The sequence below is a fragment of the Rana temporaria genome, chromosome 8 (assembly GCF_905171775.1).
Source record: "Rana temporaria chromosome 8, aRanTem1.1, whole genome shotgun sequence".
NCBI lineage: Eukaryota > Metazoa > Chordata > Amphibia > Anura > Ranidae > Rana > Rana temporaria.
Genome location: NC_053496.1, coordinates 46,919,298 through 46,990,698, shown reverse-complemented (window position 1 = coordinate 46,990,698; position 71,401 = coordinate 46,919,298). Strand labels below are relative to the sequence as shown.

Here is a 71,401-nt window from a genome sequence, read left to right as displayed (position 1 = left end):
ATGTAGTGGGAACGGCGTTGCCGAGAGGGTAAAAGTAATCAGGTAGATTACTAGTTACCCGCAGGAGGCCAATCGTTACCTAATGGCGTTTATTTAAACGCAGTTACTTGCAACACTGGAGAGGAGAGAGCGGGTGTCAGCAGCGCTGTGGGCTGGATCTGTGACAATTGCAGTCACAGATCCAGCCATCCCTGCTCAGCCACCCCTGCAATACCCTGTGCAATACTCTGCAATACCCCTGCCCAATACTCTGCAATACCCCCTGCGCAGTACTCTGCAATACCCCCTGCACACTACTCTGCAATACCCCCTGCGCAATACTCTGCAATACCCCCTGCACAATACTCTGCAATACCCCCTGCACAATACTCTGCAATACCCCCTGCACAATACTCTGCAATACCCATACTCTGCAATACCCCCTGCGCAATACTCTGCAATACCCATACTCTGCAATACCCCCTGCGCAATACTCTGCAATACCCCCTGCGCAGTACTCTGCAATACCCCCTGCGCAGTACTCTGCAATACCCCCTGCGCAGTACTCTGCAATACCCCCTGCGCAGTACTCTGCAATACCCCCTGCGCAGTACTCTGCAATACCCCTGCACAATACTCTGCAATACCCCCCGCACAATACTCTGCAATACCCCCCGCACAATACTCTACAATACTCTGCAATACCCCCGCACAATTTTCAGATATTGGCACCATAGCTTGTGGACGCTATAACTTTCACAAAGACCAAATAATATTCACCAATTTGTACTTATTTTTACCAATGATATGTAGCAGTATACATTTTGGCCAAAATTTATGAAGAAAAATTACAAATTTGCTAAATTTTATAACAGAAACAAAGAAATTTTTATTTATTTTTTACAGAATTTTCAGTCTTTTTTCTTTTATAGCGCAAAAAATAAAAAACCCAACGGTGATTAAATACCACCAAAAGAAAGCTCTATTTGTGGGGAAAAAAGGACAAAAATTTCATTTGGGTACAGTGTTGTATGACTGAGTAATTGTCATTCAAATTGTGAGAGCACCGAAAGCTGAAAATTAGTCTGGTTATTAAGGGGATTTAAGTGCCCAGTGGTCAAGTGGTTAACTGACAATTGCGTGGTCGTGCAACGCTGTACACAAATAAGATTGGGGTCCTTTTTACCACAAATAGAGCTTTCTTTTGGTGGTATTTGATCACCTCTGCGGTTTGTTATTTTTTTTTGTTATAAACAAAGAACACACAGACAATTTCTTTTAAAAAAACAATATTTTTTACTTTTTGCTATAAAACACATCCAATAAAAAAAATTAAAAAATCTAATTTCTACATCAATTTGGGCCAATATGTATTCTGCTACAAATTAATTGCTTAATTCTGTAAAAAATAAAAAATCCCAATAAGAGTATATTGATTGGTTTGCACAAAAGTTATAACGTCTACAAACTATGGGATATTTTTACGGAATTTGTATTTATTATTTATTTTTTGCTAGTAATGGCGGCGATCAGCAACTTATAGCTGGAATATGACATTGCGACAGACAAATGGGACACTGTGACACTGGGACTAGTTACACTAATATAGTGATCAGTGCTCAAAAATATGCATTGTCATGCCCTATACACACGACAGGTTTTCCCGTCGAAATAAACTCTGGTGGTTTTTCCGACAGAATTCCTCTCAAGCTGTCTTGCATACACATGGTCACACCTAATTCCGACAGTCAAGACCGTCAAGAACACGGTGACGTACAACACTACGACGAGCCAAGAAAAATGAAGTTCAGTGCTTCCGAGCATGCGTCAACTTGGTTCTGAGCATGCATGGTTTTTAGTCTGTCAGAATTGCATCCAGATGAACGGAAATTCCGATAGAATTTTTATTCGTCGGAAAAATTGAGAACATGTTCTCTATTTAATTCCGTCTGAATTTCCGACGGAAAAAGTCTGATGGGGCATACACATGGATGGAATATCCGATGAAAAGCTTCCGTCTGACTTTTTCCGTCGGAAGTTCCGCTCGTGTGTACAAGGCACTGTACTAATGACACTGGTAGGGAAGGGGTTCGCATCAGGGACTATCAAAGGGTTAAATGTCTCCCTAGGGAGTGCTACCTAATTGTGGGTGGGCATGCTTTAACTGTGGGACGATAGAGATCCATGTTCCTGCTTAGCAGAAACACAGGATCTCTGTCTTCCCATATCACAGAATGGCGATCTGCCTTGTTTACATAGGCAGACTGCCATTCTGCCTCTCTCGGGAATGATCAGCGGGTCCTGGCGGACATCGGGTCCGCCGGACCCGTTGATTGGCTCCCGCTGTGTCCAATCACAGCGGAAGCTGGTCGCCGGCGGCGCGTGTGTGCGCTGCAGACCCGGAAGTGCAAAATCATGTACAGGTACGGCAAGTGGTTAAGCTTGTGATCTCCACACTAATGGAGCAGACAGTTAGCAAGCTTCAAGCAGTCATGAAGTTTCCTCACAGCCTGCTAAAGCTAAATAAAAACTTGCTTAACCCTTTAATGGCCAGAGAGTGTATGGTTATACCCTTGTTTGTGGTGTGCTACTTCTCTGCTACGTGTTTTATAGTACATTGTATAAATCAATTTAAAAGAATAATCCATTATCCGTTTTGTCTTTCAGCACATATTCATAAACATATTAAAGAAGCAGAAAGCTCCACCTCTTATATGTACTCCTGGAGCAACGGGGCACACAGGGGTCACTAGATGATACAGAATGCTCTGGGGTGCACTGGTGCCATGGGGCTCACAGGGGCACACAGGGGTCACTAGATGATACAGAATGCTCTGGGGTGCACTGGTGCCATGGGGCTCACCTGGGTCACTAGATGATACAGAATGCTCTGGGATGCACTGGTGCCATGGGGCTGACAGGGGCACACTGGGGTCACTAGATGATACAGAATGCTCTTGGATGCACTGGTGTCAAATGACTCACAGGAGCACACTGGGGTCACTAGATGACATAGGATGATCTGGGGTGAACTGGTGCCATTGAGCTCACATGGGCATACTGGGGTCATTAGATGACACAGGATGCTCTGGGGTGCAATGGGGCACACTGGGGTCACTAGATGATACAAAATGCTCTGGGGTGCACTGGTGCCATGGGGCTCACAGGGGCATGCTGGGGTCACTAGATGATGCAGAATGCTCTGGGGTGCACTGGTGTCAATGGACACACTGGGGGTCACAAGACAACATAGGATGCTCTTGGGTGAACTTAGAGCTATGGGCGCACTGGGGTCACTATGAGATACATGTAATGTGATAGCTGGAACCTTACTAAACAATTTTCCTTGCAGTTAATTTGAATTATTGAGGGCTCATTTATACCTATGCTATCTATTTTCAGGGCTGTTAACAAGCAATGCGTTAACACGATACATTTATTGTAAATGAATTGCCAGCAAACCACAACGCACCAAACAATTCTGCAGCACATACAAATATGCTACATGTACATTATGGTGCACTGACATCACTTGTGCTGCCTGCTTCTCTATAGTGCATTGGGATATCACTGAAATGAATTGCAGTAGCACACATATGCATGTTAAAATGCTTGAATGTATAAAACTGAATAATCTCTAATAAAATATAGTTACATTTTCATTTGCCGTTTGTTGTTCAGTTATACCTATATATCATCTGTCTGAACATATATATATATACACACAGGGCCGGATTCAGAAAAGAGATACGACGGCGTATCTCCGGATATGCCGGTGTATCTCTGAGTGCGGTCGGTCGTATCTATGCGCCTGATTCAGAGAATCAGTTACGCATAGATATCCCTAAGATCCGACTGGTGTAAGTGTCTTACACTGTCGTATCTTAGGCTGCATAATCAGGCTGGCCGCTAGGTGGCGCTTCCGTATAGTTACGCGAGGAATATGCTAATTTGGTATTTACGCCGATTCAGAAACGTACGTCCCGCCGGCGCATTTTTTTACGCCGTTTACATTAGGCTTTTTTCGGCGTATAGTTACCCCTACTATATGAGGCGTAGCTAATGTTAAGTATGGCCGTCGTTCCCGCGGCAAGTTTTGAAAATTTTACGTCTTTTGCGTAAGTCGTTCTCGAATAGGGCTGGACGTCATTTACGTTCACGTCGAATCCAATACGTCCTTGCGGCGTACTTTGGCGCAATGCACACTGGGATATTTTACGGACGGCGCATGCGCCGTTAAAAAAAAACGTCAAAATCGCGGGGTCAAGTAAACATTAAATACAACACGCCCCCAACATCCCCATTTGAACAATACATACGTTACGCCGCCGTAACTAAGGGTGCAAGTTCTTTCTGAATACAGAACTTGCGCCCAAAGTTACAGCGGAGTAACGTATCGGAGATACGTTACGCCTGAAGAAAGATGCGCTCACAGTATTTTAGTCATTGGAAGGTAAAGATCCCCTCACTTTATTGGCTACCTTTATTTTCCACCTTGTAAAGTTTTAGACAGGAGGCCAGCAATTGTTGCAAAAGCTTGGCTTTGGATACTTTAAGCCTACCAGAGGCTCAACTGACAGATAAAAAGAGAGGGTAAAGGCTATTTTAACCACTTGCTGACCGCCGCCAGTACATATACGTCAGCAGAATGGCACAGCTGCGCAAAGTAACGTACAGGTACGTTGCTTTTTATTTGCCACCGTGTGGGGGGATGCGCGCCCCTGCCGTGAGCTCCGTAACCATGCCCGCGGGACCCACGGACTCGATATCTGCCGGTGTCCCGCGATCGTGTCACGGAGCTGCAGAACAGGGAGATGCCTACATAAGCAAGGCATTTCCTTGTTCTGCCTTGTGACAGGACAATCTACTGCTCCCTGTAATCGGGAGCAGGGATCACTGTCGTGTCACTGGTAGCCCAGCCCCCACACAGTTCGAATCACTCCCTAGGTCACACTTAACCCCTTCCTCGCCCCCTCCTTCCCTGTCAGTCTCATTTACACAGTAATCAGTGCATTTTTATAGTACTGATCGCTGTATAAATGACAATGGTCCCAAAATAGTGTCAAAATTGTCTGATGTGTCCGCCGTAATGTCGCAGTCACAATAAAAATCGCAGAACACTGCCATTACTAATAAAAAAAAAATAACAATAAAAATGCCATAAACCGATCCCCTAATTTTTAGCCGCTATAACTTTTGTGCAAACCAATCAATATACGCTTATTGGGGCAGATCCACAAAGATCTGCACCGGCGCATCGTATCTGAGATAAGCTACGCCGCTGTAACTTACCTGGCTTTGGTTTGAATCCTGAAAGAATTTGCGCCGTAAGTTACGGCGGCGTAATGTATCTCTCGTGGCGTAAGGGCGCGGAATTTAAATGCGGTGAGTAGGGGGCATGTTTCATTTAAATGAAGCGCGTCCCCGTGCCGAACGAACTGCGCATGCCCCGTCCGGCAAAACTCCCAGGGTGCATTGCTCCAAATGAAATCGCAAGGACGTCATTGTTTTCAACGTGAACGTAAATGGCGTCCAGCCCCATTCACGGACGACTTACGCAAACAAATTAAAATTTTCAAAATTATAAGCGGGAACGACGGCCATACTTAACATTGAGTACGCCACCAGATAGCAGCTTTAACTATACGCCGGAAAAAGCCAAACGGAAACAACGTAAAATAATGCGACGGCCGCTCGTACGTTCGTGGATCGTCGGAAATAGCTAATTTGCATACTCGACGCAGAATACGACGGAAACGCCACCCAGCGGCCGCCGGAAAATTGCATCTTAGATCCGACAGCGTACTAAGGCGTACGCCTGTCGGATCTAACACAGATGCCGTCGTATCTTGTTTGGTGGATACCAAAACAAAGATACGACGCGCAAAATTTGAAATTACGCGGCGTATCAACAGGTACGCCGGAGTAATTTCTTTGAGGATCTGCCCCATTGTGATTTCTTTTTTTATTCCTTTTTTTTCTCAAAAATGTCGTTCCTTTTTTGTTTATAGCGCAAAATATAAAAAACGCAGAGGCGATCAAATACCACCAAAAGAAAGCTCTATTTGTGGGGAAAAAAGGACGTCAATTTTGTTTGGGAGCCACGTCGTTTAGTTAAAGCGGCGCAGTGCCGATGAGCAAAAATGGCTCTGGTCAGGAAGGGTGTAAATTCTTCCGGGGCTGAGGTGGTTAAAGAAAGCATTGAATGTGGAGGTAGAAAATAAAACAAAGAATTACAGGGGTCTTCTCCATTTATGGGCTCAGGTCCTACAAGCGCTTGATGATGCTTATGTAATAAAGGTGTGTTCTATTATGGAAGTAGGAGGAGCCAGAAGTCTCTGTAAAGAAAGCAAACTTGCATGTCTTATTCTTTAGCAAGACCTGAGAACACATGAACCTTCAGCCCAATCTATAACCCTCACCAACGCTTACACTGGCACACATATAGCAAATGGTAGATGTAATTATCCACATTAAATCACCAGAAACTAGATTTGAATCAAGTCGAAAGGACATCCTAATCTGCCTGGAGCGTCACCGTCACCGACTCACCGTCACCACCGTCAGCATCACCGTCACCATCACCACCGTCAGCATCACCGGAGCATATTTTCAATGTTAGATTGAAAAAAGCGATTTAGATGAGATAGAAAATTAGGATATGTGTAAGCATATCATTCCGTGCATATGGCGCTTTCCCCATAATGTTAGCGTGTTTTTGTTTGTTTTCTAAGTCGGTATTTACAAATCTTACATCCAAATTTTTTTTAAAGGAATATAAAAGAGGATTTTTTATTTTTTTTTTGCAAAAAAAAATGATGCAAAGGACAATTTGTTTCTAGGCAGGAACAAAAGCAACATACGTTCTGAAAAATTGCACTGACTCCCATAACGATGTGTATCCATCTCATTGTCCTCGCTCTTTGCCTGACACCATGCCTGCCTCAGTCCATTCTACAATCTCCCCCGATGATAGTTGTGAGCTCTGGACAGCCGGTGAAGATGAATTGCACCTCTACGGCTACTGGAGATCCCTATATGTATTGGTATAGACGGCCAATGACCGGAGGGGCTCTTGTGTTGGTTGTTTTTTCTTTTAGTAAAGGTTCGGTTGAAGAGCCAACACTCACTCATTTTAAAGCCGAGAGAAGCAAGGATAAAGAGGCGGAATTCACCTTGAAAAGCGATACGATTAAGGCTGAAGATGCAGGGGTCTATTACTGTGCGTGGAGTATCACAGATGTATAAGTGGAGGGGACAACAGTACAAAAACCTATATGAACACTCAGCCCTATCTGTGGTTTCCATTTCCTTTCCTACCCCTCCTTATTTTCTAATAAACATCCTCTCATTCTAGTTAAGTTTGTGGTCTCCACACTCATGGAGCAGACAGTTAGCAAGCTTCAAGCAGTGCTAAAGCTTGCTAAGAGCCTTCTAAAGACAGATAGAAATGTACTTAACCCCTTAACCACTTAAGACCCGGACCAAAATGCAGCTAAAGGACCTTGCCCCTTTTTGCGATTCGGCACTGCGTCGCTTTAACTGACAATTGTGCGGTCGTGCGACGTGTTTCCCAAACAAAATTGGTGTCCTTTTTTCCCCACAAATAGAGATTTCTTTTGGTGGTATTTGATCACCTCTGCGGTTTTTATTTTTTGCGCTATAAACAAAAATAGAGCGACAATTTTGAAAAAAATGCAATATTTTTTTCTTTTTGCTATAATAAATATACCACAAAAATATATAAAAAAAAATGTTTTCCTCAGTTTAGGCCAATACGTATTCTTCTACCTATTTTTGGTAAAAAAAAATTGCAATAAGCGTTTATCGGTTGGTTTGCGCAAAATGTATAGCGTTTACAAAATAGGGGATAGTTTTATTGCATTTTTATTATTATTTTTTTATTTTACTCCAAATGGCGGCGATCAGCGATTTTTTTCGTGACTGCGACATTATGGCGGACACTTCGGACAATTTTGACACATTTTTGCTACCATTGTAATTTTCACAGCAAAAAATGCATTTAAAATGCATTGTTTATTGTGAAAATTACAGTTGCAGTTTGGGAGTTAACCACAGGGGGGCGTTGTTGTGGTTATGTGTTCCCTGAAGTGTGTTTACAACTGTAGGGGGTGTGGCTGTAGGTGTGACATCATCGATTGTGTTCCCCTATAAAATTGATGACACGATCGATGACAGAGCTACAGTGAAGAACGGGGAAGCCGTGTTTACATGTGGCTCTCCCCGTTCTTCAGCTCCAGGGGGCCGATCGCGGGACTCCAGCGGCGATCGGGTCCGCAGGTCCCGGAGCTTCGGACCCCACGGCTGGGCTTAAAGACCAACGTACCTATACGTTGATGTGCCCAGCCGTGCCATTCTTCCGGCGTATATTGGCGTGAAGGGGTCCTTAAGTGGTTAATGGACAGGGAGCCTATAGTTATACACTAGCTTGTGGTGTGCTTCTTCTCTGGGATGATATCTCCAGATACGGAAAGGTTTCTTCACAGTAAGAGCTGTGAAAATGTGGAACAGACTCCCTGCAGAGATGGTTCTGGCCAGCTCAGTAGATTGCTTTAAGAAAGGCCTGGATACTTTCCTGAATGTACATAATATAACTGAGTACTAACATTTATAGGTAAAGGTGATCCAGGGAAAATCCGATTGCCACTCGGGGGGTCAGGAAGGAATTTTTTCCCCTGCTGTAGCAAATTGGATTATCACTTGGAGAAAAAGTCTGTTGTATATAGGGCTCAATAACTTAAAGCGGAGTTCCGGCCACAATTTCACTTTTTAAATATAAATACCCCTGTAATACACAAGCTTAATGTATTCTAGTAAAGTTAGTCTGTAAACTAAGGTCCGTTTTGTTAGGTTGTTACAGCATTTAGACACTTTATAAAATAGAAATTGACTGGGGCCATCTTAAGTGTGGGCAACATGAAGCCAGACTGTATGACTTCCTGGATTTCAGCCTTGCAGGTCTCGCACATGCTCAGTGCTGCACAAGCAGTGTCAGATCAGGTTTCAGCACCTGTGCTGTCCAAGTCACATGATTCTTTGAGACTGGGGAGTGCACAGACTCCTGGAAAGTTACACCCACTACATTCCCAGGAGTCTGTGCGGTGTAGGTTAGGAAGCATTAAGCACCTAGGTGCAGGAAGTGGGAAGATTAACTATTCTGCCTAGCAACAACACTTTGAAGGCATCTAAAAAAAAAAAAAAAAAATTCGTAAAGGACTAATGACATTTTTTTAAAACTACCGATGTAATGTTATATTCATGGGTGGAACTCCACTTTAAGTTGGAAGGACCCACTGCAAGGGTAGATTTATTTCTAATTTCTTGAGTTGCCTGAAATGTACGTTAAGATGTTGAGGTCGGTCCACAACCTGGAGTGTTGGAGGCAAGAGGAGAGTGCCAACTACTGGAGGAACAAGGGATAAGGTAAGTTCAGTTTTAAGGTTACTAGAAGCTCAACTGGCAGATAAAAAGACAGGGAAGGGCTGCTTTGAAGAAGCAAAATACTATACAGCTGAATGCAAAGATGGTAAAGAATAAACCAGTTTTACTGGGGTCTCCTACCCTTATGGACTTGGGGATCATTTCACCCTCAGCCACCAGGCTGAGGCCCAACAAGGGGTTGGTGATGCTTATGTAATAAAGTTGTGCCCTAGTATAAAAGAAGGAGGAGTCAGGACATACTGTAAAGAAAGTAAGCCTGAATGTCTTATTCTTTATCGAGACCTCAGAGCACAATCAGCACATGAACCTGCGGCTTAATCTATAACCCTCACCATCACTTACACTGCCACATCCATAGCAAATGGACAATGGAATTCTCTACATGAAATCACCATAAACAATTTTTTGAACAAGTTTACAAACACATTGTAATCTGCCTGGATCATATTCAACATCACCAGAGCATATTTTCAATGTTGATCGGATAAGACAGAAAATTGCGATATATGTCAGCATATTATAATGTGCGTATGGCGTTTTTCCTATGATGTTTTTTTGTTTTGTTTTTTTTTTAGTTAGTTTTTATGAATTTATATCAAAACTTTTTTAAAGAAATATAAACATTTTCTTTTTTGAAAAAAAAGACGTAAAGGAAATTTTGTTTATAGGCAGAAAATCTGAGAAATCGCACTGCTCACCATAACAATGTGTATCCATCTCATTGTCCTCGCTCTTTGCCTGACTCCATGCCTGCCTCAGTCCATTCTACAAACTCCACCAATGATAGTTGTGAGCCCTGAGCAGCCAGTGAAGCTGAATTGCACCTCGATGGCTACTGGAGATCCCTATATGTATTGGTATAGGCAGCCAATGACCGGAGGGGCTCTTGTGCTTGTAGTGTTATCTTATGGGAAAGGTTCGGTTGAAGAGCTAACACTCAAAAATTTCACAGCCAAGAGAATTAAGGACAAAGAGGCGGAATTCACCTTGGAAAGCGATAAGATTAAGGCTGAAGATGCAGGGGTCTATTACTGTGCGTGGAGTATCACAGATGTATAAGTGGAGGGGACAACAGTACAAAAACCTCTACGAACACTATGATCCCTATCTGTGGTTTCTACTTCCTTTCCCACCCCTCCTTATTTTCTAATAAACATTCATTCATCCTAGTTCAGCTTGTGATCCCCCACACTCATGAGTAGGCTTTTAGAAATGGAAAGTGAAAGACAGGGGGCGCTAGTGAGAATGAAAATACATAAATGAAAATCCAAAATAAAAAGGCAGTAACAATATATAGTCACAATTGTGCAAATGTGCAATAGAAGAATGCTTGATTGAAAAAGTGCAATAGTGCAATATTCTCATCTATATACTGAGTACATAAAAGAAAACTGTGAAAAAAGAAAAACACAAAATGTCCATAAAACTGAATGAAAGGTGTTCATATATTCCTTGCAATCCTCACTGTGCATGTGATAAGAAAAAAGCAGGTTTCCACCTTTACCGATCTGAGACACCTAATAGTGCATATAAAGGATGGCCCCTTACCGCAAAATGTTGACCTTTTTTGCTAAAAAGAGGTCAAATTGAGCTTGTTGTCACCATGGACAAAGATATGACACCTGGAGTTTCCTTTGGGTCAGCTTGTTAGAGCATCATTTGGGGTATAAGAAGAGAGAGATACCGCCATGGCATAATAACGTTTTTATTTAAAACTTAAAAACAACACAGTGCCGAATGGCCGCTTACTTGGATAGTGCCCGCGTCCCGGCACTGAGGCTATAGGTTTAAGGTCGAAATGGATCGATCGAATGGATCGGATAGAGAGCGATGTCCACGCTGGGGAGACTTACAGCGTGCGCTCCACCTCTCGATGATGAGGAACCAGCTGGACCGGAAGGTGCTGTGCGTGTTCACGTACCGCCCCGACGTACGTTTCAATATGTCGTCATCAGGAAGCTTCCTGATGACGACATATTGAAACATACGTCACTCTCACTAGCGCCCCCTGTCTTTCACTTTCCATATTTGCATTCATTATTTGAATTTTTGGGGAGCAGCTCTCATATATTTTTACACATTTAATTTATTTAATTGTTGGCGCGAGATCCTTACCCCCAGGCTTTTAAAAAGCTTCAAACTAAGATCCTACTAAAGTCCACTAAAGGCCTTCAGTGGGGACGAGTACCTTTGCTGCCATTGTGTTATTGCTGGGTGTCCTGTGCTTCCCTATACCTTTACCCTAGGTTTACACTGCACTACAGTCCATTTAACATGGTTTCCTATGGTACAAGTTCACATCTATGCGTTTTGCGGCCAATGCGTTTTTGGAAAGGGTCGGGGACTTTTTTTCCACATTTTGCGGGTAATCTAATTCTATGGAATCGCACCAGAAATGCAAGTTTTGTGATTATAATGCAATTTTTGATGTGTTTTGCATTTTGTATTTTAACACTGTATATAGATGGTTGTTAAACAGGGGTCCGGGAAGCCGCCGCGTCCTTAACGACTGATGAGTCATCAGCTGTCAGCAAGGTTCCACACTGACAGCTGAATGTAAAAAAAAAACTTATCCGAGCATGCAGCCCGGCAGGTCAGGAAAGTGAGGGGATGAGTGAGCACCCCCCCAAGCACCTTTCCCCCTTTGTTGATGGGGACAAGGACCTCTTCCCGACAACCCTGGCTGGTGGTTGTCTGGGTCTGCGGGTGGGGGCTTATCGGAATCTGGAAGCCCCCCTTTAAACAGGGGGCCCCGAGATCCCAGCCCCCCCATGTGAATAGGTATCGGGTACATTGTACCCCTACCCATTCACCATAAAAAGTGTCAAAAAGTAAAAGCCACAACAGACAGTCTTTGACAAATCCTTGATATAAAAAAAAAAATAGCTCTGAGCCATCTTCTCCTACCACCGTCTCTCCTCTGCTGTCTTTTCCCGCCACTGTCTCTTCCCGGTGCTGCCTTCTCCCCAAGCTGTCTTCGTGTGCTATCTTCTCCCACTGCAGTCTTCTTCTTCGCTGCCGGTTACCCGCTATAAAAAAAGCTGCTCTTCTTCTGTGGCTGTCTTCCTCCGTTGTGTTGTTTCCCGCTGTCTGGCATCTCTTATATAGCCATGGGGCGTGGCCATTCAATGACATCGCACAGAGAGCCCGCCCCTTGTGGGGCACAAGAAGGCAGCTTGGAGAGAAGAAAGCACCTGGAAGAGACGGCAGCGGGAAAAGACAGCACCCGGACAAGACGGCAACGGGAGAGACAGTGGCAGGAGAAGATGGTTTAGAACAATTTTTTAAGTAAAGGACTTGTAAATGGGTAGGGGTATGATGTACCCGATGGCCATTCACAGGGGGGACGGGATTTGAGGCCTCCCTTCTTAAAGGGGGGGTTCCAGATTCCGATAAGCCCCCTGCCTGCATACCCCGACAACCAACAGCCAGGGTTGTCGGGAAGAAACCCCCCAAATGACCCATCCCCCCCATGTTGAGGGCATGAAGCCACGTATCACTCAGGAGGGGGGCGCTAGCTCGTTCTGACCTGCTGGGCTGCATATTCGAATAAGGATTTGCTATGGATTTTGGGGGGGACCCCATGCCATGCTTTTTTTTGCTGCCATTTTTATTTATTTTTTAGCGCGGAACCCTGCTGACAGCTGATGACTCATCGGTTGTTAAGGATGCGGCGGTCGGCTTCCCAGCCCCCTGCTTAGCGACCAGCTATATACAGTGTGTTTAAAGAGAAAAAAACCCGTAAAAACTGCATGCACAAACGTATAAAAATTAGGGTTTGAAGATGCAAAATGCACTGCAAAACGTACCTGAAAAACGCATCAAGCGCAGCCGCATAGATGTAAACCTAGACTTAAGGAGGGATGGGTTCCCTCCAGGCATACCTGCCTTTATTATATATACTGTACATTAGTACACATGTCTTCTGGGACTTGTGTGTGTCCCAGAAAACAGCCAGCCATTCACAAAGCGCCGCGCGACTCGCGCATGCGTAGTAGGAAACGGGCAGTGAAGCCGCAAGGCGGCTTCCGGGAAAACGATCCGATGGACGGATTGGCCTCGGGGGGGCCAACCTCGTGGGCACCCTTGACAGGTAATTGTGCTTATTAAAAGTCAGCAGCTACAGAGTTTGTAGCTGCTGACTTTTATTTTATTTATTTTTTTCAGCTGGAACACCACTTTAACCAAATTAGGAGCTTATGCCGATAATGTACATATTACCGGCTTATTTGTGTGTAACTGTTTCACTATCTTAGTCGCTAGATGACAGTGTGAAGCAATAAATGCAACCTTATTGTAATGCTATGTTGTTTATTAAAAAAAAAATAGTAGATGGGAGAGGAAGAGAAACAGAACAGATGGTCTTGACAAAGTTTTTTTTTTCACCCCAAGATAAGATACAGGATAATATTCAATGCAATTAAATAAAACTATACACAATAAAACAATGTAAACTAAATGTGGTGTCCTGTTGTTTATCTAATAGGAATCGTCCTTTTTTTGTGACCCTGTGTCTACCAGAATAGGTGAGAGGGGAACAAAATTCTGCCTAATTTTTTCTATTAAAGTGATACCAAAGTCTCGTTTTTTTTTCTTTAGACCACTTAAAGAGGAGGTCCGGGAAAAAAAATGTATTAAAAGCCAGAAGCTACACATACTGCAGCTGCTGGCTTTTAATAAATGGACACTTAAAGCGGAGGTTCACCCTCAAAATGAACTTTCCCGCATCCTTAAAGTGGAAGTAAACCCATCAATTTAACAGTTTAAAAAAAGCAGTTACATTCCTGAATGCTAACTGTCACATTGGTTGTGCTCTCAACCAAACTGTCAAACCCGCATTCCCCCGCAGGATTCCCCGCTCGGAGCCGGAAAACAAGGGCTCATATAACGATAAGTACAGTAAAAAAAAAACTAAAAAACAGCATACTGCAGATGTTAGCAGTATGCTACAGCTCATGTCAAAAAGTGGATTTTTGGGTGAACCTCCGCTTTAATTGTCCTGCTGTCCACTGCATCGATTTAACTGACAATTGAGCGGTTAGTGCGACGCTGTACCCAAACAAAATTTACGTCCGCCACAAATAGAGATTTATTTTTCTGGTATTTGATCACCTACAATACTTTTTGCTATAATACATATCCCAAAAAATTTAATAAAAAAAACACATTTTTTTATCAGTTTAGATAATTCGACTACATATTTTTGGTAAAATAAATATCACAATAGGAGTATATTGATTGGTTTGCGCAAAAGATATCGGGTCTACAAACTATGGGATAGATTTAGGGACTTTTTTTTATTGTGTTTACTAGTAATGGCGGCGATCTGCGATTTTTTGCGGGACTGTGACATTGTGATGGACAAATCTGACCCCGAATGACACTTTTTTGGGACCAGTGACATTAGATTGATCAGTGTTATAAAAATGCACTGATCAATGTAAAAATGACACTGGCAGAAAAGGGGTTAACATCAAGGGGTTAAGTGTGTTCCCTAGGTGTGTTTTAACTGTAGGGGGGATGGGCTCACTGGAACATGACAGAGATCACTGTCCTCGATCACTGGGAACAGAAGATCTCTGACATGCCCCCTGTCAAAATGGGGATGCGCTTGTTTACACTGGCAGATCTGCCTCTGTACTAGGCAAACGCAGGTCTCCGGCAGACATCGAGTCCGCAGGCACACTCCTGCAGCATGCAACGGGAGCGAGGGCGTGCCGCCGGTGGGCGCCCGCCCACAACTGCGCCTAGACGCACAATTGATTGGCTATTCAAATATGCAAATGAGTGAGATACGGCGATCCACGAAAGTACGTTTGTCCGGCGCAGGCTACGCGCGCCGCGCATAAGACATACGTCCGGTCTAAAGTTACCCCTCATAATAGCAGCTGTAACTTTGCACCAGACATGCACAGGTCAGCTGGAGAGCAGCTTCAGCAGCACCGTTAGGGACGAGCTGAGCACACACACTTGCAGGACAACAATCTGTATGCCAACATGCCGGGGGCATCCATAGTCATAGCTTAGCTATACTACTGGCTTCACAGGCGCTTAGGAAGGCGCGTAGGAGGAGGGCACTGGAGAGGATATACCGCACGCGTATAGACGTCTTTGGCATGGGTGATTTGGAGGTGTATTGCATCTTCAGATTCAGCCCTACTGTCATCCTAGAATTAGCCACAACCCTGAAAGATGACATCACCAGCCCAACACACCGCTCACATGCAGTGGAGCCACTGGACAAGGTACTGGCAACACTCCATTTCCTTGCCAGTGGATCTTTTCAGCGTACAAGTGGAGTTGTGGCTGGGATGGCACAATCCTCCATGAGCAGATGTGTGCACCAGGTTATCCCGCAATCCTCAGACGCATGGCCCACCACATTGTCAGACCCACCCAGGAGCATCTGTGGGTGAAGGCAATGTGGGATTTCTACATGATTGCAGGATTCCCATGCACCGTGGGGGCCATTGATTGCACACATGTGGCACTACGGCCCCCTCATGACACAGAGCACATATACCGCAATCGGAAGCACTGGCATTCCATCAACGTACAGGTGATAGCCGATTGCCCAATGCCTCATATGGCACGTCCGTGCCAAACACCCAGGATCCAGCCACGACAGCTACATATTCCGTCAAAGCCCCATCCCAACAGAATTTGAACAGAACGTGTATGGGGACAGCTGGCTGGTTGGTGAGTGACATGGGAGTCAGGCATGACTGTCCACCCCCCATGATGCAGATATCACGAGGGGCACATTCACGACTAACAAGTATGTGGATCCTCCAACATGTGAATGTTTTGTGGCACTTCCCACCAGCATTCAAAAATGTATAGTAATATACAGGCTGTGTAATCTCATGAAACAATCTCATGAATTGTGAAAAAATGAAAGCATGCTCTTAATCAATCTCAATTGTAAATGAGTGCAAATTGTGGCAAAATGTCTTGACCAGTATAGAACAGACGTCCCAACCTTAGCCAATGGCTGCCAGGCCAAACCCCATACTCCACCCAACCCATACCGTTACCTCTCATTAATGGAGAGCACACAATGACTGGAGTAAAAAATTCCGTAGCCGCCTCGACCGTTTTCCTTGACAGAATCCATCAAGAAACTTGGTGGCAGAGCTTTTTTCCCGAGGAAACCGGTCGTGTGTATGTTTTTCATCGAGGAAACTGTTGAGGTACTCGACGAGAAAAAAAGAGAACAAGTTCTCTTTTTCCTCGACGGGAGTCCCAATTTCCTCGTCGTGTTCCTCGTCGGGCTGGTTTTCGACGAGAAACACGTTCGTGTGTATGCTTAGACACCCACGCATGCTCAGAATAAAGTATGAGACGGGAGCGCACCTTCGGTAAAAGTAGCGTTTGTAATGGAGATTAGATATGTGCATTCCCGTTCGTACGAATGTTATTTTCGTACGAAAATGTTCATTTTCGTACCCGCAGAATAATGTGTACATACGAAAAAAATAAAGCACCAAAATACGAAAACGACAGGATTACGAATGAGCTGCATAACGAACAACCACAAATACGAACGAACGATCTGACGAAAATACGACAAAACGAAAACGGCAAAAGAACAAAAATTACATCTATAACAAAAGATTTGCATTCTGTATCCTGTTTGAATCCCCTCTCTGCTTGTATCCTCAGTCGTTTGCTCACACGACATCCACAACAAAAGACCCGCACCCTGTATTTTGAATTCCTTTTTTCTGTTTGTATTTTGGATTCAACAGAATGCAAATCTTTTGCCACAGATGTCACACGAACACTCGCCCGAAAACACCAAAAGAAAAAGGACCCAAAATACAGAATAGAAATCTTTTGTTATAGATGTCATTTTCGTTTTTTTGAATGGGCAGTGAGTGTAGTTAGTAAAGCAGCTTCTCTTTTGTGCTGAGTAGTACAGTAAAGCCAAATAAACTTTTCTGTGGATTTTCATCTGAAGGGAGATCAGTTGGCCAGACTTTTGAACCCAAAAATGGTTTTCTGATGGAGTTGAAAAACAAACAAATTTTCTGAGAACGAACGGAAAACGATCGTTTTTATGTTTGTTGTTAAAAAAGTCTGACCAAGTGTATGGGGCTTAACAATCGTTAATATGGATGAGCCGCGTGTTGAAAGTGCCGCGAATCCCCGCGATATATTTACAAAAGTACAAAATGACGAAAATCCTTTTTCTGTTCGTATCTTCAGTCGCATGCCCACATGACATCCACAACAAATTGTCATAGATGTCACACGAACACACGGCCGAAAACACAAACAGAAAAAGGAATCCAAAACACAGAATGCAAATCATTGACGAAAATTCACGAAAATTATTGTCTAACAAGTAACGAACATGAATTAAACAGAATAACGAACCATCCCGCATGTACGAAAATAAAACGGTAACGAAAATACGAAACGATCGGAATACGAAAAAATCTCGTCATACGAAAAACGAACGGGAACGAACAGGAAAACGGGCGTCTTACGAAAAACGAACGGAAACGAACCTACGGAACGATACAAAACAGAACAAAAAAAAACGAAAAAAAATTCTGTGCACATGTCTAATGGAGATAGCACATTCGTCACGCTGTAACAGACTGAAAAGTGCAAATCGTCTCTCACCAAACTTTTACTTAACACGCAGTAACATGAGATTAGTAAAAGCAGCCCCAAGGGTTGTGCCAGTGGAATCCAACTTCCCCTGCTGTCGTACCTGTTCAACGTCACCACGTTTGAGATCGACGAGATTTGGTCCTGACAGTGTGTACGCAAAGTTTCTCGACAAGCCTAACAAGGAACTCGTCGAGGAAAACGATGTTTCATTTATGACGAGTTCCTCGGCCGTGTGTACGAGGCCTAAGGCCCCGTACACACGACCAGTTTCCTCGGCCGTGTGTACACTTTCGGCCGAGGAAGCCGACGAGGAGCTCGACGAGGAAATAGAGAACATGTTCTCTATTTCCTCGTTGTTCTATGGGAGCTCTCGGCCCGCCGAGCTCCTCGGCGGCTTCAGTGCTGAACTGGCCGAGGAACTCGATGTGTTTGGCACGTCGAGTTCCTCGGCCGTGTGTACGAGGCCTAAGACTTAAAGTTATTTTAAAGACAAATCACATAAGACAACTCAAGATGTATTAAACGTACTCAAGCATGCTGACAACATACATCCCTATTCACTATTTATCTGTCTTCCTGCCTGCATGTAACTGTCAGTCATTCAGCTATGACTGGTGATCCGTAAAGAGCAGCCATTAAACATGGTCTCATCGGATGTTCTGAGACTCCCACATGATTTGGCTGAGATTTGGGATGGCCGCAAGAGGCCTCACCTTCATACCGTACGTTCTGGGTCTGGAATCCATTAGTAATAATCTTACCATTTAACTTCTTTGTTGCTGCAGTCATCTTTGCGTTTTTCTACCTGAAGTAGACAGTCCTCGCTTTTTTTAAATTCACCAATAAAACTCCTAGTACAGATTTGGAAATTAATTCAATTCCTCAAATACCATACATATGTCAAAGGTAAAGATTGTATACATATATAGATATAGATGTATAGATGTATGATATATATATATATATATATGATGATATATATATATATATATGATATATATATTAGATGTATAGCATTTTTAGGGTGTGCCCACCAAGTATCTTTTTGTATTTTGTATAGACCCTGACCAGGTCTCTTGGCTGGAGCACCCCTCCCCCTCTTCATTACCTCACATTAGTGGCCACCAGTGTGTAGGAAGAAACCCTTCAGTTCTCCCACATAGAGGAGTTTATCTCCCATGGTTGAGACCCAGGTTCTTTCATTCTATTACTAGGGTAGGACCCACTAATTCGGGGTACTTTGTCGCAGTAAGTGGGCTTAGCACTATATGACTATATAGTGTGACCAAACCCCCGTATTTTTGAATATGTTCAGGTGTTTTTAACTAGCCTTGCAGGATAAATGTCATTTTTGCATGTGTGCGCTATAATCTGTTTTGTACTGTATTTGGTCTTATAGCAGCACCAGCTTAGATGTATAGCATTTTTAGGGTGTGCCCACCAAGTATCTTTTTGTATACATATATAAACTGGTTTGTATGGCCTTCTGTTGTCCGCCATATTCTTATAAATTTTTGTCAAACTTAAAAAAAACGATCGAAAATACATAAAATCTGCTATTTGCATGCACAAACACAACATAATCTGAAAAAAAAAAAAAATATAACCAAATGCAGATACACTAAATTACCAAAAGTATTGGGACACCTGCCTTTACATGCACATGATCTTCAAGGGCATCCCAGCCTTAGTCCGTAGCGTTTAATATTGAGCTTGCCCTCCCTTTGCAGCTATAACAGCATCAACTCTTCTGGGAAGGCCGTCCACAAGGTTCAGGAGTGTCTATGGGAATGTTTTACCGTTCTTCCAGAAGCGCATTTGTGATTAGATATGGTTATTTAGGTCATGTCTCAAGTAGCGGACACTGAAGACTTTGCCTCCATTCCTCCTTTTCCGGCTAGTGGTTTGGAATATGACAACACGCCCTCTCTGAGGTCCTGGACAGTTCAGGCGTGCGTTATGTAAACCGTGCACAGTTCAGGATTGCGTTATGTATAGAGTGCAGGGTTCAGGAGTGCTTTATGTACAGAGTGCAGGGTTCAGGGGTGCACTATATACAGAATGAAGGGTTCAGGGGTGCTCTGTGTTCAGAGTGCAGGGTTCAGGAGTGCTTTATGTACTTAGTGCAGGGTTTAGGAGTGCTTTATGTACAGAGTGCAGGGTTCAGGGGTGTGCTATGTACAGAGTGAAGGGTTCAGGGGTGCGCTATGTACAGAGTGCAGGGTTCAGTAGTGCAGGGTTCAGGAGTGCGCTATGTACAGAGTGAAGGGTTCAGGGGTACACTGTGTACAGAGAGCAGGGTTCAGGAGTGCTTTATGTACAGAGTGCAGGGTTCAGGGGTGCACTATGTACAGAGTGAAGGGTTCAGGAGTGCACTATGTACAGAGTGAAGGGTTCAGAAGTGCGTTACGTACAGAGTGCAGAGTTCAGGAGTGCATTATGTACAGAGTGCACAGTTCAGGAGTGCGTTCTGTATAGAGTGCAGGGTTTAGGGATGCACTACATACAGTGCAGGTCATCAGAAGTGCCTTACATGCTGAGTGCAGAGATTTAGCGTGGTGCTATGCACCATTTCCAACCCCAAATCCCCCCCCCCCCCAAAGCTTCCTTTCATCCCTCTCTCTCTCTCATCTGGCCTGGCTCAAGTCCCTCCCTGTGTAAGCGGTTCTGCCTTGCCTTAAATGGAGATCTTTCTCGCTCTCTCAGATTCTGGAGATCTGTCCATGCCATGAGTGCGTGCAGGGATCTGTTAGTTCCGGGAGGCTTCTGTGTTTACAAGTGACAACAGGGAGTGGAGGGTGAGAGACAGAGGTGGCAGAATAGAGTTCCACCGCGCTTCAGCTGCAAAACTGGGTCCGAGGGCCACATGACAGTGCCTGGGGGGCCGCATTTGGCCCGTGGGCCTTGTGTTTGACAAATGTGTTGTGCAGTAATGCTAAAATAATTTTTACCCTCTGTCATCTTTTATTTTATAATTTACAGAGAAGTTAGCATTGCTAGAATGGGTGATCTGCAGAATGGCAGTCTGAAGACATTTGTGACATAGTATTTCTGTGGCCTAGGAGATATAGAGGATACCTGGTGTATCTAGAATAAACTGATATCCTGTTTACTTTGTAACAGAAACCACAACCTAAAGTAGAGTAACTGCTGCAGGGATCAAACATCCTTCAACAGCTATGAGAGTCAGCCATGACCACATTCCTAAACCACCTATTCAGCAGGTGTGAGCAAAATATATCTTTTTCATTCTAGAAGTGGAATTATCTGAATTCAGTCAGTGATACTGTATGAGTCTTTTGTAGTCCCTGTACAGAAGAGCTTAGACAGGGAGAAGGAGAAGCAGCACACGGAGCCACTCGTGTGTGAACACGAGCATGTTGATAGAAGGAGAAAGAAGAAAGACATCAAGGCCCAGATTCTCGTAGAACGGCGTAACTTAGGGCGGGCGTAATGTATCTCATTTACGTTACGCCGCCGCAAGTTTTTCAGGCAAGTGCTTTATTCACAAAGAACTTGCCTGTAAAGTTGCGGCGGCGTAGCGTAAATCACCCGGCGCAAGCCCGCCTAATTCAAATTAGGCGGGTAGGGGGCGTGAAGACCGTAAAATATCCCAGGGTGCATTGTTCCAAATGACATCGCAAGGACGTCATTGGTTTCGACATGAACGTAAATGGCGTCCAGTCCCATTCACGGACGACTTACGCAAAAAACATAAATTTATAAATTTCGACGCGGGAACGACGGCCATACTTAACATTGGTTGCCCCTCATATAGCAGGGGCAACTTTACCCCGGAAAAACCTAACGTAAACGTTGTAACTTTACTGCGTCGGCCGCGCGTACGTTCGGGAATTCGCGTATCTAGCTAATTTGCATACTCGACTGGGAAAACGATAGAGGCGACACCTAGCGGACAAAAAAAAAATGCATTTAAGATCCGACGGCGTAAGAGCCTTACGGCTGTCGGATCTAATGGATATCTATGCGTAACTGATTCTAAAAATCAGTCACATAGATACGACGGCCCAGATTAGGACTTATGACGGCGTACATTGCGTTGCGCCGTCGTAAGCCCTTTGAGAATCTGGGCCCAAATGTCTGCAGTTTCACCTTCAAAGTTTAGTTACAGGGTGGGGGGGAGACAAGACCTGTAAGAATCACTTTACTGCAGCAAAGAGAAATCATGCCTCTGACTCGCTATACAGGGCTGTGCTGTGTGGCAGAGCTAAATAAATCTCATGTCTGGATGGTCAGAAATAAGAATCCCTGGCCAGGTAAAACATCTCTCATATACACTATATTATCAAAAGTATTGGGACACCTGCCTTTATAAGCACATGAAATTTAATGACATCCCGGTCATAGTCCATAGGGTTCAACATTTTTTTTTTAAATTGTGATATTTATTATATCAAAAAGTAAAACATATTGGGCCAGATTCACGTGGGAGCGCATAACTCTCTGCGGGCGTAGCGTATCCTATTTACGCTACGCCTCCGCAACTTGGACGGGCAAGTGCAGTATTCACAAAGCACTTGCTCCGTAAATGGGCCTAAGCCTGCGTAATTCAAATGTGGAAGAGGTGGGCGTGTTGTATGTAAATCAATCGTGACCCCACGTAAATGACGCGCTGATCATACGGCGTATGCGCGCGCATTCTCAGTATCACGTCGAATTTACGCCCTAAGATACGCCAGGCCCAATGCCTGTGACGTGAACGTAACCTACGCACAGCCCCATTCACGTACGACTTACGTAAACGATGTAAAAAGATACGCTTGCCAACGTCCATACTTTGCATTACCTACGCCTCATATAGCAGGGGTAACGTTACGCCGGACGTAAGCCTTATGTAAACGGCGTAGCGGCCGCAAGTACGTTTGTGAATCGGCGTATCTATCTAATTTACATATTCGATGCGTAAATCTACGGAAGCGCTCCTTGCGGCCAGCGTAAATATTGCACCCAAGATACGACGGCGTAGGAGACTTACGCCGCTCGTATCTTGGCCAAATCTATGCGTAACTGATTCTAAGAAGATACGCCGTCGTAAGTCCATCGTGAATCTGGCCCATTGTGTTTTTTTTTTCTTTCAAACTTGTCGCTCTTCTTTTGTTTATAGTGCAAGAATTAAAAACCGCAGAGGTGATCACCAAAAGAAAGCTCTATTTATGGGGAAAAAAACATAAACATTTCATTTGGGTACAGTGTTGCATGACCGCGCAATTGTCATTCAAAGTGCGACAACGCCGAAAGCTGGAAAATGCCTTGGGCAGGAAGGGGGTTTAAGTGCCCTGCATTGAGGTGGTTAATAAGGGGGCCCCCAGATCCCGGCCCCCCACCCTATGAATGAATACCCTATGATGATCCAATATAAACCTATATGGGGCATTTTGCAAGAATACTACTTTAATGCTGGAGTAATTAAACCTTCCCAAAAAAAGCCACTGGGAGGAGAAAATTACAGACAATATTCCACTTTACCAACATATAGAAGTAGATAATCAGGAGCTGATTTATTGAGGCCGGAATCACACTAGTGCGTTGCGTTTTTGAGCTGCGTTCCCGTTGCGAATTTCTCTAGAGGGTGTTCTGCGGATCAACTGCGGTTTAGCTGCGGATCGGGTGCGATTTATAAAAAATAATTACTTGAGCTGCGTTTTTGGTGAGGGCCAATCATTGTTAGCTGTGTGATGATGTAGGTAATAAAAGGGAGTGACCTTTCTTGAACTCTTCCTTTTTCACGAGCATTCAGTATAGTGTGGAATAGGATTTGGATTTCCTAAGAAATGTGTGCTGCCCTGCCCATGATCATGCCTACAGTTGTTGCTGCAACAGCAGCAATCTTGATGGAAGTTGAAAGGAGGAGAAGGAGGAGTAGAAGAAGAAGATACTGGGTTCATCCTATCATTGCAAATAGGGATGAAAGAGGGCAGTTCATTATATTATATGAAGATCTCCGTGGGCATGAGGACAAGTTTTTTAATTATACACGCATGTCAATAACCAGGTGATTATTTATTTAATTTTGCTAAACATTTTCTTTCTCCATTGTTCCATATTAAATTTATAATTAAAAATTTTATTTTTGTTTGAAGTTTTGATGAATTGTTAGGACTAACGTACCATAGTTTGGAGCGCCAGAACACATGCTTCAGAGCAAGCATCCAGCCTGCACAAAGATTATTAATCACATTAAGGTACTTTTCCACACCTATGTGCATTTTCAAATTGATGTTGAAGCATGTATTCATTTTTGGTTTCAACTATCCAACATCTGTACTTATAAATGAACAACCAGACATAAGATGCCCAAAAATATATTTATTTTTTACTTCTTTCACAAAAATAAAGAAATAGACAACATATTTTTGCTTGGACTAATATAAAAAATAAAAACTTTGCCTTCAAGTTTTCCTCTGGATTAAACTTTGATTCAAAATATGCACACATGCTTGTTTACTGTGGGCATAACGTAAACTTTAGAGATGTTGATATGTTTTGGGAAATAATGGTGTGTCTGAGGAGTATTGACTTGCTGAGGTAGATTCATCAATCTCGGTGCTTGAAGCATGGCTAGACTCGACATGGTGCTGTGGCACATGGTGCTGTGGCACATGGTGCTGTGGGCCATGTTGCTGTGGGCCATGTTGCTGAGGCACATAGTGCTGTGGCACATGGTGCTGTGGCACATGTTGCTGAGGCACATGGTGCTGTGGGCCATGTTGCTGTGGGCCATGTTGCTGAGGCACATGGTGCTGTGGCACATGGTGCTGTGGGCCATGTGTCTGAGGCCCATGTGTCTGAGGCCCATGTGTCTGAGGCCCATGTGTCTGAGGCCCATGGTGCTGTGGCACATACATCCCCTGCATTTGTGTTTGTGGCATAATTGAAGGGAATGTGGATGGGATGGGATATGGAGTTCGCCTCTGTTGTACCTCATATATTGAAGTTGGCTCCTGAAAGCTTGAAGTGTAGGATGGAGGAACATAGGGGTAAGGTTGGTTTCCTGGGTCTGGGTACTGGCCTGACATTGGTAAGTGTATGTGTGTTGTTTCTTTAGTTACATATGGCCTTTCCAATGTATGTTGCTCGCTTGGCACTGTAAATGACTGCAGAACGTGTTCTACTGTGGTTCGCATTTCTAAATATCTCTCAGGTACAACTTTTTTGATCAATGGTACAAAATTAAGCGCCAGTATTGTAGCTGGACATAAGAAAGCATCCACCTTTCCAGCCATTTGTTGTAACATCTCTAGAAGACGCTCGCTTATGTCCATCTGCGATACTGGCGTTCGCTTACGTGCCACTTTGGCAGGCCGCGCAATGGTTGTTGGAGCTGAGGAGGGTCCAGGCATAGGCTCAGGCAATCCAGAGTCAGTCTCTGGGTTTGTGACCCATAGATCTGACCCAAGTGGCATTTCAGGTATTTCCTCATTTGGATCAATGCAAACTGCTGGCACGGATTGGGCCTCAGATTGGCTCTCTGGTTGATCCTCCAGGACATCCTGTTCGTCCCAACTTGCTTCGGTCCTGTTTTTATTAAAAAATAGAAACATTACTAATGCTAAATATATAGTCACGATACATAGATGATGTAGAGGATAACTTACTCTCTCATCTCTATGAGTGGTTTCAAGAAGGCAAGGTCCTCTGCATACATATAGGGTACTCTAGCTGGTGCCCCCGAGCCACTCCTCACTTCTCTTAGATGTTTGTTGTATTTCTTGAAGGCATCACGCATGCTTCGCCAACGATTCTTGATGTATACCACTGTAAAAAAGAGAAGATAATAATTATTTAATATTTCTTATTTGTTCAAGGTACCTAGCTACAGGAAATTCATTTGGAAGTCTCCACTATGAGTTTAAGGTTGGAAAATCAACTATATCTGGCATTGTACATGAAACATGCCTTGTTATATGGAATGTACTAAAACCATTGGTCTTCAAAAAGCCTACAAAAGAAGATTGGTTGAAGATATCAGATGAATTCTGGGAGAGATGTAATTTTCCAAACTGTGTGGGAGCCATCGATGGCAAGCACATACGCATCCTGAGGCCATTTGATAGTGGGAGTCAGTTTTTTAATTATAAAAAATATTTTTCGTTTGTATTAATGGCAGTGGTAGATGCCAAATATAATTTCATTTATATTGATGTGGGTGCTTATGGTAGCAGCTCTGATTCTGGTGTATTTAATCATTCCACATTTGGGAGAATGATAAGGGCGAATAGTCTGGATTTACCAAACGATTCCTCCTTGCCCGGAACAAATGAGCCAGCCCTCCCATTTGTTTTTGTAGGGGACGAAGCGTTTGCCCTTGGTAAAAATCTTCTTCGACCATTCTCAAGTAGAGCGCTGAGCAATGATAAAAGAATATTTAATTATCGGCTCACTAGGGCACGTCGAGTAGTAGAGTGTGCATTTGGAATTCTTGCCAATAAATGGAGAATATTGCACACCGCCATCAATCTCAGTTTGGAGCATGCTGTCTCTGCTGTGAAAACTGCGTGTGCACTGCACAACTATGTGCGAGAACGTGATGGAATTGATTATGAGGATTCCATGATGCATAATATGGAGGCGGCACAGTGGAGTTTGACTAGGGGCACTAGCAGTGGGAAATTGATTCGAGATCAATTTCTTAATTACTTTCTATCGCCAGCTGGCGAGTTACCTTGGCAGATGCAGGCAATTTAAAACCAAAAAATGTGGTGTTGTCATTAAAATATATGGCCCTTTAAATATTAAAACATAAAATACTAAGCTAAAAATGTCACTATGTGTAATTTGAATGCATCTTGAAAAAAAAAGATTAAAGTTATCTTTTGGCAGCATATTAAGGACTCCGAAGTGATTCTCTACCTGCAATTGGACAAAAACACCAAAAATTGGCTTGGTGATACTGTTATGTGTGTTCTGCTGGGTGTCATTGTACAGAGGATGATGTCTTTGTAAGACCACCATGGCCAATAACGTCATAATAGGATGACAAATACAGATAGTCACTCCCCCAAGGATCTGCAAACATACTTGGTAAAGTGAGTTTACATATTTTGGTGATAGACACACGCAGACTCATACAAACAATGACCAAGGGTGTGGGAATGAGTCACGTGCCACCAGCAACACGGGGACAGGGTGCATTAGGAACACCATGCCAAGATATAAAACATGTGGCATGGTATGGGTTAGCAGACTTTACATGTCCACACAGAATGCATGCTTGGATAAAGGCCTGCTCTGGATTTGTGGGCGGTATGCACTGTAGTTATTGGGGTCTACTTAGAATTATAATTTAAGAAGTTAGGGAATGAAAAAATAAAACAAACTTACCTTTGTCAGCTTGAACTTGGGATGAGCACATGCTCCACTCTGGCAAAAGGCTTTTGGTAATTTCAACCCAGGTAGTTTTTTTCAATACATTGTCCTTATATTTAGGATGCCGGGTGTCATAGATTTGTGGGTTCTCCCTGACAAGGCGGATAAGCTCCTCGGAATCCACACAGTCCTTCACCTTAGCAGTGACTTTTTTGCTCCGTTTTTTGGACATGGCTACTCACCTCAGCAGCATGAAACAGACAGAGGAGGAACTAGGAAAAGGGGGAGGTGGTGGAGGAGAAAAAAAAACTTCCGTTCAAACCGCAACACACCTGCGATTTAGATGCGTACCCATAGAAGATAATGGGACTGAATTCGCACCTGAGCCGCACCGCAAGACATAAAAACCGCACACGGTTTGGAGGCAATGCGCAGTGCGGATGCATCGCACATATGTGAACCAGCCTCATTGAAAACAATGTATTTTAAAATGTCCTGCGATTTGGATGCGGTTGAAACCGCACTCAATTCGCTTAGGTGTGAACCTAGCCTAAAACTGGTGGGTGCAAAACTTGGTGCAGCTGTGCATGGTTGCCAATCTTCTTCTAAATTCAGCTTGTTCAATTATGGTTTGACGATACAACCTGGAAACTGATTGGTTTCCTTTGCAGAGCTGAACCAGATTTTGCACTCTCCAGTTTTAGTAAGGCCCCTTTCACACTACAGCGGAAGCCGCGGTGGCGGTATATTGCCGCTAAAAATAGCGGCGCTATACCGCCGGGATTGCCGTGGATATCAGCCGCTAGTGGTGCGGTATTAACCCCCGCTAGCGGCCGATAAAGGGTTAATACCGCCCACAATGCGCCTCTATAGAAGCGCATTGCGGGCGGTATTGCCGTGGTTTCCCATTGTTTTCAATGGGAAGGAGCGGTGAAGGAGCGGTATACATGCCGCTCCTCTCACCGCTCCAAAGATGCCGCTGTCAGGAGATTTTTTTCTCTCCCGCCAGCGCATCGCCTCAGTGTGAAAGCCCTCTGGCTTTCACATTGAGTAGGCAGTGAAGGAGTTTTTCAGGTGGTATAGCAGCGCTATTTTTAGCGCTGTACCGCCTGAAAAACTCCTCAGTGTGAAAGGGGTCTTAGTCAAACCGACGCATATTTTGTTTTCTGTGTAGCTATAATGCAACAGTGACCATGTGACTTCCTTTTTCAGGGGGAACGCAGTTCTGTCACCTCCTGGACTGACTGTATGTAATGGCAAGCGGTGCTGGGGTGTGCTGCAGGGTATTAATGCTCACTGCTGGGGATTTATTTTTGCAGGGGGAGGGGTCTATTGTGGCTGGGGAGGGTCTTATGTTGCTGGGGGGTCAGTTGTTGCTGAAAGAGATCTACTGTTGGAAGAGGGGTCTATTGTTGATAGCAGCCAGGGAGTCTATTAATGCTGGCTGTGCGGAGATCTGTTGATGCTGCAGGGGGGATTTTGTTGTGGGTGGTCCATTGTTGTTAGGGGGATCTATTTTACTGTGTTTTTTGATATCATGACCAAATTCCATACAAATTACGTAGCACAACAAAATGATACTTGGTTCTATATTGTCTAAAAGGGGCAGTACTGGGAGGTGGATGGGGGTGGAGAAAAAGGAGTTCCTGCACCTATTGTCTAAGAAAAAAAGCCCTGAGCGTCATAACCATGTCTCTTCTGCAGAGGCTTGTCCTGTGCCTTGCCATCCCATCTTGTAAGTGAGAGAAGCCCACCGTGTACCTTCAATGACTGGCCCACCCAAAACGTATATTACAGTTTTAGACGGATGCCAGTGACTTGGATCACTCAAGGCAAAAATCTCCCTCCCATAACTTTCACGTCCTTGGCGTCCCATTCCTTCTACTGTAGTCTTCAGCATATAAGATTATTGAAAAATATGGAAGAACAGGACTCTCTGGCAATGGCAGTGAAGACATCTCACTGTTGGAGTCCATGAAAAAGATAAGAACATGTTGGGTGATCCAACCCTCTGGCATCTTGGTATATCAGCTTTTGGGAGCCCTCTTGAAGGAAACACAAAATTGCATATCATCTAAAGTTAACACAACTTTATACATTTTACAATGTACTTTTGTCTGTACAGGTTTGGCTCAGACAACGATTGATCAAAACCCCCCACTTATTGTAAGTAGAGCCAACGTAGACGTTATAATGGAGTGCCAGCAAGTGACCACAAACCATGACTACATGTACTGGTACCACCAAGGAGCCAGCCGTGAGCTGAAATACATTGCCTACATTATTCGGGGACAGGATCCACTCTACGATGACAGCTACAAAGATAAGTCGGTCTATGAGGTGGAGAGAAAAGGAGACAGCACCAACCTGAAGATCAAGTCCCTGACAGCCCAGAATGAAGGAGTTTATTACTGTGCATCCAGTGCTGCACAGTGACTGAAGACAACCTGGAGCCTTTGATCTAACCTCATCCATCCGACTCCATGGAGAACATAGACTGCGCACACTGCTGAGATACAGTCATCACACCAATATTCAACCATAGCACTGAACTCACTATGTGTGGTTAGAAAACTGCAAACTTACTGCCACTATCATTCTGACATTTAATTTTTTTAGCTAATGAAGTTGATTTACTAAAACTGGGGAGAGCAGAATCTGGTGCAGCTCTGCATAGAAACCAATCAGCTTCCAGGTTTTTTTGTCAAAGTTTAATTAAAAAAAGCTAAAGTTAGAATCTGATTGGCTACCATATACAGTTGCACCAGATTTTGCACTCTCTAAGTAATTTTTGACATTCCTGATATGGATTACACTTCCCACTATGCCGTTCTGTTGTGTTGCTTTCTGCATGCAAGTTAATGTGTATTAACCTCCCTGGCGGTATGATTCTTTCAGAAAAAACATGCTGAAAGTGGTACAATTATTTGCAAGGAAATTTGGCGTTTTATACTGTAGGCCTGTAATTTTTAGGAATAACTCACTTAAATCTGACCAAACCAGAGTTTAATAGGCATCCCGGGTATGACATTTTTTTAAAAACAAAATTATAAATTATAATATAATAAATAATTATAAATAATAACAAATAATATAATTATAATAAAAAATATTCAATAATGTAATCAACTCAAAATCACTGAAATTTGCTCAGTTGCAGAATTGTCGCTGTCATTATTATTTTTTTTTATGACGAATTTCCCCACAAATCGCTATCGCACAATTCTGCAAGAGATTATAATTTATTATCGCTGTTTTCTAGCTGATCTAAAATAATTTTTGACATAAAGGGACACTTTTGGTTGCTATGGACAATCTACAGTTTTCAGGCAGAAAGAAAGGTTTTTATTATATAAAAGAACATGCATGACACAGGACAGACCACTAGGGCAAGGGGGGGGGGGTGTTTTTTTTTTACATACAGTACTGTAATCTATAAGATTACAGTATACTGTATGTATTGTGTTTGTTTACGTTTTTGAATTTGGCGCCGATCTCCGCTCCCGTGCGTCGTAACGTCGCAGGGAACGGAGATCGACGGCACAGGAGGACGCTGTGTGAATCGAGCGAGGTCCCGCTCGCTCACACAGCGCTGGATCCAGGAGAAGGTAAGCTAGCACGCGCTGCAGGCTCTGCACAACTACCCCGTCGGGGTTACCGATTTTAGCCAAAAAAATCAACCCTGAGTCACGCTTGGGGATACCGCCAGGAGGGTTAAGTTAACCACTTAAGCCCCGGCCCTGTTTTTTTTAGACTCTGTGGCCCAGATTCTCAAAGGACTTACGACGGCGTAGCACCATGTACGCCGTCATAAGTCCGAATGAGAGCCGTCGTATCTATGCGCCTGATTCTTAGAATCAGTTACGCATAGATTTCTATTAGATCCGACCTGCGTAAGTCTTACGCCGTTGGATCTTAACTGCATATTTACGCTGGCCGCTAGGGGCGTGTACGCTGATTTACACGTCGAAATATGTAAATCAGCTAGATACGCAAATTCACGAACGTATGCCCGGCCGACGCAGTACAGATACGCCGTTTACGTTAGGCTTTTCCCGGCGTAAAGTTACCCCTGCTATATGAGGCGTACATGCGGCGTACCAATGTTAAGTATGGCCATCGTTCCCGCGACGAAATGTGAAAATTTTACGTCGTTTGTGTAAGTCGTCCGTGAATGGGGCTGGACGTAATTTACGTTCACGTCGAAACCAATACGTCCTTGCGGCGTATTTGGAGCAATGCACACTGGGATATGTCCACGGAGGGCGCATGCGCCATTCGTGAAAAACGTCAATCACGTTGGGTCATGCCTAATTTACATACCACACGCCCACCTCTTCACAATTTGAATTAGGCGGGCTTACGCCGGCCTATTTACGCTACGCCGCCGCAACTTACGGAGCAAGTGCTTTGAGAATACTGCACTTGCCCGTCTAAGTTGCGGAGGCGTAACGTAAATAGGATACGTTACGCCCGCTCAAAGATGCGCCGATCTACGTGAATCTTGCCCTGTGTTTACACTTAAAAACACATTTTTTTTTATAGAAAATAAGGCTCTGTGCACACTGGAGCTGATAAACTGCAGTTTATTGGCGTTTGGGCGTTTTTTTTTTCAAAGCCCATAAACTCCACTCTATGTTAGCCTATGTGTCCATGCAAATGTAGCTGCTGGTTTGGATTTGGGTTTTGCATGTTACCTCTAAGTTCGTTGTCAGGGGAAGAAAGTCTGTAGAAATCGGAATGTCCTCTGGTCACCTTAATTTAAGCCGATCCGGCGGACTGTAAGACAAATAAAGTAGTGGATCCCTTTATAACAAAGTCACCAGGCCTATCCCGAGACATCAGCTTGCTTTACTTGGTCTCCTCCAGGGCAGGTCCTCCCCCGGTTTCCTTCGTTAAGCAGCTTCCCCCACTTGGATGGACAGCTGGGGATCCCCTCTTGAATCGTAGGCCCCAGCCAGCATAGCTGGGCCTACTCCATGGAAATGCGACCTCGGGCCAACGTGGTCCCAAAGTCGAGATCACACACACATGCCTCGCGCCAGGAGGGCCACGAGGCGAAGGGCCCCAAAAAACGGCGTCTGCCCCTTAAGTATTCCTTCCCGACATGCACAGAGGGGCACCACTCCCACTGGGCTGCTGCCGAGAAGGGTCACTTAAAGGGTCACTAAAGGAATATTTTTTTTAGCTAAATAGCTTCCTTTACCTTACTGAAGTACTGGTTTCATGTCCTCATTGTTCGTTTTTGCTTTGAAGTAGCTGTAATTCTGCTGTGATCTCCACACTTCCTGGTTGTCTGTTTCCTTATAACCATCATACTGGGAGATTTTCACGGTGGTCTAAGCTGTCATTACTGTGTGTCTAAAACTCCTCAGAACCAATCAGATTCATTTTAAAAACAAAACACTGCCCTGGATTTGTTTGTTTTTGTTCTGTGAGTCTTCCCGACTCACCTCTCACCCGGAACTTCATGTATGTACCTTTAAAATCGAAAGTGAAACTAGAGGCACATTATATGATAGATTAAATTAAATTTTTAATCATTTTTAAAATAAATCAGTTAACTTTTATGTCTCTATACCCAATAAACAGTCATTTCAGCAAAAAAAAATTTTTTCTTTAGTGACCCTTTAACACACCATGGTTCGCTTGTGTTCCAACATGGGCCTGAGGTGGTAACGCCACCTACAGGCAACAGGGGAAAATCCTATCAAGCACAACCATAGCTAGAACAGAGGCTAATTTCAATGGAATTCAACAAAGTCTGAGCCCACTATTGGCTCAGACACCCTCTAAATTTAGAATAGCGCCCCAGTCATTGACAGCAGGGCGCTACACACACATGGACGTTTTTCAGCTTTAATGAGCAGTGGAGTTTCTGAACGCCCGAAAATCGCATTCAAAGTGCCATTTTTTGGCGTCAAAATGACAGAAACATTTTCAGAAACGCAGCTTGCCAGTGTTTTTTTGCGTTGTTGATCCATTGAAAAAAAATGAAAAAAAATATCTCTAAAAACGCTAACGCTGAAAAACTCTAAAAAACGCTAATACAAGCTACTGCAAAAACGTTTAAAAAACTTTGAAAAGACTCCCTGCAAAGCTACTGAGGTTTTTATAACTTTTGTTAGCGTCCAGTGTGCATGGAGCCTTACTTAGAACCCCCAAACATTATATTTTTTTTTTCTAACACCCTAGAGAATAAAATGGCGGTCATTGCGATACTTTTTGTCACACCGTATTTGCACAGCGGTCTCCTGCACCACATTCAATTCGCTCTGCTCTTGCAATCTGAAGCGACTGTCAGTGCAATGTTAAAAACACTGGGCCGGATTCAGAAACGAGATACAACGCCGTATCTCCGGATACGCCGTCGTATCTCTGAGTGCGGGCCGTCGTATCTATGCGACTGATTCAGAGAATCAGTTACGCATAGATTTCCCTAAGATCCGAGCGGTGTAAGTGTCTTACACCGTCGTATCTTAGGCTGCATATTTACGCTGGCCGCTAGGTGGCGCTTCCGTATAGTTACGCGAGGAATATGCTAATTAGGTATTTACGCCGATTCAGAAACGTACGTCCGGCCGGCGCATTTTTTTACGTCGTTTACGTTAGGCTTTTTCCGGCATAAAGTTACCCCTGCTATATGAGGCGTAGCTAATGTTAAGTATGGACGTCGTTCCCGCGCCGATTTTTGAAAATTTTACGTCGTTTGCGTAAGTCATTTGCGAATAGGGCTTTGCATAAGTTACGTTCACGTTGAAACCAATGAGGCTTTGCGGCGTAATTTCGAGCATGCGCACTGGGATTTTTTCACGAACAGCGCATGCGCCGTTCGTAAAATACGTCAAATACGTGGGTCAAAGTGAATTTAAAGCGGTGGTTCCCCCTTAAAAACAACTTTTTTTTATTCCACTGCCCCCCCACATTCCATCACGATTAAGGCACATATTTTTTTTTTCCTGCTGTACATACCTTAGTACAGCATATTCACCCGTGCATCCGGGTTGCGAGTCCCGCGGGAGTGGGCGTTCCTCACATGCTGTTGATTGACGTTTTGCCCAAAAACGAGCTCTCCCCCCGTCGCGTAAGCCGCGTCACGATTGGCGAAAGGAGCCGAACGGCGATGCGCATGCGCAGTATAGCGCCGACTCGCCGTTCGGCTCCTTTCGCCAACCGTGACGCGGCTTACGCGACGGGGGGAGAGCTCGTTTTTGGGCAAAACGTCAATCAACAACATGTGAGGAACGCCCACTCCCGCGGGACTCGCAACCCGGATGCACGGGTGAATATGCTGTAGTAAGGTATGTACAGCAGGAAAAAAAAAATATGTGCCTTAATCGTGATGGAATGTGGGGGGGCAGTGGAATAAAAAAAAAGTTGTTTTTAAGGGGGAACCACCGCTTTAAATAAAACACGCCCACATCAAACACATTTGAATTAGGCAGGCTTACGCCGGACGACATACGCTACGCCGCCGTAACATAGGGCGCAAGTCCTTTCTAAATAGAGAACTTGCGCCCTAATTTACAGCGGCGTAACGTATCGCAGATACGTTACGCCAGCAGATAGATAGACAAATCTATCTGAATCCGGCCCACTAGCTTTACAACCCCTTTAAGCCAAATCTAAAAGAAGAAAACTGTATTACATACTGCTCTGACATTAAGAATCCATGTGGGGGCAGCACTGTAATATACGGTAGCAAGTCGCATATTAGATGTGAATGTAGGGAATTTCTGGTAGAACAGGGTAAGTATGCACTATGTATTACTTCTTCCTAATTCCACAAGCATCAGCACTGTCACCATGCACCTTATACTGAGCTTCTCTATCTGCTGTATGTTTACATCATGTAAGTATTCAATCCTGGACTATGTAAGTACACTTGCCTAATGATACCATTATGTAGTGTTGAAGTTTGCAGACCTGCAGTCAGTATTCTCCTATTTTGGTTGGAAAGATATGGATATAGGCACTAGAAAAGTCAGAACCATTGATTGTAGCTCTGTGTCTATCTGATTTGCATGTTTGCTTTGCAGCACTGGGCTGTGGCTTAAATTCCAAACAAGGCCCTCTTGAGTAGTATGTTGACTGATTTTGTGTAGTATTCACATACACAGAGTCAGGTTAACTGGCTTCCAACGAAACCACCTCTAGACTGACTGTAGAGAGAACATTAGAGTGTAAGCTCCATGGGGTCAGATAGAAAATATCTGTATCTCAAATAGTCAAAGGAGGGGCAAGGCAGAGAGAGGATCCATGGAACCCTGGAATAAGCGTAAGTTAACCACTTAACCCCCGGACCATATTGCTGGTCAAAGACCAGAGCACTTTTTGCGATTCGGCACTGCGTCGCTTTAACTGACAATTGCGCGGTCGTGCGGCGTGGCTCCCAAACAAAATTGGCGTCCTTTTTTTCCCACAAATATAGCTTTCTTTTGGTGGTATTTGATCACCTCTGCGGTTTTTAGTTTTTGCGCTATAAACAAAAATAGAGCGACAATTTTGAAAAAAAAAAAAATATTTTTTACATTTTGCTATAATAAATATCCCCCAAAAATATATATAAAAAAAATGTTTTCCTCAGTTTAGGCCGATACGTATTCTTCTACATATTTTTTGTAAAAAAAAATCGCAATAAGCGTTTATTGATTGGTTTGCGCAAAAGTTATAGCGTTTAAAAAATAGGGCATAGTTTTATGGCATTTTTATTAATATTTTTTTTTACTAGTAATGGCGGCGATCATTGGAAAAAATGCATTGGATTACTATAAAAATGCCACTGTCAGGGAAAGGGTTAACACTAGGGGGCGGGGAAGGAGTTAAGTATGTTCCCTGGGTGTGTTCTAACTGTAGGGGGGGTGGACTCACTAGGGGAAATGACTGATCGCTGTTCATACATTGTATGAACAGACGGTCAGGCTTTTCCCCCCTGACAGGACCGGGAGCTGTGTGTTTACACACACAGCTCCCGGTCCCTGCTCTGTAACGAGCGATCGTGGGTGCCCGGCGGCGATCACGCCCGCCGGGCACGGGAGTCGGAGGTGAGTGGGGGTCGTGCGTGCGTGCCTCTGGGGGCGTGCGTGTGCCCCTATTGGCTGCTGGGCGAGGTGACGTATAGCTACGTTCTCTCACCCAGCAGAGCCGACCTGCCGCCGTATAACTGCGGCGGCTGGTCGGCAAGCAGTTAAGGTTGTATCCACATAGAAAATATTTGTGTTCCAATTGATTAGCACTAGAATCCTAAAAAAATGCTAAAGTACAGTAAAACCTTGGTTTGAGAGTAACTTGGTTTGAGAGCATTTTGCAAGACAGGCAAAATGTTTCAATAAATTTTGCCTTGATATACAAGCGATGTCTTGATATAAGAGTAGCGTCATGTCAGAACTGAGTATGAAAAAGAAGAGTGGAGCCTCTAAGTGTAGCAATATGGTTACATTTAATGAAGGTAAAACATTTAGCAACTTATTGCTACACTTAGAGGTGCCTCTCTTCTCTTTTATACCCTGTAAAAAATGCTTTGATATACAAGTGCTCTGGAATGAATTATGCTTGCAAACCAAGGTTTTACTGTATGAACCTCGAGAGCTAATTTGGCTACTGACTACATGTTGTACAGTGTACTGCATTACTTTTTTTTTTATATGACGGATAAACCCGATTTTCTCTAACTACAGAGCAAGTTTAATGTTTAGGAAAATACCACGCCAATCTATTGCTAGGAGTAATTATTCACACTCCATTGGACTTGTTCTGCAATGTTGGAGATGTTTTACAGCCCGTCCAAGTTAGAACTGAAGAAGCTACTTATAGGAATAATTAAATATCTTCAGCATTATAGAACAAGCCCAATTGTATGCAACCAACTAATACTAGCTATACCATGACCGTAATGAAGGAGAACATTCACAGAAACAACAAACTATAACGATAAGTTGTCTGAACTTTGTACTTGTATGAATTGCACAAGAAATTGAACACTTTACACACAAGCCAGGGGAAAATCTTACCATGAGGGCCCAAGAAAAAGGATCCTTCCGACTCTTCTCTCTGAAGATCACATCATACTGATGAATAGTTGTCAAAGTTGACCTGATTAAAGATTACAGAGATGAATGAATGAAAACTTATATAGCGCGGCACATGCGAACTTAATCGCCTCTGGGCGCTTGTTGTTCTTGTCTCCTTTGGTATCAAAAGAGATGCGTTTTGATCTTTCTCCTGAACGCCAAGTGGTTCTCCTCCAACCGAATGCTGGTTGGTAAAGCGTTCCATAGTCTGGGACCCTGGACCGCGAATCTCCTTTCTCCTTTGGATTTGTAGTTGGCTTTCGGTATCTGAAGAAGATTTTGATTGGTGGATCGCAAAACGCGATTGGGATTATGAGCTTTTATTTTTTCATATAGATAATGGGGAGCATTCCCATAGATACATCTATGGGTTAGACAGAGTGCTTTAAAAGCAATTCTGTCTTTTACTGGCAACCAATGAAGGGTTCTCAGTGAAGGTGAGTTTGATTCCCATGTTTTTTTCCCAGTCACTAGTCTGGCGGCCGTATTTTGAACGACTTGCAGACGAGCGATTTGGTACTTTGGGAGTCTGAGGTAAAGGGCATTTGCATAATCCAGTCTGGAGTTTACAATTGCTCCCACCACGACTGCTATGTCTTCTTTGGGAATGAAAGGAGTAAGTCTGCGTAGTAGGTGCAGCAGATGGTGAGATCCGCTGACTACTGACCCTATTTGTGCGTCCATTGTCATGTAGGAGATATCTTGTAATGCCTCGTACACACCATCGGTTTTCCCGGTGGTCAAAAAACCGCCGGGAAAACCGAGAACCGGCTCGGTCACTTTACCCCTGTACACACGGCTGGTTTTCCAGACAGGAAAACTGCCAGGAGAGCTTTGGTCGGGAAAACCGGCCGTATGTATGCTCTCTTGCAGTGTGAAACTGTGAGAAAAAAATGCTGCGATTCGCGACGGGAAAAAATAAGACAAGTTCTCATTTTTTTCACGGCAGTTTTCATGTCGGGAAAACTGTTATGAAGCATACACACGGACGGTTTTCCCGGCCAAAAGAAAACATGGCAGTTGTCCCGACGGGAAAACCAATGGTGTGTACGAGGCATTAGAGTTGATGCGATATGTACTGTTTCCTCCATCTTTTTCCAGGTTTTGCTCAGCAACTGACCATCTCCCAGAATCCTCCTTTCATTGTGAAAAGAGCTGACCAGAAAGCGCTGATGGACTGTCAACAAGTGACCACTGATCACAACATGATGTACTGGTATCATCAAGAAGGAGGTCAAGGCCTGAAACTTATCGCCTATATGATCAGAGGACAAGATGATCCTTTCTATGAGGGGAACTACAAAGACTTTTATGAAATGGGGAGAACCAAAGGAGACAAGCACAGCACGTTGAAGGTGAAGTCACTGACAACTCAGAATCAAGGGGTCTACTTCTGTGCCTCCGGTGAAGCACAGTGACTGAAAACAGCCTGGAGGCTTTGATCTAACCTTGACTGGCAGTCACAATGATGGGAACACATAGCACTACTCTCGTTGATATATCATTAGCTGAGGTAAGCATTAGTATCCTCCCAGAATAAACCAAAATATAGAAGGTCAAAACTGATGTTTTATATTTTTAGAAGCTGTTTTGGCCAAGAAAGTTTGACAAGAAGATGCAAATAGCTTTATTTTAACACTGGCAAGTGTGGTAAATTAGACGCTAGTCCTGAGAATATTTTTTTTTAATATTCGGCACAGCGCAATGATGGTCATGTGACTTCCTGTGCCTACAAAAACTCGACAGCTCCGTTTCTGAAGCAGCATTGTGACAATGTTCCTCCTACAGAAGATCCTCCTTTACATCATCATACCATCTTGTAAGCAAAAAAAAGAGAACTACAGGATATGATAAAGGATCAATTTACTATACACATTGCAATCCCGAATGTACAGTCTTTCCACATTCTCCTTTAGATTTATCAAAACGATGTAATGTTTATAACTGCATAATCTTCTTAAGATCTTTCAGTCTGATTGGATGCAAATTAATTGGATAGCCCCGGTAGGTTCTACGGGGGCTATCCAATTAATTTGTATCCAATCAGACTGAAAGATCTTCAGAAGATTATGCAGTTATATTATTACATATGCGGGAATCTTAAAACTATTTTGGTTCTGGTGGATGGCAGTCAGTTGGGACTGCTGGCAAAATCTTTCCACTACAGGCATTGACTGAAGAACCATCTGCTGCATTTGTCAAAATATAAAGTTAAATTAAAAATCTAACTGGGGTAGTGATTGGCTTTGGTGGATGGCTTTGGTAGATGGTTATATCTGGAAAGAGGAATAAAAAGATGGTGGGTGAGTAAGTTGTATTGCATCCACCCAAAACTGGAATAGCTGTTTCGAGAAGCCTGACCCAACGGCATATATAACTATTGATATATACGGGTAGCTACAATTTATAGTATGAAAAGTTATATTAAGATAGGATGCTAACAACGTATTTTCTTTATGTGCAGGCCTGGCTCAGACACTGACCATCTCTCAAACCCCCCAGCTTATTGTAAGCCGCGCCAACGGTGACGTTCACATGGACTGCGCTCAGGTGACCACAGATCATGGCTACATGTACTGGTATTACCAAGAAGCCAACAGGGAGCTCAAGTTCATTGCCAGTGCTATTCAGGGACAGGATCCCATTTATGATGATAAGTACACAGATCAGTTGGTCTATGAAATGGGGAAACTGAGTGACAAGCGGACCTACCTGAAGATCAAGACACTGACGGCCCAGAATGAAGGAGTTTATTACTGTGCATCCAGTGCTGCACGGTGATTGAAAACAGCCTAAGGCCTTTGATCTAACCTCAACAGGAATCTCAATGGGAACACTCACTGAGCTGACACTAATAAGCAAAACAACATTAAAAAAGTGAAATCTAATAAAAACATTACACATAATTTAACTGAATAGCTTTTGAGAATCATTTTGAGAATGTGTCGCTCAGTCACATATAGGTAGATTCAGTAAGAGTTAGGCCGACCTATCAGTAGATAAGTCGACCTAATTCAGAATCTACGCTGACCTATGTTTAAGCGTATGCTCAAACAGAGATACGCTTAAACATATCTAAGATAGGACGGCTTGGTTGCAATATTTTGGATGGCCGCTAGGTGGCCCTTCCATTGCGGCCGGCGTAGAATATGTAAATGAGTTTATACGCCGATTCACGAACGTACGCCCGGCCGCCGCAGTCGATTTACGCAGTTTCCGTAGCGCGTTACAGGCATAAAGTTATTCCATCTATTAGGTGGAATAACAATGTTAAAGTATGGCCGCTGCGAGATTCAAAATTTTTACGTCGTTTGCGTAAGTCGTCCGTGAATCGGGATTTACGTAGTTTACGTCCACGTCGAAATCAATAGGCCCGTGTGGCGCAGGTAACCGCAATGCACACTGGAAAATGTAGTCGCCCGGTGAAAAAAACGTCAAAAACGTGAGGTCAAGCCTCATTACCATCAAACACGCCCCCCTCCAAGTCATTTGAATTTGGCGCCCTTACGCCCACCCGCTTTAGGCTACGCCGCCGTATATTAGCAGGCAAGTATATTGAGAATCATAACTAGCTTAGCTAATTTACGGCGGCGTAGCCTAAACAGGCTAAGCTACGCCGCCGCAAAGTTAAGCCCATCTCTTTGAATCTACCTAATAGGCTGTAACCTATAGTGCCATTATTGCTGGGCTCAGGATTACTAAGTGCCATGGATCCTAAAGGGCTGTCCAGGACACTTTGTAGAGTTGCAATGGGTGCCATGTGCTGAAATACTCTGCTAACTGCCCTACAATTCCCTCAAGTGCCCCGGCCATCTGTACTGCCCCTTATGTTCCTTAACCACTTCAATACCGCACATAGTCATATGACGTCCACAAAGGGGATTTCCCATCCCGGGAGGACCTCATATGCCGTCCTGGATTTTGTGTGGTGATATCTGAATGATGCCTGCAGCTAGAGGCATCATTTAGATATCATTGAGTTCCGGCAGCGATCCTGCGCACCATAAGAATGATCATAGCGGCGGTTCTGCCGCTTGATCATTCTTATAGGCGGCGGGAGGGGACATCCCCCCATCCCGCCGCCATCCGGTGCTTCTCCGGGCTCTCCCGTGCCATCGGGGGCCCGGAGAAAAGATCGCCCTGCGCCGGATAGAAAGCATAGAGATGACTGGTGACCAGATGGTCACCAGTCATCTCTATGACCGTCGGAGGCCCGGGCCCGATGACATCACGCCCGGGTACCCGGAAGTAAACAAAGCCACAATTGTGGCTAGTAAGCATGAGATCGGTGGAAATGTTTTCACGATCTCATGCTTTCCAGCCTTATTGACCCGGCATCTCTCCTTAAAGAGGAGCTCAGAAGCGAATGCACGCGTAAGTCCCGCCCACGTATGTAAACGTTGTTCAAACCACATATGTGGGGTATCGCCGCGTGCGTTAGAGAGTGTGCAACAATTCTAGCACTAGACCTCGTCTGTAACTCTAAACTGGTAACCTGTAAAAATTTTCAAAGCGTCGCCTATGGAGATTTTTAAGTAACAAAGTTTGGCGCCATTCCATGAGTGTGCGCAATTTTAAAGCATGACATGTTAGGTATCTATTTACTCGGCATAACATCATCTTTCTTATTTTTTTTAAAAATTGGGCTAACTTTACTGTTTTGTTATTTTTTAATTCGTGAAACCATTTTATTTCCAAAGAAAAAGCGTTTGAAAAATTATTGCGCAAATACCGTGCAAGATAAAAAGTTGCAATGACCGCCATTTTATTCCCTAGGGAATGATGATTTGTACATGTAGAAGAGAAGTGCCAGAATAGGCCCGGTATGGAGGTGGGAAAAAAAGCCCTGTATTAAAGGGGTTAAAGGCCCCAGGCCACTGTTATTGCTCCTAGCCCCCTGCGGTCCCCTATGGAGGGGCCACCACTGGTCTGGGGAGAGAAATCGATGGGCGATGGAGAGGTAGACTGTAAAGAGACAGGAGTGGCTGGTGCAGAGATGGCAATTATTGGAGCCTATCTAACACCCCTCTGCCCCGGTATGTATGTTGGAGGGGGGCACAAACTAGCTTAGAGAGAAATAATTGTAAGTCTGACCTTGGGTATCAGTAACATCTTTATTTTGTAACACATGTTTTTGTATTATGGCTGGACTCCAAGCCAAATGCTGAAATACACATATGTCAATTGTTTGGCAGGCTCTTGCACTATATACCATAGTTGTTGAAAGATCAGTGTCAAAGGATCTGTCAAAGGATCTGCAATTATGTCTGGCCACTTTTGTGATTAATATTAATGTTATTTCACCAGAAAGTACAACTGCTAGGGTGTCACCACTTTCTATTAGATGTTTAAAGAATATAGTGATGTCACCTTGCCCACAATTTGCTGATTGGACAATAAAGGAAGAAGCAGCAAACCAATACGTTGTTAACACAACTTGCACTGCTCTACCTTGTTCATTGTCAGCACATGTGCATGCTGCAAAGCCTGATTGGCTCTTAGCTCTGCCCATCTCTTTCCCAGACCCATTGAACGTGTGGTGAGGCACCTGCAGTGTGTCACAGAGTTCTTTCTGCTTAAGATTGAAGACAGAACTCTGTGATAGGAGGAAAACCTGGTCTTACCGCCACCTGCACCATAACAATAACAACCAATGCTGTTGTGTGGTCCAGCTGGATATACTCTAGCAACCCAAGCCGCTCTTTGGTCAAACCACAGCTAAGCAGTATCACTGATCGCTGGCAGCCAGGCCAGCATCCTAGCAACCAAGGGGTGCTCCTTGTTTCAGGAACGTCCCTCAGAAGGAGGGCGATCGCACGAGCATTCCCGTGCAGCGGCGCGATCCCGATGCACTTGTGTCACCCGGACACGGCGCATCATAGATCGGCAGGAGGGCTCTGTGATTGGCCCTCCTGATCACATGGCGGCCGTGTCCAGTCACAGCCGTCATGTGATGTAAACAAAGAGTCAGTTGCTAGGTGATCGGCTCTCCTCTCCTTACACAGAAGTCGTCGGTGAGGAGAGGAGGGTGGATTGCTGCAGCTGGCTGGAAATCAGTGAGAATAAGCTTTTTTTTCAGCTTTTTACTCACTGATCACCAGTCTAGTGTCACAGTAAAACACAGAAAGTAAACAAACATGTCCCCAAAACACATGTCCCCACACATGTCCCCACATAGTAAAAACACCTGCCCCCCACATATGTAAGGCCCCGTACACACGAGAGGATCCATCCGCTGAAAAATCTCAGCGGATCGGTTTCAGCGGATAGATCCCCTGGTGTGTACGTTCCATCGGATATTTATCCGCGGATATTTCCGATTTCCAGCAGATAAAAATTTGTAGACATGCTTACAAATCTATCCGCTGGAATCGGAACCAGCAGATCGATCCGGTGGTCTGTACAGACTCACCGGATCGATCCGTCCGAACCCATCCCTCGCATGCGTCGTAATGATTCGACGCATGCGTGGATATCCTTATATGACAGCGTCGCGCACGTCGCCGCGTCATCATCGCGGCGACGGCGCGACACGTCACCGCGATGGGAATTTGGCGCGGATTTCAATCCGATGGTGTGTACACTCCATCGGATTAATATCTGCAGAGGATTTATCCGCGGATACGGTCCAGCGGACCGTATCCGCGGATAAATCCTATCGTGTGTACCAGGCCTAACAGTAAAATCACATGTCCCAGTTATCATTTGCACACATATGTCCGTGATCTCCTGCGCACATCTTTTACATGATCATTTGCGTACATATGTCCGTGATCACACGAACCAATTATTATACACTTAACAATTTTTTTTTTTACCAAAAACATGTAGTAGAATAAATTTTGGCTTAAATTTATGACAAAATTCGATACTAGTATCAGTATCGGGACCGATACCAAGCATTTGCCCGAGTATTTGTACTCGGGCAAATCCTCCCGATGCTTCACCCGATACTTGTACTGTCGGCGGTGATCAGTGTGTGGGGAGGTTACAAGCACCGATCACCGCTGTATAGATTTAAAAGTAATTTCTTCGCTTCTCTCTTCACCCCCCACGCGGCTTTCAGCTGCTTTAAAATCAGCGGTGATCGGTGCTTGTAACTCCCCCACACACGATCATCGCTGACTGTCCCGTGTCCTCCTCCAGCCCCCTTCCGTTTTGCTGCAGTCTCTCTCCCTCCGTGTCCCCCCGTGTTTCTCTCTCCCTCCGTGTATCCCTCCGTGTCCCCCCGTGTATCCCGCTGTGTATCCCGCAGTGTAACCCGCAGTGTATCCCGCAGTGTATCTCTCCCCTTTCGTGCTCCTCCTCCACCCCCTGGAAATGTCAGGATAGAGAGCGGGGTAGGAGCCGGTAAATCCGGCTCCTTACTGCTCCGAATAGACAGAGTCAATGATCACTGACTCTGTCTATTCACATAACTGAAACATCGTAAACTGTGATTACAATGTTTCAGTTTATGAATGAAGAGAAGATGCTGTCTTCACTCCATTCATTTTCAGCGCAGCTGATGCTGCTGAGAAAGGGACTGGGGAACATGTGTCCCTAGTCCCTTTCCCTGTCTCAAAGGGGAGATGTCAGAGGTCTGTTAAAACCCCTGATATCTCACCAAAGCCCCCCAACAGGGCTGAAAAGATAAATAAAAAAAATAAAGAATAAAAAAAATTATTGTAGAAAATAAAAAAATAATGGAAAAAACACACTGACACAGTCCACCCCCCCCCCTCTTAAAAAAAAAGAAAGCATTATATAAAATAAAATAAAAATTAAAAACAAATTGTTAAAGATAAAAAAATAAAAAAAACTACTGACACATGTGCCGCTGTCACATGAGATTAAAAAAAGTATCGGTATTCGGTATCGGCGAGTACTTGAAAAAAAGTATCGGTACTTGTACTCGGTCTTAAAAAAGTGGTATCGGCACAACCCTAGTAAAAAGTAAAAAATATTCATTTTTTTTTAAATTGTCGCTCTATTTTTGTTTATAGCGCAAAAACTAAAAACCGCAGAGGTGATCAAATACCACCAAAATAAAGCTCTATTTGTGGGAAAAAAGGACACCAATTTTGTTTGGGAGCTACGCTGCACGACCGCACAATTGTCAGTTAAAGCGACGCAGTGCCGAATCGCAAAAAGTGGCCTGGTCTTTGACCAGCAATATGATCCGGGGCTTAAGTGGTTAAAGAGGAAGACTTTACTTCCTCTTTAATGGGGTGCCGGTTAGGCAGCGGGAACGAGTTAAAAGTCTTTAAATGTTTGTACTGTTTGGCGTTTTCATTGAGAACTGAATAAAGGGTAAATCTTCTAGTGTGAAAAAAGAGTAAACCCCTCGCAGCGGTTGGAGAGATCTCTTTTTTCCTGCTGGGTCTTTGTGATATGAAGTGAAGGGAAATCTCCCTTATGGGGCACAGATAGTGCATCAAAAATTGGTAGGGGTCTTAAACATTACCCCTCCATCCGAAAAAGTACAACTAAAAGCTAAACTTTTTTAATTTTGGATAGAGTGGAGAGGGAATAGTCATTTTGTATTGCTGTCTGTACCCCTGTTAGGGAGATTCACGCTCTTTATTTGTCCGGTTTACCGTTATCATTGAATGTGAAAGTAAAAGAAAATCCCACATTTTGGGTTGGCCCCAGAAACGTAATAGAGGGGAAATGTTCCCATAGGGACACTGGTTCTGTGACCTGGGGTTCCCGAAGGATTTCCTTTAATTTGTAGGGATTTCCTCTCACTTCCTGTTTGGCTGTGGGACAGGAAGTGAATCTAAATCTCCAAAATGGGACACAGATGGTGAAAAAAAAAATCTGACAGGGGTTATAACCCTTCCTTGCTGTACTCAAAATAAAATAAAAAGTTTTGCCTACTTTAAAAGAAAAAACGGTTGGGTTTATGTGCAATTCAAGCCATACAAAAAAGACAAAAACTTGCTCGCTTTATAATGACCTTACATCGAGAATCCAGTTGGGGGCAGCACTGCCTGCAATATAGAAAAATCTGTAACGGCAAAAAAGGGGATACAGCATAACCATATACTGTATGTATTATGCTTGGTGTGACAACTCAGTATGAAACAGCCGTATCACCATGTACCTTATACTTTGGCTTTCTGTCTGCTGTTTATTCACATCATGTAAGTACTAAAATCAGGATTGTGCATTACAACGGGGTTACCAAAGTTTATGGTAAGTTAGGATGAATTCTTTGATTAAATATTCAGAAGAAATTATTAAAACCCTACCAATGGGAAGGTGGATATTTTCCAACCCGGTATGAATGTAATTAATGCACTAGGCTAGGGGAACACTACGTGGGTATGGTCCTTTCCAATATATTGCAGCTGAATATGCTGATACTATTAGAATTAACATTATTAGAAATTTTCTGTAATTTAGGAAGAAGACGAGCATGTAGGGAGAGAAAGTATCCTACCCATTGAAATGTAATAGAATGCAATTTTCCATTTTGACATACTGTATACACAGTTTAGTTAATATTAATAACTTAGGGCTACTAAGTTTGCGGAGAAGTTAGTCTTAATGAATATTATATATATAGCTAGATTCAGAGACGTTTACACCGGCGTATCAGTAGATACGTCGTCGTAACTCTGAATCTACGCCTGGAATCTATTCTGGAAACCAGATACGCTTAAATTAGGCTAAGATCCGAGCGGCGTAAGTCTCCTACGCCGTCGTATCTTAGGGTGCATATTTTACTCTCACCGCTAGGTGGCGCTTCCGTTGATTTCGGCGTAGAATATGTAAATGAGCTAGATACGCCGATTAAGAAACGTACGTTTTTTTACGTTGTTTACGTAAGGCTTTTTCCGGCATTAAGTTAGTCGAACAAAAATCTGGCCTAGCCAATGTTAAGTATGGACGTCGTTCCCGCGTCGAATTTTGAAATTTTTACGTCGTTTGCGTAAGTCGTCCGTGAATGGGGCTGGACGTAATTTACGTTCACGTCGAAACCAATACGTCCTTGCGGCGTACTTTGGAGCAATGCATGCAGCTATTAGCAGGGGCAGCCAATGCTACGTATACCCGTCGTTCCCGCGTCGCGAAATTTGAAATTTACGTTGTTTGCGTAAGTGAATCGTGAATGGCGCTGGACGCCATTCACATTCACTTTGAAGCAAATGACGTCCTTGCGACGTCATTTACCGCAATGCACGTCGGGAAAGTTTCCCGACGGAGCATGCGCATTACGCTCGGCGCGGGAACGCGACTAATTTAAATGATCCACGCCCCCTACGGGATCATTTAAATTGCGCGCGCTTACGCTGGGCATTTTCCTGGAGCGCCCACGCAATTTACGGTGCTACTGCTCCGGGAATCAAGGGTAGCGCAGGTAATTTGCGGAGGCGCAGCGGCAAAACGGTGCGCTGCGCCTCCGTAAAAACTGCGCAAATCTAACTGAATCTACCCCAGTAATTAATAACTCCAAATGTACCTAAAGAGAGGAAATTTCCCAAAATGTTGAAGGTCAGAAAATGTTGTATGTCTGAAACCACCTTCATGACCCTGGCCAAGCATGCTTTTCCTCCCTCCTTCATCGGCACAGACATGGAGGGTCCCCGGATGTGTATGTTTGTACAAAGATCTTTCGCTAGTGTAGCGCCCTCTACCATAGGTAGGTGTTAGAAGTGAGGTTTGTGTGTGATAGCTGCCAGGCATGTAAATTTAAGCAGGCCTATGCTTCATGCTAGGCCTGCATGTTTTGATCTGGGGGGGGGGGGGACAGAGAGTGGTCAGTGTAGCAATGGGTGTGACCACCTGTGCTTCAGTTCTTGGGAAGAGGAGCAGATCTGGGAATTGGGGTGACAGAGAGCTCATTTGAGGAGCCCTGACCAATCCCCAATTGAAATTGGCAGGGGACAGGCCTCCTACATAAGCTCAGGTCCAGTCCACTGGAGGGAGTTGTCAGCTGGGTGAAGTGAAGAAGGGAGCGTTAGACTGCAGCAGGAGGCCCATCACCATCTGGGGGGGTGCAGGCCTCGACGCAGGAGCTCGGGAGCTGGGAGTAAGCCTCTCTCCTTACAGGGTCATGGAGGAGGTGTTCTGGAACAGAAGAGGTGGAGAAGCTGTCGGTACGCATTTCCGGGTAAATTCTTCACAAAGGACTCAGGGCAGGAGAAGGTCGGTGAGTGAGGCACAGTGGATATCTGGAGGAGGCATTCCAGGGGAGCTGGGTGCAAGGTCAGAGGAGAGACTGTGGGGTTTTGTGTCAAATCGATGTGGCCTGTGGGCACAGGATTTGCAAGTTGGGCTAGCTGGGATTAGTAGTCCACCAACTTTATAATGCTGCTAAACATCTAGGCCGCCAAGAAGGGGTACTGCAGGCCCCTGGCCTATTAAAACTCAGAAAAGTTAAGCAAACTACCTGGGATTATTCAGAGTGATCCCTGGTGCAGTGTAAAGATGATGAGGCAGAGAGACTAAGGCCACGTACACACGACCGAGAAACTCGACGGGCGAAACACATCGCTTTCCCCGTCGAGTTCCTTGTTCGGCTGTCAAAAAACTCGCCAAGCCAAATTTTCCCATTGCCGTTGAAGAAATAGAGAACACGCTCTCTTTTTGGCTCGACGAGTTTCCCGACGGGTTTCTCGGCAAAATTGTACACACGACCGGTTTTCTCGACAGAATACGTCTCCCATCGAGTTTCTTGCTGGATTCTGCCGAGAAAACCGGTCGTGTGTACGCGGCCTAACATTTGACAGTGAAGTTTTGCGCAGGAGGAGAAGAGTCCTGGGAGCAATAGTCTGCAGGAGTTTGTGCAGAGGAAGAGTAACGGTCTGCAGGAATGGGTGCAGAGGAGAGACTATAAATGTTAGAGTCCATCATTTCTTCCAAGCTCAATTAATTTAACAATTCTGTAATAACGATGGCAAAGTGATCTGTTCTGTGGGCATCCCATACCCCTTCCCCAACCAAGTTATATCCCCCAAATAAATAAAGGCAAAACAAAAGCAAATGACTGTTCATTGTCTCCTGTAGAGTGATGTATGAAGGTCTGGCAGCAGGGTGAACATAGTGGATGTTAGTAACTAGTAGCAACCATCCGCTACATAGCGTATTGCACAAAAGTGAGTACACCCCTCATATTTTTGTAAATATTTTATTATACTTTTTCATGTGACAGCACTGAAGGAATGACACTTTGCCAGCAGTTTAGACATTATTGGCTGTGTGTTGAGTTATTTTGAGGGGACAGCAAATATACACTGTTATACAAGCTGTACACTCACTACTTTACATTGTAGCAAAGTGTCATTTCTTCCGTGTTGTCACATGAAAAGATATAATAAAATATTTACAAAAATGTGAGGGGTGTACTCACTTTTTTGAGATACTATATATATATATATATATATATATATATATATATATATATATATATAACACACACATATTCATACACAATATACACTCAGTGGCCACTTTATTAGGTACACCTGTTCAATTGCTTGGTAACACAAATTGCTAATCAGCGAATCACATGGCAGCGACTTGAGCAAAGCTAGCATCAGAATTCTCCAAGTCAAAGGGAAGAATGTAAACAAACAAGCAAAGAATCAAACATAATTGTCTGTAAAAAAATAAAATAAAAAAAAATAATATATATATATATATATATATATATATATATATATATATATATATATATATATATATATATATATAAAAGAACTAGATCAGGGCCTAATCTAGGTTATTGTCATAGTCAATGGTTTGGGGTCAGTATGCTTTAGGTAGGATTACATTTTTACATTTTTTTTATTTAGACTAGGTTCACACCTATGCATGTTGCAGTTGATGCGTTTTATGACGCATCTTGTGGTGCGGTTTGTATTCTCTCACACACACACGCGCGCGTTTTGGGTTGGGTTTTAAATGTGTTTTGCGTTTCGTGTTTTTTTAATGTGTTAATGCTGCTAGGGAAAGGTGCCTGTTGTCATACAGGAAACATACCAAAAAGGTATGTACATGCATTGGTAGTAAATAAAAAATATTGCGCTTATTTGAAGTGAAAAAAGCAGCGATCAAAAGTGTAATACCACACAAACAATATGCAAAAGGAAAAGAGATTGCGCTAAATGGAAAAATATTGAATGAATAAAAACACGTGAATGTTCATATTAGTGTACATAAATTAGTCCGCCCATAGGCAAAATATATGTATATATCTCCCAGGTGTATATGGAAATCCACACAGGAAAGTGATTGACAGGAAAGAACCTCCACCGCAGTCAAATCAAGCCTCTTACCGAATGGAGTTGATCTCCATAAAAGAGATCAAAAACAGCATGGTAAGAGATGTGGATAAAGGTGTCCAATATGAAGCCCAGATGCTGGAAACTCGTGATTCGTATCCTTAAAAGGACTCCCGATATGCCATCTCTCAGCACTGACAGTCAGATCCCTCCATACTCATTAGCACACCAGAGCAAGCTGCATTTCCTACTCACTCCCCGCCCTGTACTCCTAGTCACACAAGACCAGCCACGGAGGTTCTTTCCTGTCAATCACTTTCCTGTGTGGATTTCCATATACACCTGGGAGATATATACATATATGTTGCCTATGTATTCATGTACATGCATTCCCATGTGTTTTTCATGTGTTTCCATTAAAGTCCATTTTCAGAAAAAAAAAAAAACGGTGCAAAAAAGTCCATGGCCCTTTCCAAAAAAACGCCACCAGTTGAAAACACACAGATGTGAACGTGACTCATAGGAAATCATGTTAAATGTAGTGCGTTGCTGCAAAACGCATAGCTGTGAACCTAGGGTGTTTAGGTAGGATAGAAAAACAGACAAAAAAAAGAAAAAAAAAAAAAAAAAAAGTGTAATATTTTTTTCTTGGCCCTACATATATACACAAATAATATACACATATGTGGCATCACCGCAAATGTCAGAAGTAGGAGAATTGTTTTTTTTTTTTTTTTTTATGTTTGGTGATGGGTCATGGTAATAACAAGAAATATAAAGCTAAAAAAAGAAAAACAAACATTTTTTTTTTACTACTTTGGTCCAGTTTTTCTTTGAAATTCTTCAAAATATAAGGAGATATCCATTACCCCCCAAATAAAGGCCCACTTTATCCTGACAAAGACGCAATATAAGTCCCTGAGACCCCTTTCACACTGAGGAGTTTTTCAGGCGGTACAGCGCTAAAAATACCGCCTGAAAAACTCCTGCACTGCATACACAATGTGAAAGCCCGAGGGATTTCACACTGAGGCGATGCACTGGCGGGAGAGAAAAAAATCTCCTGCCAGCAGCATCTTTGGAGCGGTGAGAGGAGCGGCACGTATACCGCTCCTTCACCGCTCCTTCCCATTTAAAACAATGGGAAACCGCGGCAATACCGCCCGCAATGCGCCTCTGCAGAGGCATTTTGCGGGCGGTATTAACCCTTTATCGGTCGCTAGCGGGGGTTAATACCGCACTGCTAGCGGCCAAATCCCGCGGCAAATCCGACGGTATAGTGCCGCTATTTTTAGCGGCGCTATACCGCCACCGCGGCTCCCGCCCCAGTGTGAAAGGGGCCTTAGAAACAACAAGCAGTTGTGATATGTACAGTTTTACTAAAATACGCAAAAGTTGAGGTGGTAATTTCTTTTCACCTTTGGGCATTAAGGGGTTAATATAAAGAAATTGATTCCAACAGTTTTAATTTGCTTGATAATATTTTTAAAGAAAATATATACCATAGCTACAGTATATACAATATGGTTTTTCATAGTTAAAAGGAATTCAGGGTTTGGGGATGCAAAAAATGCCTAATTTTAAGAATGATACAGAAATCCAGCAACCAATCACAGCACATACATTTTAATGGGCAGTTCAGTTGCTGGTCATGTGACTTCCTGTCTCTGCAATTCCTTTCTATCTCTGTTTCTGAAGCAGCATTGTGACAATGTTCCTACTGCAGAGGATTCTCATCTGCCTGGCTATCTCACCTTGTAAGCAGAGAAGGAGAGCTGCTGGGTAACAAAAGGGCTGACCTACCTACAGCTAAGACCCCTTTCACACTGGGGCGTTTTTCAGGCGCTTTGGCGTTAAAAAAAAAAAAAAAAAAAGCGCCTCAATGGGAAGGGACGCTTTAGAAGCTGCTTGCAGGACTTTTTAGTCTTCAGTGTGAAAGCACTCTGGCTTTTACATTGGGATTACAGATGAGGCTTCTTTCAGACGCTTTTTTTAACGTGAAGACCCCTTTCACACTGGGCGTTTTTCAGGCGCTTTGGCGTAAAAAAAAAAAGCGCCTCAATGGGAAGGGGCGCTTTAGAAGCTGCTTGCTGGATTTTTTAGTCTTCAGTGTGAAAGCACTTGGGCTTTTACATTGGGATTGCAGATGAGGCTTCTTTCAGACGCTTTTTTTTAACGCTAAGACCCCTTTCACACTGGGGCGTTTTTCAGGCGCTTTAGTGTGAAAGCACTCAGGCTTTTACATTGGGATTGCAGATGAGGCTTCTTTCAGGTGCTTTTTTTAACACTAAAGCACCTGAAAAATGCCCCAGTGTAAAGGGGGTCTTAGGCTGGGTTCACATCCATGCGATGCTCCAGCACGCTTGCGCTGCTGTGCGTTTATATGCACATAACTGTGCAGCTCATTTATTTCAATGGGCTGCATACCGCATCAAAATCACCGCGAAAAAAGTGCACCACACCAGAATGCCTGGTAATATGTTACCATGCGTCGTGCTGCAATGCAATGCGCTTGCGACGGCTAGGGGTGTTGAGGTGCCCTGTAGAAATATTGGTATTGCAGCGCACAATGTAGCGTAAGCGTACCATGTCATCTCGCACAATGCAGGGATGCTCACGGAGACGCACGCAATCTCGTATCGCAGAGAACTGAATGGCGCCACCATTATTCCTCCTGTCTTCTTTAAATTGTATTTGGTGGAAGGAGGAACTTTTGCAATGGATGTGATGGATGTTTAGCAGCTGCGATTTCGCCGCGATTTAAGAGACATCTGTGCAGGGTTCAATGTAAATCGCGGCCCGAAATCACAAAAAGTAGTACAGGAACTACTTTTTGAAATCGGTGCAGCGCCGCAGATGCGGTGTCGCACCGATTAGGACAGTGCCATTGCCGACAATTGCCGCCGATTTGAGATGCGATTTGACATGTGAAATCGCATCTCAAATCGTACCCAGTGTGAACCTGGGCTTAAGTAGATGTAGATGTTGGGTTATTTGGCCATCCACTTTGTGGAAGGCTTGATCATTTAATGTCAACATATGGGAATAGTTGATTGCATTTTTTTTTTAAATATAGCTAACCATGGATAAAGAAAAGCTTTGAATGTCTCTGTGCAGGTCTGGCTCAAACATCGATCGATCAAAGCCCCCCGCTTATTGTAAGCAAAGCCAATGTGGATGCTGAACTTCACTGCACACAAGTGACCACAAGCCACGACTACATGTACTGGTACCACCAAGGAGCCAGCCGTGAGCTGAAGTTCATCGCCTCTAGTTTTAAGGGACAGGAGCCCACCTATGATGACAGCTACAAAGATAAGTTGGTTTATATGATGGAGGGCAAAGGAGAGAAGCAAACGTCTCTGAAGATCAAGTCACTGACAGCCCAGAATCAAGGAGTTTATTACTGTGCATCCAGTGCTACACAGTGACTGAAGAATATGTACAGGCTTTGATCTAACCTCACCCACTAATCTCAATGAGAACACCAACGTCTTCTCACACTGACTGAATTAATATCTATACATATACTCATCTGCCACTTTATTAGGTATACCTTGCTAGTAACGGGTTGGACCCCATTTTGCCTTCAGAACTGCCTTCATTCTTCATGGAATGATAGGAAAAGTGGGAAGGCCGTTTCAGCCCCCCTTTTCCTCATGGGAAAGTGTCGGGAGGGCAGTTTCAAGTTCCCCCTGTGGAGCCTGTCGCTCACAGGGGAAGCTCAGCAGGACTCACGTGTCTTGGGAGAGGGATACAGGTGACCTCTCCTGAGTCTCGTGTAAAGCCCGCGAAAATCCAGTTTGAACTGGTCGGAACCAGCCCGTTTTGGGCTATAAAACAGTGGTTCCGTAGCTGCTGGCTCATTCGCCTCAGAGGACAGGAGCTGTGGTGTTCTCCCCTCCCCCCCTCCCCTATTAATAAACTTGTCGCGGCTTTTGTTTTGTGGTAGTGTCACCTTTGTTATAAAAAAAAAAAAAATGTATACATGAATAAATAAATAAACATTTTTTGAGAGATAACAAAGGGGGACTAGCTGTTGGTTTTGCTATATTTAATATTTTATATATTTGCTAAGCAAAAAGTGTTTTAAGGCTTATTATTTGAATTAAAGTTGGGTAGTTTGTGTTTGCAGCCTGAGCCGTAGTGGCTTGGTTAGCCAAAGCTTTATTTATATCTGAAGCTTTTTGATTGATGCTTACCCACAATGTTTTTGAAACCAATAATAAACAACCACAGCCTTTAACCACTTTAGCCCCGGGCCTGTTTTTCAGAGTCGGTGTTTACGAGACAAAACCATTTTTTTTTGCTAGAAAATTACTTAAAACCCCCAAACATTATATATTTTTTTTTCTAACACCCTAGAGAATAAAATGGAAGTCATTGCAATACTTTTTGTCACACCGTATTTGCGCAGCGGTCTTACAAGCGCACTTTTTTTGGAAAAAATTCACTTTTTTAAATAAAAAAATAAGACAACAATAAATTTGGCCCAATTTTTTTATATATTGTGAAAGATAATGTTACGCCGAGTAAAATGATACCCAACATGTCACGCTTAAAAATTGCGCCCGCTCGTGGCATGGCGTCAAACTTTTACCCTTAAAAATCTTGATAGGCGACGTTTAAAAAATTCTACAGGTTGCATTTTTTGAGTTACAGAGTAGGCCTAAGGCTAAAATTAATGCTCTCGCTCTAACGATCGCGGCGATACCTCACTTGTGTGGTTTGAATACCGTTTTCATATGTCGGCGCTACTCGCGTATACGTTAGCTTCTACGCGCAAGCTCGTCGGGACGGGGCGCTTTAAAAAAAATTTTTTTTGCTTTTCGCATTTATTTTTATTTATTTTAGAATTTTTAACACTGAAAAAAAAAAAAAAAATTATCACTTTTATTCCTATTACAAGGAATGTAAACATCCCTTGTAATAGAAAAAAGCATGACAGGTCCTCTTAAATATGAGATCTGGGGTCAAAAAGACCTCAGATCTTATATTTGGGCTTAAATGCAAAAAAAAAAAAAAAAATTGGAAATGTCATTTTTTCAAATGACAAAAAAAAAAAATGTTTCTTTAAGACGCTGGGCGGGACTGACGTTTTGACGTCACTTCCGCCCAGCGGAGCTATGGGGACGGGCGAAGGAGATTTTTCCTTCAGTCTCGTCCCCGCTCAGCTGCCGGATGGTCGCGATCTCCTCCGCCGCTACCGACGGCTCCGGTAAGCGGCGGAGGGCGCGGGACAGCGGCAGGAGGGGGGGGGCCCCTCTCCCGCCACCGATAACGGCGATCTCGCGGCGAATTCGCCGCGGAGACCGCCATTATCGTTAACACGGCCGCCCACAGAAGAGATGAATATCTCGATTGTGGCAGCAGCTGCTGCCGTTACCGAGATATTCATCTCTAAAGTGAGGACGTATAACGGCGGTGGGCGGTCGGCAAGTAGTTAATAACCAACAAATTGTCTGCTGTCTGTTATTTTAGCTAAGGTTAAAGTTTAAGTTTTAAAGGTTCCCAATTCCCGTCTGCTTTCCCATAGATTCAACAAGGTGTAGGAAACATTCCTCAGAGATTTTGGTCCATATTAACATGATAGCATCACACAGTTGCTGCAGATTTGTCGGCTGCACATCCATGATTGGAATCTCTCATCCTACCATATCCCAAAGGTGCGCTATTATATTGAGATCTGGTGACTGTGGAGACCATTGGAGTACAGTGACCTAATTTTCATGTTCAAGAAACCAGTGGAGAGATGATTGGAGCTTTGTGACATGGTGCATTATCCTGCTGGAAGGAGCCATCAGAAGACGGGTACACTGTAGTCATAAAGGAATGGACATGGTCAGCAACAATACTCAGGCAGGCCGTGACGTTTAAATGATGCTCAATTGGTACTAAGGGGCCAAAGTGTGCCAACAAAAATATCCCCCACACCATTACACCACCACCAGCCTGACCCATTGATACAAGGCAGGATGGATCCATGCTTTCATGTTGTTTACGCCAAATTATGACACTAACATCTGAATGTCACAGCTGAAATCGAGACTCATCAGACCAGGCAACGTTTTTGCAATCTAGCGCAATACTCAGGTAGGCCATTGCATTTAAACAATGCTCAATTAGTAATAATTTGAAACACCTGGCTTTATCGGCAACAGAAATATGCTGATTTGTGTGCTGTATAGCAAAGAACGATTGTGTGAAACAGCCCTAATCACCGTTACCAACTTTCCTATACTTAAAGCTTGAGTTTGAAAGTCAGCTACCCTATAACACAGGATGTGGCATCCCCAGCAATATGCTTTGGTTTACTGCACTAGGAATTTTATTTTGGATTCAGAGGATAAGCTGTTTGGGGATTAAAGGGGCTGTAAAGGTTAAAAAAATTTTTTTTACCACTTCAGCCCCGGACCATATTGCTGGTCAATGACCGGGCCCCTTTTTGCGATTTGGCACTGCGTTGCTTTAACTGACAATTGCGCGGTCAAACAAAATTGGCGTCCTTTTTTCCCCACAAATAGAGCTTTCTTTTGTGGTATTTGATCACCTCTGCGGTTTTTATTTTTTGCGCTATAAACAAAAATTGAGTGACAATTTTGAAAAAAAAATAAATATTTTTTACTTTTTGCTATAATAAATATCCCCAAAAATATATATAAAAAAATATTTGTTTCCTCAGTTTAGGCCGATACGTATTCGTCTACATATTTTATGTAAAAAAAAAATCGCAATAAGCGTTTATTAATTGGTTTGCGCAAAAGTTATAGCGTTTACAAAATAGGGGATAGTTTTATGGCATTTTTATAAATATTTTTTTTTTTACTAGTAATGGCGGCGATAAGCGATTTTTATCGGTACTGTGACATTATGGCGGACACTTTTTGACAAATTTTTGGGACCATTGGCATTTTTATAGCGATCAGTGCTATAAAATGCATTGATTACTATAAAAATGACACTGGCAGGGAAGGGGTTAACACTAGGGGGCGAGGAAGGGGTTAATTATGTTCCCTGTGTGTGTTCTAACTGAAGGGGGGGGGTGGACTGACTAGGGGAAATTACTGATCGCTGTTCATACATTGTATGAACAGACGATCCGTCATTTCTCCCCGACAGGTGTCCGACGGTGATCGCGCCCGCCAGGCACGCGCGTCGGCATGAGGGCGAGCGGGGGGGGGGGGAAGGAAGGTTTACAACCCCTTTAAAAAAGGTATAAGCCAGATACACCAATGCTTCACTTATTTTAAAACATTTCAGCAGATATTCTGGTATGGCCAATCTTAAAGCAGAGCTCCACCCTAAAATGGAACTTCGGCTCATTGGAACCCTCCCCCCTCCGGTGTCGCATTCAGGCAGGAGGGGGGTGCAGATACCTGTCTAAGACAGGTATTTGCATCCACTTCCGGGAACACACTGTGGGGACCTGCTGTTAGTGCGGCCCTCCCCCCCCCCAGTTGTGTTCTGGGAAACACACGGCTCCCAGAACACAGCAGGCTGAACCAAACAACATCTCATAAGGGGATAGAGAGTGTTCTCCCTTAGGTGTGTATCTGACGCTGAATAGGGAAATGGGCAGGCTGTCTGGCCAATGCATACCAGTCTCCTGGGCCATTTTTAACTTTCGGGTCTTTAAGGTACTGTTCATTCTCTCAACCTTCACGCTACTCGTGGTAGGGTGTGTGGAAAGCTAGGGTAACCCCCAGTGCAGTCCAGATTTCTTTGGACACTGAGGCTGTGAAGGCGGGGTCTTGGTCACTCTCTATCACCTCTGGGACTCCATATCTGGATATTATTTCGGTGAGGAGTTTTTTAGCAGTGGTCCTGGCAGTCATATTGGCGACCGGATAAGCTTCTGGCCACCCTGAAAACAGGTTCACCACCACTAGGGCGTATTCAAATCTGACACTTTTTGGCATTTGGATGTGATCAATTTGTATCCTCTGGAAGGGATATAGGGCTTTTTCCAGGTGCTTTTACGGTGTCTTTTCTGTGCATCCTGGGTTACATTTGGCACAGATAATGCATGATCTGCAGAAGTCGTTGGTCAGTGGAGTAATTCCTGGTGCCACATACAGTAGTACTTGTTGATAAGAGAGTTCATAAAAGTCTTTGACAAGTGGGCAGCTCCATGTGCCCATTGCACCACGGCTGGGTACATACTACTGGGTAGACAAGGCGTTTTGTTGCACTCGAATAGTCCATCCTTGAGGGTTGCTCCCCTCCGCTTCCAGCTTTCCTTTTCATCCGGACTTGCTGCTTCTTGTAGTTCTTTCAGATAAACTCTGTCCACCGGGAAAGTCTGTAGGGTAAACACGGGGCGGTCTTCTTCTTCTACCACCCTGCTTTCCACTTCCCGTGGACTGCGGGCTGCTTGTTTGGCAGCTAAATTGGTTAGGTGATTGCCTCGGGCTTCCTTTGAGTTTAGTTTGCCGTGTGCTTTTACTTTCAGAATAGCCACTTGGGTTGGGAGAAGCAAGGCGTCCATCAGATCTTTGATAGCTGAGCTGTGTTTCACAGGTGTTCCTGCAGCTGTCAGGAATCCTCTGGCCTTTCAGATAACGCCAAAGTCATGGGCAACGGCGAAAGCATATCTTGAGTCCGTATAATGGCGCGTACACACGATCAGTCCATACGATGAGAACGGACCGATGGACCGTTGTCATAGGTTAACCGATGAAGCTGACTGATGGTCCGTCGCACCTACACACCATCATTTAAAAAACCGATCGTGTCAGAACGCGGTGACGTAAAACACAACGACGTACTGAAAAAAACTAAGTTCAATGCTTCCAAGCATGCATCGACTTGATTCTAATCATGCGTGGATTTTTAACCGATGGTCGTGCCTACTAACGATCGTTTTTTTTTTCTATCGGTTAGGAATCCATTGGTTAAATTTAAAACAAGTTGGCTTTTTTTTAACCGATGGTTAAATAACCGATGGCGCCCACACATGATCGGTTTTGACCGATGAAAACGGTCCATCAGACCATTCTCATCGGTTCATCCGATCGTGTGTACGCGGCATTAATGTTGGCTCATTTTCCCTCTGCCAATTTACATGCTGTATTAAGTGCTTTTGCTGTGTTTTTAACCTTTTCTTGGCCGCTAGCGGGGGGGTTAAAAGCGCCCCGCTAGCAGCCGAATATCCCTGCAAATACGACGGTAAAGTGCCGCTAAAATAGTAGCGCTTTACCGCCGATGTCCCAGTGTGAAAGGGGCCTCAAAAAAGGGAGGCCTTCCAGCTCATAGCTTTTTTTGTAAACATTGCAGCAAACACCCTGGGCACGGCCTATCTCAAGAGTGTATAAAACAGATGTGCATAGGAATGCTCAAATACATTTCGCCATTATCCCTGCAATGTATATATTCGCCATTATCCCTGTAATGTATATATTGGACCTGGATATATTTGTATAATTATTGTATAATTATTTTCCTAGGTAAAACTGGATTTTCAATATAAAAGCCAGATCAAAGAGGATGAACGTTCTGTGCTAATACAACAAACTGTGCAAGGCACTGACAAAAGGGGTCCATATGGGGGCAGCACTGACTGCACTATACACGAACGGGTAAAAACACAACTGCAGCAGGTGTGATCGGAAATCATTTTTAGGCAAGAGTGTGTTTGTATAGATATGACACTTCATATAACTCTATGAACTTTGAAACAACATTGCAACCATGCTCCTAATATGGAGACTTCTCATCTGCTGTACATTTACAACTTGTAAGTATTAAAACCCGGACTTTACACTTTAGCTACAGGATCTAATTATAATTGTATATGTAATAGTTGTCCGTAGAGATTTCTTATACGTTCTTAAAAATAACTCAAAGCCAACCTTTGGCTAAAAAAAAAAAAAAAAAAAAAAATACACTATTTTGCTTCAGGCTGTAACAGATTTCATCACCCCTATCAATAACTTGTTACAGAGATGGGTTGGCTAATGCTAGGACTTTAAAGCGGGGGTTCACCCTATCGACGGGAAAAAATTTTTTTTTTTTTCTTTTACCTTTAAATCAGGCATTGTAGCGCGAGCTACAGTATGCCTGTCCCGAATTTTTCCCCCCCATACTCACCTTGTAGTCGTCCATCGAAGATACCGGGGAATGGGCGTGCCTCTGGAGACGGAGGATGATTGACGGCCGGCTCTGGCGCGTCACGCTTCTCCGGAAATAGCCGAAATAGGCTTGGTCTTCACGACGCGTGCGCATAGCCTGTGCGCACGCGCCGTGAAGAGCCGAGACCTACTCCGGCTGTCTTCGGGGAGAGTGACGTGCCAGGGCCGGCCGTCAATCATCCTCCCTCTCCATAGGCACGCCCATTCCCCGCGGGAGCCGAAATCTACGATGGACGACTACGAGGTGAGTACGGGGTTAAAAAAATCGGGACAGGCATACTGTAGCTCGCGCTACAATGCCTGTCTCGATGGTAACATCAAGTACGAGAGGGTGAACTACCGCTTTAAGTGCTTATCTCTTAAGTCTTGAGATCATTTTCCAGTCTGTCTGGAGTATGCATGTACTGGGTTGCCCCATTTGTTTCCCTAATTCAAAGACTGGTTCAGCAATTTATTTTCTGACCAGGTCGGCTCTAACATGTTTGCAAGACTACAGCGGGGATGTTTGGGAGAGTAAGCTCCTTTGGGGAGTAATGTGAATGGCTCCCTTACTCTGCGCAATGCTATGAAATTAATCTGTACTGTATAAATTTAAAAAAATAATTCACATTTTAATTTTTTTTTTTTGTTCAATTTAGAGCTGCACAATTCTGGATAAACCGAGAATCACAATTTTTTTTTGCTTAGAATAAAGAACTCACGATTCTCGGTGTAACATCGTATTTCACATTATACAAAAACTGTGGGCTAACTTTACCGCTTAGTTCTTTTTAATTCATTGAAGTGTATTTTTTCCCAAATAATTGTGTTTGAAAGACCACTGTACATAAAATATTGCAATGATCTCTATTTTATTCTCTAGGGTCTCTGCTACATAAAATATATGTTTGCTAGGGTTTCCTGGAACAATGACCAATGGTGGATTGATCTCCCACCTACACAGGTCACAAATACAACTTCAACGATGACCACTAATGTTAAAGGACCAACATCTTAGGCCCCGTACACACGGTCGGACAAAACCGATGAGAATGGACCGAGGTTCAGTTTCATCGGTCCAAACCGACCGTGTGTATAGCCCATCGGTCTGTTTTCCTTCGGTACAAAATTTTAAACATGCTTCAAAACTGAACCGATGGACCGCTGCCCGATCGGTCCAAACCGATGGTTAGTACAGAAAAGCATCGGTTCAAAACCCGCGCATGCTCAGAATCATGCTTGGAAGCATTGAACTTCGTTTTATTCAGCACGTCGTGTGTTTGACGTCACCGCGTTCTGACCCGATCGGTTTTTGGAACGATGGTGTGTACGCATACAGTATCAGGCCGTCAGGCCACTTCAGCGGTGAACCGATGAAAACGGTCCGTCGGACCATTCTCATCGGTTTGGAACGACCGTGTGTACGAGGCCTGACTGTCTGCCTTTTTTTTCTGCAGTTGTTATTTATTTCCAGAAAAATACAAAAACATTTTTTTAGGGGCTTGAAAACCAACGGACATTAGGTACCCCACATTACTTGATCTTTTCTTTCATAGATTAAAGCCGAGGTCCTCCCGAAAAAGAAAAAAAATTACATTAACATTCTCCTTGTAATATGTAAAAAAACATTTGAAAAAAAAATTACTTACCAGAAAAGCCTGTTGCTAGGCAGTCTTCCTAATCTGCCACTTCCTTATCCGCAGAGTTTCTCGTTTTCTTCCTCCCTCACGTTGCCTCCTGGGAAATGGGGCGCGCTGTCTTCTGGGACCTGTGTGTGTCGCAGAAGACAGCCGGCCATTCACAAAGTGCTGCGCGTCTCGCGCATGCGTAGTAGGAAGGTGGTGCCGGCACCCGATCCGGTGGACGGATCAGCCTCGGGGGGCCGACATCGCGGGCGCCCAGGACAGGTGAGTGTCCTTATTAAAAGTCAGCAGCTACAGTAGCTGCTGACTTTAAAAAAAAAAATCTCGGCTGGAACACCGCTTTAAGGCAGCCTTTCCCAACTTTTTCAACACAGAGAATCCCTTGAAATAACTTTCCGGTTTCAGGGAACCCCTGCTATGAATTACTATTTCTATAACTCATGATACATTATTGTGATTGTCAGTGGGAAGAATGCTCCTTACACTTGTGGTCATCGGGAAGAATTATCCCCTTACAGATAGCTAAGAAGATCAATGGTGTCAATGGGAATTTATCTGAGAGGCAGAAATTGCGCATTGATCAGGGAACCCCTAGCAACCTCTGGAGGAAACCTCCATGGAACCTTGGTTGCGAAACCATGGCTTAAGGGTATTGGCTGTTGGAAGCTGTAATCAGATTCACAGACTTTTGGCAGTTCTTTAACCACTTCCATACCAGGCACTTACGCACCTTCCTGCCCAAGCCAATTTTCAGCTTTCAGCGCTGTCGCAATTTGAATGACAATTGCGCGGTCATGCTATACTGTACCCAAATGACATTTTTATCATTTTTGTTCCCACAAATAGAGCTTTCTTTTGGTGGTATTTGATCACCTCTGCGATTTTTATTTTTTTCTGTTATTTTTTTTTGTAAATAAGTAAGTTTTCTTCTTCAATTATGGGCACTGATATGGCGGCACTGATGGGCACCGATGAGGTGGCACTGATGGGCACCGATAGGCGGCACTGATAGGCGGCGCTGATGTGCATTCATAGGCGGCACTGATGGGCACTCATAGGGGGCACTCATAGGCGGCACTGATGGGCACTCATAGGCGGCACTGGGCACTCATAGGCGGCACTAATGGGCACTCATGGATGGCACTTATGGGTGGCACTGATGGGTACTTATGGGTGGCACAGATGGGCACTGATAGGTGGGCACTGGGCATAGATGGGCACTAAGAGATGGCACTGATGGACACTGGGTGGCACTGATGGACACTGAGGGGTGGATCTGATGGCATTGCTGGGCATCATTACAGTCAGTGCCCATGTTGCCAGTCAGTGCCCATTTGTGGGCACTGATTGGCATCGATTGTATTTATTTTATTGTTTTTTTTTGCTCCATTTGGCAACCGGGGGGCACTCCCTGGTGGTCCAGTGTTGGCATCCGAGGGGGGGCTGCGCTGATAAACAATCCTGTCAGGAGAGCCGCTGATCGTCTCTCCTCTACTGGCGTCTGTCAGACACGAGTGAGGAAGAGACGATCAACGGCTATTCCTGTTTACATCGTGATCAGCCGTGGTTGGCCACGGCTGATCACATGGTAAAGAGCCTCCACCGGAGGCTCTTTACCGAGATCGGAGATGCAGGGTGTCAGACTGACACCCCGCATCACCGATCGCCACGGGCGCGCGCCGGCATGTAATCCTGCAGGACGTCAATAGACGTCCAGTCAGGATTTCACAACCACTTCCCAGACGTCAATTGACTATTGACCGGGCGGGAAGTGGTTAAAACATTTGGTTGGTCTCAGGCTTAGGATGGATGGGTATACCAGTTGGGTCATGGTCTTTGTCTGGTGCTCCATCATTGAAAATATTTCTACAAGAGATATCTCTTTCTCTTGATAAGCTCCTTAATTTTTTTTTGTGAGTGCATCCCGGAACCCTAGTGTAAGTACTATTATGCAAGACCTTAAGCTACTGTATGGACCATACCTGGACTTTTCTCCCCATAGTAAAAATGGCTGCCCTACGACTGGGGTCTCATAGTGCCTACAGAGTGTAGAAATATGTCCATGAGCACCTCTCTGTTAATAATCTCAAGGGATATTTAATAATAGCTAATATTAACTGTAATGGCCTTCTTATCATTCCAGGTTTTGCTCAGAAACTGACCATCTCCCAGACTCCTGATCTCATTGTAAATACAATTGGCCAGGAGGTTCGGATGAACTGTGAACAGTTGACGACTAACCATGACTGGATGTACTGGTACCATCAGGAGAAAGGACAGGCTCTGAAACTGGTAGCCAAAAAGCTAAAAGAACAGCCACCTGATTATGAGGGGAGCTACAAAAACATCTACGAGATGGGAAGTGAGGGAGACAAGCACAGTTCCTTGAAGATTACGTCTCTGACAGCTCAGACTCAAGGGGTCTACTTCTGTGCCTCCAGTGATGCACAGTGACTGAAAACAGCCGGAGGGCTTTGATCTAACCCCATCTGGCAGTCACAATGAGACATTAATCATACAGTCCCTACAAATCACGTAAAGTTGAAGTTCACACAAGTTATGCCGCGTACACACGATCGGACATTCCGACAACAAAACCGTGGATTTTTTTGACGGATTGTTCGCTCAAACTTGTCTTGCATACACACGGTGACACAAATATTGTCGGAAATTGCGAACGTCAAGAACGCGGTCATGTACAACACTATGACGAGCCGAGAAAAATGAAGTTCAATGATTCACTGACGTCGCTAGGACGTCAGTGGTTTCGACGCTTACGTAAACGACGTCCATCCGTATTACAGAACGATTTACGCAAACGACGTAAAATTTTTTAAAATCGACGCGGGAACGACGGCTGTACTTAAAGCGGTGGTTCACCCACACTAACAACATTTTAGCATTAAATTAGGCATAGTAGCGCGAGCTACAGTATGCCTGTATTGATTTTTTTAGCCCGGTACTCACTGCGCAATCCTGTATAGAAGATTCCGATAGGGCGTTCCTATCAAGAGGGAGGATGATTGACGGCCGGCTATGGCACGTCACGCTCCCCGAAGATAGCCGGAACAGGTCTCGGCTCTTCACGGCGCTATACGGCGCCTGCGCACAGACTATGCGCAGGCGCCGTGAAGCGCCAAGTCCTATTTTGGCTATTTCCGGAGAAGCGTGACGTGCCATAGCCGGCCGTCAATCATCCTCCCTCTTGATAGGAACGCCCATTCCCCGCGGGGAGTCGGAATCTTCTATATAGCATTGCACAGTGAGTAGGGGGCTAAAAAAATCAATACAGGCATACTGTAGCTCACGCTACTATGCCTAATTTAATGCTATAAAAAAAAATAATGTTTTATTAGGGTGAACCACCGCTTTAACATTGGCTGCGCCTCATAGAAGCAGGGGTAAGTATACGCCTGGAAAGCCGCTACGGAAACGTCGTAACACTGCGTCGGGTCCGCGTACGTTGGTGAATTTGCGTATCTCGCTGATTTACATATTATTCAGCGTAAATCAGCGGGAACGCCCCCGGCGCCATTTTCAAATTGAAAATAAGATCCGACGGTGTAACACAGTGTAACACTGTCGGATCTTAGCCATATCTATGCGTAACTGATTCTATGAATCAGGCGCATAGATACGACCAGTTTAAGTCAGAGATACGACGGCGTATCAGGAGATACACAGTCGTATCTCTTTGTGAATCTGGCCCTCCGACATCAAATGTCCTATGGAGCCTACACACTGTCGGAATATCCGACCAAAAGCTCACATCGAACATTTGTTGTCGGAAATTCTGACCGTGTGTACGCGGTATTACATATTGGGACACCTGCCTTTACATGCATATGAACTATAATGGCATCCCAGTCTTAGTCCGTAGGGTTCAATATTGAGTTGGCCCACCCTTTACAGCTATAACAGCTTCAACTCTTCTGGGAAGGCTGTCCACAAGGTTTAGGAGTGTCTATGGGAATGTTTGACCTTTCTTCCAGAAGTGCATTTGTGAGGTCAGGCACTGATGTTGGACGAGAAGGCCTTGCTCACAGTCTGCACTCTAATTCATCCCAAAGGTGTCTCTGCAGGCCAGTCAAGTTTTAACACCCCAAAGTCGCTCATCCATGTCTTTATGGACCTCGCTTTGTGCACTGGTGCGCAGTCATGTTGGAATAGGAGGGGGCCATCTCCAAACTGTTCCCACAAAGTTGGGAGCATGAATTGTGCAAAATGTCTTGGTATGCTGACGCCTTGAGAGTTTCCTTCACTGGAACTAAGTGGCCAAGCCCATACCCCACACCATAATCCCCCCACCACCAAATGATTTGGACCAGTGCACAAAGCAAGGTCCATAAAGACATGGATGAGTGAGTTTGGGGAGGAGGAACTTGACTGGCCTGCACAGAGTCCTGACCTCAACCCGATACATCACCTTTGGGATAAATTACCAGTTTTGCATCTTCCACTTGGGCACCAGGTTATCTTGTCCGGTACTGTGTAGAGGGGTAGTACCTTTTTTGCTAACCTCTAATATTTAAAGCGGCTGTACAGGTTGAAGGTTTTTACAGAAATGCACTGAAATTTCAGCCGCTGTTCTTGATTTTGACACTTTGCCGGTAGAGAAAAAGGTGCCAATAATGGCGCCAAAAACACAAGTGATTTTTCACAATTTTACTGTGCTTATGGTGTGGTTTTCCTAGGTCATTTGACGCAAAAACTGCATCAAAGACATAACATGGGTGCCATGTTGATGTGTTCTTGATGTGTTTTCAATTCATTGCGTTTTTTTTTTTTTTTTTTTACGGATAAACAATGCAGCAAGCAAGATTTTGAACACCACAATGGAAGTGCAATGGACCAGTGTGAGGACACAGATATACAGTAATTTAAAGGGATGCATTTCTCTTGAGCTTTTCTTGCACTAAAGGTACCAATAATGGCCGACAATACATTCATATTCATTTAAATTCATTGTATTAATTAAAAAGTTGAATATTATATAATTATATATAAAACTATATACATTATTTAAAAACTGTAATTTTTGGTTTCAGTTTTGGCCAAGTGCGTCACAAATTTTCGGTTTTGGTTTCGACACCAAAATGTTCATTTCCTTTTTACCTTCGCGCATACAATGCACGAAGATAAAAAAACTTTCTATGTGCAGCTCCCCCCACAGCCCCCTAATCAACGCTGTATCCTGACCTAGGCCAACAAGACCCAGGCCTAGGGCAGCACTTTGCAGGGGGGCAGCACGGAAAGAGTCCCCGCCGCAAGTCTTAGGCCTCGTACAGACGAGGTGACAGTCCGCTGAAAACGGTCCACCGGACCGTTTTCAGCGGACATGTCCCCTCGGAGATTTCTGTCTGATGGTTGTACACACCATCAGACAGAAATACGCGCGGACAAACAGCACGGTGACGTGTCCGCGCCGTCGCCGCGACGTGCGCGACACTGGAAGGTCAATGCTTCCACACATGCGTCAAAGTGATTCGACGCATGCGAGGGATGGCGGCCGCTCGGACATGTACGGTGAGTCTGTACAGACGACCGAACATGTCCGACGGACAGGATTCCGCTCGAAAACGGTCCGGTCGGGTCGACAAATGTCCGCTGGAAACCTGTCCGGTCGGCCGTACACACGACCGAACATGTCTGCTGAAACTGGTCAGCGGACCAGTTTCAGCAGACATGTTCGGTCGTCTGTACGAGCCCTTATGGGGCGAACTGGGCTAAGAGGTAAATTAGTCTAGCGCCCCTACTGCTTCCAGTATGCGGGCGGCCGGCTGGCATTCCGCAACTGTGTGGGGGCGGCGCTGCTAATTTTTACTGTCCTATCATCCTGGACCACAAACCTTCCTCACTGTGCTATATGTTTTCTGCTGCACCATTGGCATAGTTATATCTTCTTAGTCCTCTCCATAAAATTATCAGAAATTTGTGCTTAAAGTAGAACTATAGGCAACACTTTTCATTTTGGATAGAGTATAGAGTAAAAATAAACTGATAGCCCCTGTCAGTTTATTTTTTTACCATCCCTGTCCCATTGCAGAGATTTCCCTTTACTTCCTGCCTCATAGCCAAACAGGAAGTGAGAGGAAATCTATGCAAATTAAGGGAATCCATTGCCCCCCCCCCCCAGGCCCTTAGAACTAGTGTCCCCACTCGAAAATTTCAGGGCAGGTCTTAAACAGAAAGGGATGTGGCCTTGACAGGAAGGGGTGGGTCATATCTAAATTAGAGGGTGCACAAGTTTAGTCAGGCCTAGGGAAGCACAAAACCTAAATACACTACTGCATCTAATACTCACAGTGATGTGCACAAGAGACTTGGCTGTGCCAGGACTCCCTCTCCTTCTTGGCTGAGACAACAGTGGGAGCCACTGGCCCCCGATGCTGTCAATCACAGTTAGGGAGCCAATGAGGAGAGAGTGAATGGCAAACCTAGCCACAGCTCTACGTGTCTTATGGACATGCCAGGTCAATGGGGAGGAGCAAGGATCACTGGCAGTGGACCCGTGAAAAAAACCATTGCACAGAGCAGGTAAGTATGACATGTTTTTTTTTTTAATCCAAATTTTTTATACCACTTTAAGACATTATTCGATGTCTCCATTAGCAGTATGGCTCCCCTGCCCTCAAGGAGCATAGAGTCTAAGGTCCCTATCTCAAATGCATATACAGTGCATTTGGAAACTATTCACAGCGCTTCACTTTTTCTACATTTTATGTTACAGCTTTATTTGAAAATGGATTAAATTCATGTTTTTTTCTAAAAATTCTACAAACAATACCCCATAATGACGACATGAAATAAGTATGTTTGAAATCTTTGCAAATTTATTAAAAATAAAAAACGAAAAAAAATCCCATGTACATACAGTAAGTATTCACAGCCTTTGCCATGACACTCAAAAGTGCGCTCAGGTGCGTCCTGTTTCCACTGATCATCCTTGAGATGTTTCTACAAATTGATTGGAGTCCACCTGTGGTAAATTCAGTTGATTGATCGTGATTTGGAAAGGCACACAACTGTCTATATAATGTCCCATAGTTAACAGTGCATGTCAGAGCACAAACCAAGCCATGAAGTCCAAGGATGTTGACTCAACGCCTCCTCTCGCTGCAATGACGGGTGCGCGACTTGCATCTGATTTATATAGGCCTCACAGTCCCATCATGCTCCGGTACCTACCCACGTGGGTAGGTATCACGTGGGTAGGTACCGGAGCATGATGGGACTGTGAGGCCTATATAAATCAGATGCAAGCCGTGCACCCGTCATTGCAGCGAGAGGAGGCGTCGAGTCAACATCGGAAGAAGAGAAGTGAAGAAGATGACGTCACAGAAGAGCGTGCTGGCCGCCTGCTAGTAACTGAGCTAACACACGAAGATAGCGGGCGGCCAGCGCTGAAGGAGAAGGCACCGGACATCGGGAGAAGAACCGGGGTGTGCCGAGTCAACACCGGAGAGCGGAGAAGATAGAAGAAGACCCCCCCCCCCCCGGAGAGCGGAGAAGACCCCCCCGGAGAGCAGAAGACCCCCCGGAGAGCGAAAGAAGAAGCCCCCCTGGTGAAAGAGCTAAAGAAGACAGGGGGGGCCTCCGGAGCAGACTAATACATTATTTTAAATAATGTACCCCATATCCATTCACTTAGGGTGGGGGGCCGGTATCTGGGGGAGCCCTTATTTGAGGGGGCTCCCAGATTCCGATAAGCCCCCCGCCCGCAGACCCCGACAACCAACGGCCAGGGTTGTCGGGAAGAGGCCCTGTCCTTATCAACATGGGGACAGGGTGCTCTGGGGTGGGGGGGCCCCGCAGTGCGCCCCCCTTCCCCAGAGCACCCGACCCCCCCATGTTGAGGGCATGCAGCCTGGTACGGCTCAGGAGGGGGGCGCTCGCTCGTCCCCACTCCTTTCCTGGCCGGCCGGGTAGCTTGCTTTGGATACGGGTCTGGTATGGATTGTAGGGGGACCCCCTACGTCGGTTTTTCGGCGTAGGGGGGGGGGTCTCCTTACAACCCAGACCAGACCTAAGGGCCTGGTATGCTCCTGGGGGGGTGAACCCATGTCGGTGTTTTTTATTTAAAAATTGGCGTGGATTCTCCCTCTCAGGAATGCATACCAAATGCCGCACCTAGAATTGGCGGGAATCCAAGTCAGATCTCCCATCGCTTCTACGATGGCTTTGTCTCCATCGCGGCCAGCTCGGCGCTGGCTCCTGGGATGGGGCTCGTAGGTGGTCAATCTCGCCGAAAAAGGGAGCGAGATTGACACAATATCGCGGTCACCCACTGTACACTGACCTGTCCTGTCCTACATACACTGACCTGCCCTGTCCTACATACACTGACCTGTCCTGTCCTGCATACACTGACCTGCCCTGTCCTACATACACTGACCTGCCCTGTCCTACATACACTGACCTGCCCTGTCCTACATACACTGACCTGTCCTGTCCTACATACACTGACCTGCCCTGTCCTACATACACTGACCTGCCCTGTCCTACATACACTGACCTGCCCTGTCCTACAAACACTGACCTGCCCTGTCCTACATACACTGACACTGACCTACATACATACACTGTGACTAGCCTGGTAGCAACAGCCCAGCTCTAATACAACTGACATTTCAGCAGTGGTCACAGGCGAGGAGAGGGAATGTGATGGAATGTGATGAGGGCAATTCTTATTATACATTGGATGGGTGTGTGCTGCTCCTCTGATCACTAAGCTCCCCAATCATAGGGGCATGCTGGCCCTTTAAGAAAGATTAAAAAAAAAATTGTATGTGCCTTCTCTCGGGTCTCATTCTCTCCGCATCAGTAGACTTCATTTTTTTTTTTTTTTTTGCATAATGAAAGTCTGAGTGGCATAGGAAGCTGGAGGAGAGGAGTGCAATACCAAATGGTAGAGGGGGGTGAGGTCAGACAGGGTCAGGGGATGGGAGGCTGAGAGAGAACAGAGGGTGAGA

General features: G+C 44.3%; 1 protein-coding gene and 5 gene segments (V, D, J or C); all 6 read left to right on the top strand.

Annotated features, from left to right (window-relative positions):
- The first annotated feature begins 10,146 nt into the window (after window positions 1-10,146).
- Window positions 10,147-10,500, top strand: LOC120910388. The segment is given in 1 exon segment: window positions 10,147-10,500. A coding segment is annotated over 1 exon segment (354 nt).
- A 13,142-nt stretch (window positions 10,501-23,642) lies between these two features.
- LOC120946897 (protein ANTAGONIST OF LIKE HETEROCHROMATIN PROTEIN 1-like) lies at window positions 23,643-26,841 on the top strand. The gene is made up of 3 exons (XM_040361719.1): window positions 23,643-24,079; window positions 24,168-24,269; window positions 25,893-26,841. Exons 1-3 carry the CDS (start codon window positions 23,859-23,861, stop codon window positions 26,770-26,772), a joined length of 1,203 nt encoding a protein of 400 aa, XP_040217653.1. The 5' UTR covers window positions 23,643-23,858; the 3' UTR covers window positions 26,773-26,841.
- A 2,227-nt stretch (window positions 26,842-29,068) lies between these two features.
- On the top strand, window positions 29,069-29,972 carry LOC120910357. The segment is given in 2 exon segments: window positions 29,069-29,128; window positions 29,519-29,972. Coding segments are annotated over 2 exon segments (357 nt in total).
- A 5,166-nt stretch (window positions 29,973-35,138) lies between these two features.
- On the top strand, window positions 35,139-40,374 carry LOC120910356. The segment is given in 3 exon segments: window positions 35,139-35,245; window positions 38,565-38,818; window positions 39,928-40,374. Coding segments are annotated over 3 exon segments (369 nt in total).
- Window positions 40,375-50,734: 10,360 nt separating this feature from the next.
- LOC120910386 lies at window positions 50,735-54,108 on the top strand. The segment is given in 2 exon segments: window positions 50,735-50,825; window positions 53,795-54,108. Coding segments are annotated over 2 exon segments (405 nt in total).
- A 5,962-nt stretch (window positions 54,109-60,070) lies between these two features.
- On the top strand, window positions 60,071-65,047 carry LOC120910355. The segment is given in 2 exon segments: window positions 60,071-60,413; window positions 64,573-65,047. Coding segments are annotated over 2 exon segments (357 nt in total).
- Window positions 65,048-71,401: the final 6,354 nt, after the last annotated feature.

Bases quoted from the DNA above. Each gene is read 5' to 3' on its own strand.
- LOC120946897 (XM_040361719.1), top strand. From the start codon at position 23,859: ATGTGTGCTGCCCTGCCCATGATCATGCCTACAGTTGTTGCTGCAACA. The intron at 24,080-24,167 runs GTGATTATTTAT...TTTTGTTTGAAG, and splicing joins ACACGCATGTCAATAACCAG to TTTTGATGAATTGTTAGGAC. The intron at 24,270-25,892 runs GTACTTTTCCAC...TATTTGTTCAAG, and splicing joins AGATTATTAATCACATTAAG to GTACCTAGCTACAGGAAATT.